The sequence below is a fragment of the Gymnoscopelus braueri genome (genome assembly GCF_963280865.1).
Source record: "Gymnoscopelus braueri genome assembly, contig: SCAFFOLD_71, whole genome shotgun sequence".
Lineage (NCBI taxonomy): Eukaryota > Metazoa > Chordata > Actinopteri > Myctophiformes > Myctophidae > Gymnoscopelus > Gymnoscopelus braueri.
The window spans coordinates 72743-144831 of NW_027660626.1; positions in this window are offsets into that span (position 1 = coordinate 72743).

Here is a 72089-nt window from a genome sequence, read left to right on the forward strand (position 1 = left end):
TGCTTCAACTTCCACATGAACTCAATTTGACCTGAAAACACATTCAGAGAGAAAACATACTGCTTCCATCATTTGAAGCACACTTTGGTTTACCTTGTCTCTCTTCACAGTAAACCAAAGTGTGCTTCAACTGGCAGCACACATCTGAGTTGCAGAGTTGCAGCAAACCAACTGAGTTGCAGCACACCTTGGTGTTCAATACAGCAAAACATCACAAATTACAGTCCAGACTTTGAAGGCCTCATGGATGTATGTGATAAAATTTGCAAAGCCTGTGACAGTTACGGTGATAGGTTGAAACCAACAAGTTGTTGTTGAACACAACACACAACTCTGTCTCTCTTCAGAGTAAACCAAAGTGTTGTGAAAGTGTTGTGTGTTTTTTCTCTGTCTCTCTTCAGAGTAAACCAAAGTGTCGTGCAGAGTAAACTAAAGTTTAGTGCTCTTCACAACACTTTGGTTTGCTTGTCTCTCTTCACAGTAAACCAAAGTGGAACTGAGGCAACAAGTTGTTGCCTCAGTTGCAGCACACCTTGGTGTTCACATACAGTAAAACATCACAAATTACAGTCCAGACTTTGAAGGCCTCCAAATCCAACTTCTGCAACTTCAATCAGCACTACCAAGGTGTGCTTCAACTGTGAGTTTTCCAGTTCAGGTCAAACAGAGTTTAACTTCCACATGAACTCAGTTTGACCTGATCTCAGTTTTGTCAGAATACTGCTTCAACTTCCACATGAACTCAATTTGACCTGAAAACACATTCAGAGAGAAAACATACTGCTTCCATCATTTGAAGCACACTTTGGTTTACCTTGTCTCTCTTCACAGTAAACCAAAGTGTGCTTCAACTGGCAGCACACATCTGAGTTGCAGAGTTGCAGCAAACCAACTGAGTTGCAGCACACCTTGGTGTTCACATACAGTAAAACATCACAAATTACAGTCCAGACTTTGAAGGCCTCATGGATGTATGTGATAAAATTTGCAAAGCCTGTGACAGTTACGGTGATAGGTTGAAACCAACAAGTTGTTGTTGAACACAACACACAACTCTGTCTCTCTTCAGAGTAAACCAAAGTGTTGTGAAAGTGTTGTGTGTTTTTTCTCTGTCTCTCTTCAGAGTAAACCAAAGTGTTGTGCAGAGTAAACTAAAGTTTAGTGCTCTTCACAACACTTTGGTTTGCTTGTCTCTCTTCACAGTAAACCAAAGTGGAACTGAGGCAACAAGTTGTTGCCTCAGTTGCAGCACACCTTGGTGTTCACATACAGTAAAACATCACAAATTACAGTCCAGACTTTGAAGGCCTCATGGATGTATATGATAAAATTTGCAAAGCCTGTGACAGTTACGGTGATAGGTTGAAACCAACAAGTTGTTGTTGAACACAACACACAACTCTGTCTCTCTTCAGAGTAAACCAAAGTGTTGTGAAAGTGTTGTGTGTTTTTTCTCTGTCTCTCTTCAGAGTAAACCAAAGTGTTGTGCAGAGTAAACTAAAGTTTAGTGCTCTTCACAACACTTTGGTTTGCTTGTCTCTCTTCACAGTAAACCAAAGTGGAACTGAGGCAACAAGTTGTTGCCTCAGTTGCAGCACACCTTGGTGTTCACATACAGTAAAACATCACAAATTACAGTCCAGACTTTGAAGGCCTCCAAATCCAACTTCTGCAACTTCAATCAGCACTACCAAGGTGTGCTTCAACTGTGAGTTTTCCAGTTCAGGTCAAACAGAGTTTAACTTCCACATGAACTCAGTTTGACCTGATCTCAGTTTTGTCAGAATACTGCTTCAACTTCCACATGAACTCAGTTCGACCTGAACTCAATCGGTGATAGGTTGAAACCAACAAGTTGTTGTTGAACACAACACACAACTCTGTCTCTGTTCAGAGTAAACCAAAGTGTTGTGAAAGTGTTGTGTGTTTTTTCTCTGTCTCTCTTCAGAGTAAACCAAAGTGTTGTGCAGAGTAAACTAAAGTTTAGTGCTCTTCACAACACTTTGGTTTGCTTGTCTCTAATTCAGCAAAACATCACAAATTACAGTCCAGACTTTGAACGCCTCATGGATGTATGTGTTAAAATGTGCAAAGCCTGTGACAGTTACGGTGTTAGGTTGAAACCACTGTGAAGAGAGACAAGGTAAACCAAAGTGTGCTTCAAATGAGGCAGCAAGTGTTTGGGAGTTTTCTGTTTTCTCTCAGTCTGGAAGCAGTATGTTTTCTCTCTGAATGTGTTTTATGTGGAAGTTGAAGCAGTATTCTGACAAAACTGAGATCAGGTCAAACTGAGTTCATGTGAAAGTTAAACTCACTTTGACCTGAACTGGAGCACTTTGCATCTCAACTGTTCCAACACCAGTTCTAGCTCCTCAGTCTTGTTGCTTACATCTTGTTTCTTTCTCTTTCTCAGGGTTGCCATGTTAAACTAATGGAGCTTGAGGCAATGTAATACACAATGACTACTGTTAATGTCCCTCTCTGGAAGAGACAAAAAAGATCTCTCTGTCTCTCTCTCTCTATCTGTCTCTGTCTCTTTCTCTCTCTCTCTCTCTCTCTCTGTGTCTCTCTCTCTCTCTCTTTCCCTCTGGAACGCGCACACACACTAACACACACACACACACACACACACACACACACACACACACACACACACACACACACACACACACACACACACACACACACACACACACACACACACGAGCATGGCTCAGAGGAGTTAATAGTTCTGATCTCTCACGACAATCGTAAAGTATGCTCAACTACGCAACCCTGTGGCAGGGAAGACCATGTTTTTCTGCTCATTTACCCCACCTAGTGTTTAGGAAGACCCCTATAAAGACATAAAATATATGATCCTATGAAATTTGTAATTGATAGAAAGTTAATGGCAAAAGTACAAAAAGCATAGGAAAGCAGGCTGTTCGCATTGCAGAACACCCGCAGCATAATGAATGTGTACGGGATAAATAGTGAAAAGTACGTAATTCATCCTATGAATTACGTATTTCACAGAAGCAAACCCTGACCCTAACCCTAACCCTAACCCTAACCCTAACCCTAACCCTAACCCTAACCCTAACCCTAACCCTAACCCTAACCCTAACCCTACCCTACCCTAACCCTAACCCTAACCCTAACCCTAACCCTAACCCTAACCCTAACCCTAACCCTTACCCTAACCCTAACCCTAACCCTAACCCTAACCCTAACCCTAACCCTAACCCTAACCCTAACCCCTAACCCTAACCCTAACCCTAACCCTAACCCTAACCCTAACCCTAACCCCTAACCCTAACCCTAACCCTAACCCTAACCCTAACCCTAACCCTAACCCTAACCCTAACCCTAACCCTAACCCTAACCCTAACCCTAACCCTAACCCTGATGCTAAAAGGACACTGATGCCAAAAGGACAATGATAAGTGCCAAAAGGACACTGATGCTAAAAGGACACTAATGCCAAAAGGACAATGATAAGTGCCAAAAGGACACTGATGCTAAAAGGACACTGATGCCAAAAGGACATTGATGCCAAAAGGACACTGATGCTAAAAGGACACTAATGCCAAAAGGACTATGATAAGTGCCAAAAGGACACTGATGCTAAAAGGACACTAATGCCAAAAGGACAATGATAAGTGCCAAAAGGACACTGATGCTAAAAGGACACTGATGCCAAAAGGACAATGATAAGTGCCAAAAGGACACTGATGCTAAAAGGACACTAATGCCAAAAGGACAATGATAAGTGCCAAAAGGACACTGATGCTAAAAGGACACTAATGCCAAAAGGACAATGATAAGTGCCAAAAGGACACTGATGCTAAAAGGACACTGATGCCAAAAGGACATTGATGCCAAAAGGACACTGATGCCAAAAGGACACTAATGCCAAAAGGACAATGATAAGTGCCAAAAGGACACTGATGCTAAAAGGACACTAATGCCAAAAGGACAATGATAAGTGCCAAAAGGACACTGATGCTAAAAGGACACTAATGCCAAAAGGACAATGATAAGTGCCAAAAGGACACTGATGCTAAAAGGACACTAATGCCAAAAGGACAATGATAAGTGCCAAAAAGACACTGATGCTAAAAGGACACTAATGCCAAAAGGACAATGATAAGTGCCAAAAGGACACTGATGCTAAAAGGACACTGATGCCAAAAGGACATTGATGCCAAAAGGACACTGATGCCAAAAGGACACTAATGCCAAAAGGACAATGATAAGTGCCAAAAGGACACTGATGCCAAAAGGACACTAATGCCAAAAGGACAATGATAAGTGCCAAAAGGACACTGATGCCAAAAGGACACTAATGCCAAAAGGACAATGATAAGTGCCAAAAGGACACTGATGCCAAAAGGACACTAATGCCAAAAGGACAATGATAAGTGCCAAAAGGACACTGATGCCAAAAGGACACTAATGCCAAAAGGACAATGATAAGTGCCAAAAGGACACTGATGCCAAAAGGACACTAATGCCAAAAGGACAATGATAAGTGCCAAAAGGACACTGATGCTAAAAGGACACTAATGCCAAAAGGACAATGATAAGTGCCAAAAGGACACTGATGCTAAAAGGACACTAATGCCAAAAGGACAATGATAAGTGCCAAAAGGACACTGATGCTAAAAGGACACTGATGCCAAAAGGACATTGATGCCAAAAGGACACTGATGCTAAAAGGACACTAATGCCAAAAGGACTATGATAAGTGCCAAAAGGACACTGATGCTAAAAGGACACTAATGCCAAAAGGACAATGATAAGTGCCAAAAGGACACTGATGCTAAAAGGACACTAATGCCAAAAGGACAATGATAAGTGCCAATAGGACACTGATGCTAAAAGGACACTAATGCCAAAAGGACAATGATAAGTGCCAAAAGGACACTGATGCTAAAAGGACACTAATGCCAAAAGGACAATGATAAGTGCCAAAAGGACACTGATGCTAAAAGGACACTAATGCCAAAAGGACAATGATAAGTGCCAAAAGGACACTGATGCTAAAAGGACACTAATGCCAAAAGGACAATGATAAGTGCCAAAAGGACACTGATGCTAAAAGGACACTAATGCCAAAAGGACAATGATAAGTGCCAAAAGGACACTGATGCTAAAAGGACACTGATGCCAAAAGGACATTGATGCCAAAAGGACACTGATGCCAAAAGGACACTAATGCCAAAAGGACAATGATAAGTGCCAAAAGGACACTGATGCTAAAAGGACACTAATGCCAAAAGGACAATGATAAGTGCCAAAAGGACACTGATGCTAAAAGGACACTGATGCCAAAAGGACATTGATGCCAAAAGGACACTGATGCCAAAAGGACACTAATGCCAAAAGGACAATGATAAGTGCCAAAAGGACACTGATGCTAAAAGGACACTAATGCCAAAAGGACAATGATAAGTGCCAAAAGGACACTGATGCTAAAAGGACACTAATGCCAAAAGGACAATGATAAGTGCCAAAAGGACACTGATGCTAAAAGGACACTAATGCCAAAAGGACAATGATAAGTGCCAAAAGGACACTGATGCTAAAAGGACACTAATGCCAAAAGGACAATGATAAGTGCCAAAAGGACACTGATGCTAAAAGGACACTGATGCCAAAAGGACAATGATAAGTGCCAAAAGGACACTGATGCTAAAAGGACACTAATGCCAAAAGGACAATGATAAGTGCCAAAAGGACACTGATGCTAAAAGGACACTAATGCCAAAAGGACAATGATAAGTGCCAAAAGGACACTGATGCTAAAAGGACACTGATGCCAAAAGGACATTGATGCCAAAAGGACACTGATGCCAAAAGGACACTAATGCCAAAAGGACAATGATAAGTGCCAAAAGGACACTGATGCTAAAAGGACACTAATGCCAAAAGGACAATGATAAGTGCCAAAAGGACACTGATGCTAAAAGGACACTAATGCCAAAAGGACAATGATAAGTGCCAAAAGGACACTGATGCTAAAAGGACACTAATGCCAAAAGGACAATGATAAGTGCCAAAAGGACACTGATGCTAAAAGGACACTAATGCCAAAAGGACAATGATAAGTGCCAAAAGGACACTGATGCTAAAAGGACACTGATGCCAAAAGGACATTGATGCCAAAAGGACACTGATGCCAAAAGGACACTAATGCCAAAAGGACAATGATAAGTGCCAAAAGGACACTGATGCCAAAAGGACACTAATGCCAAAAGGACAATGATAAGTGCCAAAAGGACACTGATGCTAAAAGGACACTAATGCCAAAAGGACAATGATAAGTGCCAAAAGGACACTGATGCTAAAAGGACACTAATGCCAAAAGGACAATGATAAGTGCCAAAAGGACACTGATGCTAAAAGGACACTAATGCCAAAAGGACAATGATAAGTGCCAAAAGGACACTGATGCTAAAAGGACACTAATGCCAAAAGGACAATGATAAGTGCCAAAAGGACACTGATGCTAAAAGGACACTAATGCCAAAAGGACAATGATAAGAGCCAAAAGGACACTGATGCTAAAAGGACACTAATGCCAAAAGGACAATGATAAGTGCCAAAAGGACACTGATGCTAAAAGGACACTAATGCCAAAAGGACAATGATAAGTGCCAAAAGGACACTGATGCTAAAAGGACACTGATGCCAAAAGGACATTGATGCCAAAAGGACACTGATGCCAAAAGGACACTAATGCCAAAAGGCCAATGATAACTGGGGTTATGTTTGTAACCTATAAGTGCCAAAAGGACACTGATGCCAAAAGGACACTAATGCCAAAAGGACAATGATAAGTGCCAAAAGGACACTGATGCTAAAAGGACACTAATGCCAAAAGGACAATGATAAGTGCCAAAAGGACACTGATGCTAAAAGGACACTAATGCCAAAAGGACAATGATAAGTGCCAAAAGGACACTGATGCTAAAAGGACACTGATGCCAAAAGGACATTGATGCCAAAAGGACACTGATGCCAAAAGGACACTAATGCCAAAAGGCCAATGATAACTGGGGTTATGTTTGTAACCTATAAGTGCCAAAAGGACACTGATGCCAAAAGGACACTAATGCCAAAAGGACAATGATAAGTGCCAAAAGGACACTGATGCTAAAAGGACACTAATGCCAAAAGGACAATGATAAGTGCCAAAAGGACACTGATGCTAAAAGGACACTAATGCCAAAAGGACAATGATAAGTGCCAAAAGGACACTGATGCTAAAAGGACACTAATGCCAAAAGGACAATGATAAGTGCCAAAAGGACACTGATGCTAAAAGGACACTAATGCCAAAAGGACAATGATAAGTGCCAAAAGGACACTGATGCTAAAAGGACACTAATGCCAAAAGGACAATGATAAGTGCCAAAAGGACACTGATGCTAAAAGGACACTAATGCCAAAAGGACAATGATAAGTGCCAAAAGGACACTGATGCTAAAAGGACACTAATGCCAAAAGGACAATGATAAGTGCCAAAAGGACACTGATGCTAAAAGGACACTAATGCCAAAAGGACAATGATAAGTGCCAAAAGGACACTGATGCTAAAAGGACACTAATGCCAAAAGGACAATGATAAGTGCCAAAAGGACACTGATGCTAAAAGGACACTGATGCCAAAAGGACATTGATGCCAAAAGGACACTGATGCCAAAAGGACACTAATGCCAAAAGGACAATGATAAGTGCCAAAAGGACACTGATGCTAAAAGGACACTAATGCCAAAAGGACAATGATAAGTGCCAAAAGGACACTGATGCTAAAAGGACACTGATGCCAAAAGGACATTGATGCCAAAAGGACACTGATGCCAAAAGGACACTAATGCCAAAAGGCCAATGATAACTGGGGTTATGTTTGTAACCTATAAGTGCCAAAAGGACACTGATGCCAAAAGGACACTAATGCCAAAAGGACAATGATAAGTGCCAAAAGGACACTGATGCCAAAAGGACACTAATGCCAAAAGGACAATGATAAGTGCCAAAAGGACACTGATGCTAAAAGGACACTAATGCCAAAAGGACAATGATAAGTGCCAAAAGGACACTGATGCTAAAAGGACACTAATGCCAAAAGGACAATGATAAGTGCCAAAAGGACACTGATGCTAAAAGGACACTAATGCCAAAAGGACAATGATAAGAACCAAAAAGAACACTGATGCTAAAAGGACACTAATGCCAAAAGGACAATGATAAGTGCCAAAAGGACACTGATGCTAAAAGGACACTAATGCCAAAAGGACAATGATAAGTGCCAAAAGGACACTGATGCTAAAAGGACACTAATGCCAAAAGGACAATGATAAGTGCCAAAAGGACACTGATGCTAAAAGGACACTAATGCCAAAAGGACAATGATAAGTGCCAAAAGGACACTGATGCTAAAAGGACACTAATGCCAAAAGGACAATGATAAGTGCCAAAATGACACTGATGCTAAAAGGACACTGATGCCAAAAGGACATTGATGCCAAAAGGACACTGATGCCAAAAGGACACTAATGCCAAAAGGACAATGATAAGTGCCAAAAGGACACTGATGCTAAAAGGACACTAATGCCAAAAGGACAATGATAAGTGCCAAAAGGACACTGATGCTAAAAGGACACTGATGCCAAAAGGACATTGATGCCAAAAGGACACTGATGCCAAAAGGACACTAATGCCAAAAGGCCAATGATAACTGGGGTTATGTTTGTAACCTATAAGTGCCAAAAGGACACTGATGCCAAAAGGACACTAATGCCAAAAGGACAATGATAAGTGCCAAAAGGACACTGATGCTAAAAGGACACTAATGCCAAAAGGACAATGATAAGTGCCAAAAGGACACTGATGCTAAAAGGACACTAATGCCAAAAGGACAATGATAAGTGCCAAAAGGACACTGATGCTAAAAGGACACTAATGCCAAAAGGACAATGATAAGTGCCAAAAGGACACTGATGCTAAAAGGACATTAATGCCAAAAGGACAATGATAAGTGCCAAAAGGACACTGATGCTAAAAGGACATTGATGCTAAAAGGACACTAATGCCAAAAGGACAATGATAAGTGCCAAAAGGACACTGATGCTAAAAGGACACTAATGCCAAAAGGACAATGATAAGTGCCAAAAGGACACTGATGCTAAAAGGACACTAATGCCAAAAGGACAATGATAAGTGCCAAAAGGACACTGATGCTAAAAGGACACTAATGCCAAAAGGACAATGATAAGTGCCAAAAGGACACTGATGCTAAAAGGACACTAATGCCAAAAGGACAATGATAAGTGCCAAAAGGACACTGATGCTAAAAGGACACTAATGCCAAAAGGACAATGATAAGTGCCAAAAGGACACTGATGCTAAAAGGACATTAATGCCAAAAGGACAATGATAAGTGCCAAAAGGACACTGATGCTAAAAGGACACTAATGCTAAAAGGACACTAATGCCAAAAGGACAATGATAAGTGCCAAAAGGACACTGATGCTAAAAGGACACTAATGCCAAAAGGACAATGATAAGTGCCAAAAGGACACTGATGCTAAAAGGACACTAATGCCAAAAGGACAATGATAAGTGCCAAAAGGACACTGATGCTAAAAGGACACTAATGCCAAAAGGACAATGATAAGTGCCAAAAGGACACTGATGCTAAAAGGACACTAATGCCAAAAGGACAATGATAATTGCCAAAAGGACACTGATGCTAAAAGGACACTGATGCCAAAAGGACAATGATAAGTGCCAAAAGGACACTGATGCTAAAAGGACACTGATGCCAAAAGGACATTGATGCCAAAAGGACACTGATGCTAAAAGGACACTAATGCCGAAAGGACAATGATAAGTGCCAAAAGGACACTGATGCTAAAAGGACACTAATGCCAAAAGGACAATGATAAGTGCCAAAAGGACACTGATGCTAAAAGGACACTAATGCCAAAAGGACAATGATAAGTGCCAAAAGGACACTGATGCTAAAAGGACACTAATGCCAAAAGGACACTAATGCCAAAAGGACAATGATAAGTGCCAAAAGGACACTGATGCTAAAAGGACACTAATGCCAAAAGGACAATGATAAGTGCCAAAAGGACACTGATGCTAAAAGGACACTAATGCCAAAAGGACAATGATAAGTGCCAAAAGGACACTGATGCTAAAAGGACACTGATGCCAAAAGGACATTGATGCCAAAAGGACACTGATGCCAAAAGGACACTAATGCCAAAAGGCCAATGATAACTGGGGTTATGTTTGTAACCTATAAGTGCCAAAAGGACACTGATGCCAAAAGGACACTAATGCCAAAAGGACAATGATAAGTGCCAAAAGGACACTGATGCTAAAAGGACACTAATGCCAAAAGGACAATGATAAGTGCCAAAAGGACACTGATGCTAAAAGGACACTAATGCCAAAAGGACAATGATAAGTGCCAAAAGGACACTGATGCTAAAAGGACACTAATGCCAAAAGGACAATGATAAGTGCCAAAAGGACACTGATGCTAAAAGGACACTAATGCCAAAAGGACACTAATGCCAAAAGGACAATGATAAGTGCCAAAAGGACACTGATGCTAAAAGGACACTAATGCCAAAAGGACAATGATAAGTGCCAAAAGGACACTGATGCTAAAAGGACACTGATGCCAAAAGGACATTGATGCCAAAAGGACACTGATGCCAAAAGGACACTAATGCCAAAAGGCCAATGATAACTGGGGTTATGTTTGTAACCTATAAGTGCCAAAAGGACACTGATGCCAAAAGGACACTAATGCCAAAAGGACAATGATAAGTGCCAAAAGGACACTGATGCTAAAAGGACACTAATGCCAAAAGGACAATGATAAGTGCCAAAAGGACACTGATGCTAAAAGGACACTAATGCCAAAAGGACAATGATAAGTGCCAAAAGGACACTGATGCTAAAAGGACACTGATGCCAAAAGGACATTGATGCCAAAAGGACACTGATGCCAAAAGGACACTAATGCCAAAAGGCCAATGATAACTGGGGTTATGTTTGTAACCTATAAGTGCCAAAAGGACACTGATGCTAAAAGGACACTAATGCCAAAAGGACAATGATAAGTGCCAAAAGGACACTGATGCTAAAAGGACACTAATGCCAAAAGGACAATGATAAGTGCCAAAAGGACACTGATGCTAAAAGGACACTAATGCCAAAAGGACAATGATAAGTGCCAAAAGGACACTGATGCTAAAAGGACACTAATGCCAAAAGGACAATGATAAGTGCCAAAAGGACACTGATGCTAAAAGGACACTAATGCCAAAAGGACAATGATAAGTGCCAAAAGGACACTGATGCTAAAAGGACACTAATGCCAAAAGGACAATGATAAGTGCCAAAAGGACACTGATGCTAAAAGGACACTAATGCCAAAAGGACAATGATAAGTGCCAAAAGGACACTGATGCTAAAAGGACACTAATGCCAAAAGGACAATGATAAGTGCCAAAAGGACACTGATGCTAAAAGGACACTAATGCCAAAAGGACAATGATAAGTGCCAAAAGGACACTGATGCTAAAAGGACACTGATGCCAAAAGGACATTGATGCCAAAAGGACACTGATGCCAAAAGGACACTAATGCCAAAAGGACAATGATAAGTGCCAAAAGGACACTGATGCTAAAAGGACACTAATGCCAAAAGGACAATGATAAGTGCCAAAAGGACACTGATGCTAAAAGGACACTGATGCCAAAAGGACATTGATGCCAAAAGGACACTGATGCCAAAAGGACACTAATGCCAAAAGGCCAATGATAACTGGGGTTATGTTTGTAACCTATAAGTGCCAAAAGGACACTGATGCCAAAAGGACACTAATGCCAAAAGGACAATGATAAGTGCCAAAAGGACACTGATGCCAAAAGGACACTAATGCCAAAAGGACAATGATAAGTGCCAAAAGGACACTGATGCTAAAAGGACACTAATGCCAAAAGGACAATGATAAGTGCCAAAAGGACACTGATGCTAAAAGGACACTAATGCCAAAAGGACAATGATAAGTGCCAAAAGGACACTGATGCTAAAAGGACACTAATGCCAAAAGGACAATGATAAGTGCCAAAAGGACACTGATGCTAAAAGGACACTAATGCCAAAAGGACAATGATAAGTGCCAAAAGGACACTGATGCTAAAAGGACACTAATGCCAAAAGGACAATGATAAGTGCCAAAAGGACACTGATGCTAAAAGGACACTAATGCCAAAAGGACAATGATAAGTGCCAAAAGGACACTGATGCTAAAAGGACACTAATGCCAAAAGGACAATGATAAGTGCCAAAAGGACACTGATGCTAAAAGGACACTAATGCCAAAAGGACAATGATAAGTGCCAAAATGACACTGATGCTAAAAGGACACTGATGCCAAAAGGACATTGATGCCAAAAGGACACTGATGCCAAAAGGACACTAATGCCAAAAGGACAATGATAAGTGCCAAAAGGACACTGATGCTAAAAGGACACTGATGCCAAAAGGACATTGATGCCAAAAGGACACTGATGCCAAAAGGACACTAATGCCAAAAGGACAATGATAAGTGCCAAAAGGACACTGATGCCAAAAGGACACTAATGCCAAAAGGACAATGATAAGTGCCAAAAGGACACTGATGCTAAAAGGACACTAATGCCAAAAGGACAATGATAAGTGCCAAAAGGACCCTGATGCTAAAAGGACACTAATGCCAAAAGGACAATGATAAGTGCCAAAAGGACACTGATGCTAAAAGGACACTAATGCCAAAAGGACAATGATAAGTGCCAAAAGGACACTGATGCTAAAAGGACACTAATGCCAAAAGGACAATGATAAGTGCCAAAAGGACACTGATGCTAAAAGGACACTAATGCCAAAAGGACAATGATAAGTGCCAAAAGGACACTGATGCTAAAAGGACACTAATGCCAAAAGGACAATGATAAGTGCCAAAAGGACACTGATGCTAAAAGGACACTAATGCCAAAAGGACAATGATAAGTGCCAAAAGGACACTGATGTTAAAAGGACACTAATGCCAAAAGGACAATGATAAGTGCCAAAAGGACACTGATGCTAAAAGGACACTAATGCCAAAAGGACAATGATAAGTGCCAAAAGGACACTGATGCTAAAAGGACACTAATGCCAAAAGGACAATGATAAGTGCCAAAAGGACACTGATGCTAAAAGGACACTAATGCCAAAAGGACAATGATAAGTGCCAAAAGGACACTGATGCTAAAAGGACACTAATGCCAAAAGGACAATGATAAGTGCCAAAAGGACACTGATGCTAAAAGGACACTGATGCCAAAAGGACATTGATGCCAAAAGGACACTGATGCCAAAAGGACACTAATGCCAAAAGGACAATGATAAGTGCCAAAAGGACACTGATGCTAAAAGGACACTAATGCCAAAAGGACAATGATAAGTGCCAAAAGGACACTGATGCTAAAAGGACACTGATGCCAAAAGGACATTGATGCCAAAAGGACACTGATGCCAAAAGGACACTAATGCCAAAAGGCCAATGATAACTGGGGTTATGTTTGTAACCTATAAGTGCCAAAAGGACACTGATGCCAAAAGGACACTAATGCCAAAAGGACAATGATAAGTGCCAAAAGGACACTGATGCCAAAAGGACACTAATGCCAAAAGGACAATGATAAGTGCCAAAAGGACACTGATGCTAAAAGGACACTAATGCCAAAAGGACAATGATAAGTGCCAAAAGGACACTGATGCTAAAAGGACACTAATGCCAAAAGGACAATGATAAGTGCCAAAAGGACACTGATGCTAAAAGGACACTAATGCCAAAAGGACAATGATAAGTGCCAAAAGGACACTGATGCTAAAAGGACACTAATGCCAAAAGGACAATGATAAGTGCCAAAAGGACACTGATGCTAAAAGGACACTAATGCCAAAAGGACAATGATAAGTGCCAAAAGGACACTGATGCTAAAAGGACACTAATGCCAAAAGGACAATGATAAGTGCCAAAAGGACACTGATGCTAAAAGGACACTAATGCCAAAAGGACAATGATAAGTGCCAAAAGGACACTGATGCTAAAAGGACACTAATGCCAAAAGGACAATGATAAGTGCCAAAATGACACTGATGCTAAAAGGACACTGATGCCAAAAGGACATTGATGCCAAAAGGACACTGATGCCAAAAGGACACTAATGCCAAAAGGACAATGATAAGTGCCAAAAGGACACTGATGCTAAAAGGACACTGATGCCAAAAGGACATTGATGCCAAAAGGACACTGATGCCAAAAGGACACTAATGCCAAAAGGACAATGATAAGTGCCAAAAGGACACTGATGCCAAAAGGACACTAATGCCAAAAGGACAATGATAAGTGCCAAAAGGACACTGATGCTAAAAGGACACTAATGCCAAAAGGACAATGATAAGTGCCAAAAGGACCCTGATGCTAAAAGGACACTAATGCCAAAAGGACAATGATAAGTGCCAAAAGGACACTGATGCTAAAAGGACACTAATGCCAAAAGGACAATGATAAGTGCCAAAAGGACACTGATGCTAAAAGGACACTAATGCCAAAAGGACAATGATAAGTGCCAAAAGGACACTGATGCTAAAAGGACACTAATGCCAAAAGGACAATGATAAGTGCCAAAAGGACACTGATGCTAAAAGGACACTAATGCCAAAAGGACAATGATAAGTGCCAAAAGGACACTGATGCTAAAAGGACACTAATGCCAAAAGGACAATGATAAGTGCCAAAAGGACACTGATGTTAAAAGGACACTAATGCCAAAAGGACAATGATAAGTGCCAAAAGGACACTGATGCTAAAAGGACACTAATGCCAAAAGGACAATGATAAGTGCCAAAAGGACACTGATGCTAAAAGGACACTAATGCCAAAAGGACAATGATAAGTGCCAAAAGGACACTGATGCTAAAAGGACACTAATGCCAAAAGGACAATGATAAGTGCCAAAAGGACACTGATGCTAAAAGGACACTAATGCCAAAAGGACAATGATAAGTGCCAAAAGGACACTGATGCTAAAAGGACACTGATGCCAAAAGGACATTGATGCCAAAAGGACACTGATGCCAAAAGGACACTAATGCCAAAAGGACAATGATAAGTGCCAAAAGGACACTGATGCTAAAAGGACACTAATGCCAAAAGGACAATGATAAGTGCCAAAAGGACACTGATGCTAAAAGGACACTGATGCCAAAAGGACATTGATGCCAAAAGGACACTGATGCCAAAAGGACACTAATGCCAAAAGGACAATGATAAGTGCCAAAAGGACACTGATGCTAAAAGGACACTAATGCCAAAAGGACAATGATAAGTGCCAAAAGGACACTGATGCTAAAAGGACACTAATGCCAAAAGGACAATGATAAGTGCCAAAAGGACACTGATGCTAAAAGGACACTAATGCCAAAAGGACAATGATAAGTGCCAAAAGGACACTGATGCTAAAAGGACACTAATGCCAAAAGGACAATGATAAGTGCCAAAAGGACACTGATGCTAAAAGGACACTAATGCCAAAAGGACAATGATAAGTGCCAAAAGGACACTGATGCTAAAAGGACACTGATGCCAAAAGGACATTGATGCCAAAAGGACACTGATGCCAAAAGGACACTAATGCCAAAAGGACAATGATAAGTGCCAAAAGGACACTGATGCTAAAAGGACACTAATGCCAAAAGGACAATGATAAGTGCCAAAAGGACACTGATGCTAAAAGGACACTGATGCCAAAAGGACACTGATGCCAAAAGGACACTAATGCCAAAAGGCCAATGATAACTGGGGTTATGTTTGTAACCTATAAGTGCCAAAAGGACACTGATGCCAAAAGGACACTAATGCCAAAAGGACAATGATAAGTGCCAAAAGGACACTGATGCCAAAAGGACACTAATGCCAAAAGGACAATGATAAGTGCCAAAAGGACACTGATGCCAAAAGGACACTAATGCCAAAAGGACAATGATAAGTGCCAAAAGGACACTGATGCCAAAAGGACACTAATGCCAAAAGGACAATGATAAGTGCCAAAAGGACACTGATGCCAAAAGGACACTAATGCCAAAAGGACAATGATAAGTGCCAAAAGGACACTGATGCTAAAAGGACACTAATGCCAAAAGGACAATGATAAGTGCCAAAAGGACACTGATGCTAAAAGGACACTAATGCCAAAAGGACAATGATAAGTGCCAAAAGGACACTGATGCTAAAAGGACACTAATGCCAAAAGGACAATGATAAGTGCCAAAAGGACACTGATGCTAAAAGGACACTGATGCCAAAAGGACAATGATAAGTGCCAAAAGGACACTGATGCTAAAAGGACACTAATGCCAAAAGGACAATGATAAGTGCCAAAAGGACACTGATGCTAAAAGGACACTGATGCCAAAAGGACATTGATGCCAAAAGGACACTGATGCTAAAAGGACACTAATGCCAAAAGGACTATGATAAGTGCCAAAAGGACACTGATGCTAAAAGGACACTAATGCCAAAAGGACAATGATAAGTGCCAAAAGGACACTGATGCTAAAAGGACACTGATGCCAAAAGGACAATGATAAGTGCCAAAAGGACACTGATGCTAAAAGGACACTAATGCCAAAAGGACAATGATAAGTGCCAAAAGGACACTGATGCTAAAAGGACACTAATGCCAAAAGGACAATGATAAGTGCCAAAAGGACACTGATGCTAAAAGGACACTGATGCCAAAAGGACATTGATGCCAAAAGGACACTGATGCCAAAAGGACACTAATGCCAAAAGGACAATGATAAGTGCCAAAAGGACACTGATGCTAAAAGGACACTAATGCCAAAAGGACAATGATAAGTGCCAAAAGGACACTGATGCTAAAAGGACACTAATGCCAAAAGGACAATGATAAGTGCCAAAAGGACACTGATGCTAAAAGGACACTAATGCCAAAAGGACAATGATAAGTGCCAAAAGGACACTGATGCTAAAAGGACACTAATGCCAAAAGGACAATGATAAGTGCCAAAAGGACACTGATGCTAAAAGGACACTGATGCCAAAAGGACATTGATGCCAAAAGGACACTGATGCCAAAAGGACACTAATGCCAAAAGGACAATGATAAGTGCCAAAAGGACACTGATGCCAAAAGGACACTAATGCCAAAAGGACAATGATAAGTGCCAAAAGGACACTGATGCCAAAAGGACACTAATGCCAAAAGGACAATGATAAGTGCCAAAAGGACACTGATGCCAAAAGGACACTAATGCCAAAAGGACAATGATAAGTGCCAAAAGGACACTGATGCCAAAAGGACACTAATGCCAAAAGGACAATGATAAGTGCCAAAAGGACACTGATGCTAAAAGGACACTAATGCCAAAAGGACAATGATAAGTGCCAAAAGGACACTGATGCTAAAAGGACACTAATGCCAAAAGGACAATGATAAGTGCCAAAAGGACACTGATGCTAAAAGGACACTAATGCCAAAAGGACAATGATAAGTGCCAAAAGGACACTGATGCTAAAAGGACACTGATGCCAAAAGGACATTGATGCCAAAAGGACACTGATGCTAAAAGGACACTAATGCCAAAAGGACTATGATAAGTGCCAAAAGGACACTGATGCTAAAAGGACACTAATGCCAAAAGGACAATGATAAGTGCCAAAAGGACACTGATGCTAAAAGGACACTAATGCCAAAAGGACAATGATAAGTGCCAATAGGACACTGATGCTAAAAGGACACTAATGCCAAAAGGACAATGATAAGTGCCAAAAGGACACTGATGCTAAAAGGACACTAATGCCAAAAGGACAATGATAAGTGCCAAAAGGACACTGATGCTAAAAGGACACTAATGCCAAAAGGACAATGATAAGTGCCAAAAGGACACTGATGCTAAAAGGACACTAATGCCAAAAGGACAATGATAAGTGCCAAAAGGACACTGATGCTAAAAGGACACTAATGCCAAAAGGACAATGATAAGTGCCAAAAGGACACTGATGCTAAAAGGACACTGATGCCAAAAGGACATTGATGCCAAAAGGACACTGATGCCAAAAGGACACTAATGCCAAAAGGACAATGATAAGTGCCAAAAGGACACTGATGCTAAAAGGACACTAATGCCAAAAGGACAATGATAAGTGCCAAAAGGACACTGATGCTAAAAGGACACTGATGCCAAAAGGACATTGATGCCAAAAGGACACTGATGCCAAAAGGACACTAATGCCAAAAGGACAATGATAAGTGCCAAAAGGACACTGATGCTAAAAGGACACTAATGCCAAAAGGACAATGATAAGTGCCAAAAGGACACTGATGCTAAAAGGACACTAATGCCAAAAGGACAATGATAAGTGCCAAAAGGACACTGATGCTAAAAGGACACTAATGCCAAAAGGACAATGATAAGTGCCAAAAGGACACTGATGCTAAAAGGACACTAATGCCAAAAGGACAATGATAAGTGCCAAAAGGACACTGATGCTAAAAGGACACTGATGCCAAAAGGACAATGATAAGTGCCAAAAGGACACTGATGCTAAAAGGACACTAATGCCAAAAGGACAATGATAAGTGCCAAAAGGACACTGATGCTAAAAGGACACTAATGCCAAAAGGACAATGATAAGTGCCAAAAGGACACTGATGCTAAAAGGACACTGATGCCAAAAGGACATTGATGCCAAAAGGACACTGATGCCAAAAGGACACTAATGCCAAAAGGACAATGATAAGTGCCAAAAGGACACTGATGCTAAAAGGACACTAATGCCAAAAGGACAATGATAAGTGCCAAAAGGACACTGATGCTAAAAGGACACTAATGCCAAAAGGACAATGATAAGTGCCAAAAGGACACTGATGCTAAAAGGACACTAATGCCAAAAGGACAATGATAAGTGCCAAAAGGACACTGATGCTAAAAGGACACTAATGCCAAAAGGACAATGATAAGTGCCAAAAGGACACTGATGCTAAAAGGACACTGATGCCAAAAGGACATTGATGCCAAAAGGACACTGATGCCAAAAGGACACTAATGCCAAAAGGACAATGATAAGTGCCAAAAGGACACTGATGCCAAAAGGACACTAATGCCAAAAGGACAATGATAAGTGCCAAAAGGACACTGATGCTAAAAGGACACTAATGCCAAAAGGACAATGATAAGTGCCAAAAGGACACTGATGCTAAAAGGACACTAATGCCAAAAGGACAATGATAAGTGCCAAAAGGACACTGATGCTAAAAGGACACTAATGCCAAAAGGACAATGATAAGTGCCAAAAGGACACTGATGCTAAAAGGACACTAATGCCAAAAGGACAATGATAAGTGCCAAAAGGACACTGATGCTAAAAGGACACTAATGCCAAAAGGACAATGATAAGTGCCAAAAGGACACTGATGCTAAAAGGACACTAATGCCAAAAGGACAATGATAAGAGCCAAAAGGACACTGATGCTAAAAGGACACTAATGCCAAAAGGACAATGATAATTGCCAAAAGGACACTGATGCTAAAAGGACACTAATGCCAAAAGGACAATGATAAGTGCCAAAAGGACACTGATGCTAAAAGGACACTAATGCCAAAAGGACACTAATGCCAAAAGGACAATGATAAGTGCCAAAAGGACACTGATGCTAAAAGGACACTAATGCCAAAAGGACAATGATAAGTGCCAAAAGGACACTGATGCTAAAAGGACACTGATGCCAAAAGGACATTGATGCCAAAAGGACACTGATGCCAAAAGGACACTAATGCCAAAAGGCCAATGATAACTGGGGTTATGTTTGTAACCTATAAGTGCCAAAAGGACACTGATGCCAAAAGGACACTAATGCCAAAAGGACAATGATAAGTGCCAAAAGGACACTGATGCTAAAAGGACACTAATGCCAAAAGGACAATGATAAGTGCCAAAAGGACACTGATGCTAAAAGGACACTAATGCCAAAAGGACAATGATAAGTGCCAAAAGGACACTGATGCTAAAAGGACACTGATGCCAAAAGGACATTGATGCCAAAAGGACACTGATGCCAAAAGGACACTAATGCCAAAAGGCCAATGATAACTGGGGTTATGTTTGTAACCTATAAGTGCCAAAAGGACACTGATGCCAAAAGGACACTAATGCCAAAAGGACAATGATAAGTGCCAAAAGGACACTGATGCTAAAAGGACACTAATGCCAAAAGGACAATGATAAGTGCCAAAAGGACACTGATGCTAAAAGGACACTAATGCCAAAAGGACAATGATAAGTGCCAAAAGGACACTGATGCTAAAAGGACACTAATGCCAAAAGGACAATGATAAGTGCCAAAAGGACACTGATGCTAAAAGGACACTAATGCCAAAAGGACAATGATAAGTGCCAAAAGGACACTGATGCTAAAAGGACACTAATGCCAAAAGGACAATGATAAGTGCCAAAAGGACACTGATGCTAAAAGGACACTAATGCCAAAAGGACAATGATAAGTGCCAAAAGGACACTGATGCTAAAAGGACACTAATGCCAAAAGGACAATGATAAGTGCCAAAAGGACACTGATGCTAAAAGGACACTAATGCCAAAAGGACAATGATAAGTGCCAAAAGGACACTGATGCTAAAAGGACACTAATGCCAAAAGGACAATGATAAGTGCCAAAAGGACACTGATGCTAAAAGGACACTAATGCCAAAAGGACAATGATAAGTGCCAAAAGGACACTGATGCTAAAAGGACACTAATGCCAAAAGGACAATGATAAGTGCCAAAAGGACACTGATGCTAAAAGGACACTAATGCCAAAAGGACAATGATAAGTGCCAAAATGACACTGATGCTAAAAGGACACTGATGCCAAAAGGACATTGATGCCAAAAGGACACTGATGCCAAAAGGACACTAATGCCAAAAGGACAATGATGAGTGCCAAAAGGACACTGATGCTAAAAGGACACTAATGCCAAAAGGACAATGATAAGTGCCAAAAGGACACTGATGCTAAAAGGACACTGATGCCAAAAGGACATTGATGCCAAAAGGACACTGATGCCAAAAGGACACTAATGCCAAAAGGCCAATGATAACTGGGGTTATGTTTGTAACCTATAAGTGCCAAAAGGACACTGATGCCAAAAGGACACTAAAACCAAAAGGACAATGATAAGTGCCAAAAGGACACTGATGCTAAAAGGACACTAATGCCAAAAGGACAATGATAAGTGCCAAAAGGACACTGATGCTAAAAGGACACTAATGCCAAAAGGACAATGATAAGTGCCAAAAGGACACTGATGCTAAAAGGACACTAATGCCAAAAGGACAATGATAAGTGCCAAAAGGACACTGATGCTAAAAGGACATTAATGCCAAAAGGACAATGATAAGTGCCAAAAGGACACTGATGCTAAAAGGACACTAATGCTAAAAGGACACTAATGCCAAAAGGACAATGATAAGTGCCAAAAGGACACTGATGCTAAAAGGACACTAATGCCAAAAGGACAATGATAAGTGCCAAAAGGACACTGATGCTAAAAGGACACTAATGCCAAAAGGACAATGATAAGTGCCAAAAGGACACTGATGCTAAAAGGACACTAATGCCAAAAGGACAATGATAAGTGCCAAAAGGACACTGATGCTAAAAGGACACTAATGCCAAAAGGACAATGATAAGTGCCAAAAGGACACTGATGCTAAAAGGACACTAATGCCAAAAGGACAATGATAAGTGCCAAAAGGACACTGATGCTAAAAGGACACTAATGCCAAAAGGACAATGATAAGTGCCAAAATGACACTGATGCTAAAAGGAAACTGATGCCAAAAGGACATTGATGCCAAAAGGACACTGATGCCAAAAGGACACTAATGCCAAAAGGACAATGATAAGTGCCAAAAGGACACTGATGCTAAAAGGACACTAATGCCAAAAGGACAATGATAAGTGCCAAAAGGACACTGATGCTAAAAGGACACTGATGCCAAAAGGACATTGATGCCAAAAGGACACTGATGCCAAAAGGACACTAATGCCAAAAGGCCAATGATAACTGGGGTTATGTTTGTAACCTATAAGTGCCAAAAGGACACTGATGCCAAAAGGACACTAATGCCAAAAGGACAATGATAAGTGCCAAAAGGACACTGATGCTAAAAGGACACTAATGCCAAAAGGACAATGATAAGTGCCAAAAGGACACTGATGCTAAAAGGACACTAATGCCAAAAGGACAATGATAAGTGCCAAAAGGACACTGATGCTAAAAGGACACTAATGCCAAAAGGACAATGATAAGTGCCAAAAGGACACTGATGCTAAAAGGACATTAATGCCAAAAGGACAATGATAAGTGCCAAAAGGACACTGATGCTAAAAGGACACTAATGCTAAAAGGACACTAATGCCAAAAGGACAATGATAAGTGCCAAAAGGACACTGATGCTAAAAGGACACTAATGCCAAAAGGACAATGATAAGTGCCAAAAGGACACTGATGCTAAAAGGACACTAATGCCAAAAGGACAATGATAAGTGCCAAAAGGACACTGATGCTAAAAGGACACTAATGCCAAAAGGACAATGATAAGTGCCAAAAGGACACTGATGCTAAAAGGACACTAATGCCAAAAGGACAATGATAATTGCCAAAAGGACACTGATGCTAAAAGGACACTGATGCCAAAAGGACAATGATAAGTGCCAAAAGGACACTGATGCTAAAAGGACACTGATGCCAAAAGGACATTGATGCCAAAAGGACACTGATGCTAAAAGGACACTAATGCCGAAAGGACAATGATAAGTGCCAAAAGGACACTGATGCTAAAAGGACACTAATGCCAAAAGGACAATGATAAGTGCCAAAAGGACACTGATGCTAAAAGGACACTAATGCCAAAAGGACAATGATAAGTGCCAAAAGGACACTGATGCTAAAAGGACACTAATGCCAAAAGGACACTAATGCCAAAAGGACAATGATAAGTGCCAAAAGGACACTGATGCTAAAAGGACACTAATGCCAAAAGGACAATGATAAGTGCCAAAAGGACACTGATGCTAAAAGGACACTAATGCCAAAAGGACAATGATAAGTGCCAAAAGGACACTGATGCTAAAAGGACACTGATGCCAAAAGGACATTGATGCCAAAAGGACACTGATGCCAAAAGGACACTAATGCCAAAAGGCCAATGATAACTGGGGTTATGTTTGTAACCTATAAGTGCCAAAAGGACACTGATGCCAAAAGGACACTAATGCCAAAAGGACAATGATAAGTGCCAAAAGGACACTGATGCTAAAAGGACACTAATGCCAAAAGGACAATGATAAGTGCCAAAAGGACACTGATGCTAAAAGGACACTAATGCCAAAAGGACAATGATAAGTGCCAAAAGGACACTGATGCTAAAAGGACACTGATGCCAAAAGGACATTGATGCCAAAAGGACACTGATGCCAAAAGGACACTAATGCCAAAAGGACAATGATAAGTGCCAAAAGGACACTGATGCCAAAAGGACACTAATGCCAAAAGGACAATGATAAGTGCCAAAAGGACACTGATGCTAAAAGGACACTAATGCCAAAAGGACAATGATAAGTGCCAAAAGGACACTGATGCTAAAAGGACACTAATGCCAAAAGGACAATGATAAGTGCCAAAAGGACACTGATGCTAAAAGGACACTAATGCCAAAAGGACAATGATAAGTGCCAAAAGGACACTGATGCTAAAAGGACACTAATGCCAAAAGGACAATGATAAGTGCCAAAAGGACACTGATGCTAAAAGGACACTAATGCCAAAAGGACAATGATAAGTGCCAAAAGGACACTGATGCTAAAAGGACACTAATGCCAAAAGGACAATGATAAGTGCCAAAAGGACACTGATGCTAAAAGGACACTAATGCCAAAAGGACAATGATAAGTGCCAAAAGGACACTGATGCTAAAAGGACACTAATGCCAAAAGGACAATGATAAGTGCCAAAAGGACACTGATGCTAAAAGGACACTAATGCCAAAAGGACAATGATAAGTGCCAAAAGGACACTGATGCTAAAAGGACACTGATGCCAAAAGGACATTGATGCCAAAAGGACACTGATGCCAAAAGGACACTAATGCCAAAAGGCCAATGATAACTGGGGTTATGTTTGTAACCTATAAGTGCCAAAAGGACACTGATGCCAAAAGGACACTAATGCCAAAAGGACAATGATAAGTGCCAAAAGGACACTGATGCTAAAAGGACACTAATGCCAAAAGGACAATGATAAGTGCCAAAAGGACACTGATGCTAAAAGGACACTAATGCCAAAAGGACAATGATAAGTGCCAAAAGGACACTGATGCTAAAAGGACACTGATGCCAAAAGGACATTGATGCCAAAAGGACACTGATGCCAAAAGGACACTAATGCCAAAAGGCCAATGATAACTGGGGTTATGTTTGTAACCTATAAGTGCCAAAAGGACACTGATGCCAAAAGGACACTAATGCCAAAAGGACAATGATAAGTGCCAAAAGGACACTGATGCTAAAAGGACACTAATGCCAAAAGGACAATGATAAGTGCCAAAAGGACACTGATGCTAAAAGGACACTAATGCCAAAAGGACAATGATAAGTGCCAAAAGGACACTGATGCTAAAAGGACACTAATGCCAAAAGGACAATGATAAGTGCCAAAAGGACACTGATGCTAAAAGGACACTAATGCCAAAAGGACAATGATAAGTGCCAAAAGGACACTGATGCTAAAAGGACACTAATGCCAAAAGGACAATGATAAGTGCCAAAAGGACACTGATGCTAAAAGGACACTAATGCCAAAAGGACAATGATAAGTGCCAAAAGGACACTGATGCTAAAAGGACACTAATGCCAAAAGGACAATGATAAGTGCCAAAAGGACACTGATGCTAAAAGGACACTAATGCCAAAAGGACAATGATAAGTGCCAAAAGGACACTGATGCTAAAAGGACACTAATGCCAAAAGGACAATGATAAGTGCCAAAAGGACACTGATGCTAAAAGGACACTGATGCCAAAAGGACATTGATGCCAAAAGGACACTGATGCCAAAAGGACACTAATGCCAAAAGGACAATGATAAGTGCCAAAAGGACACTGATGCTAAAAGGACACTAATGCCAAAAGGACAATGATAAGTGCCAAAAGGACACTGATGCTAAAAGGACACTGATGCCAAAAGGACATTGATGCCAAAAGGACACTGATGCCAAAAGGACACTAATGCCAAAAGGCCAATGATATCTGGGGTTATGTTTGTAACCTATAAGTGCCAAAAGGACACTGATGCCAAAAGGACACTAATGCCAAAAGGACAATGATAAGTGCCAAAAGGACACTGATGCCAAAAGGACACTAATGCCAAAAGGACAATGATAAGTGCCAAAAGGACACTGATGCTAAAAGGACACTAATGCCAAAAGGACAATGATAAGTGCCAAAAGGACACTGATGCTAAAAGGACACTAATGCCAAAAGGACAATGATAAGTGCCAAAAGGACACTGATGCTAAAAGGACACTAATGCCAAAAGGACAATGATAAGTGCCAAAAGGACACTGATGCTAAAAGGACACTAATGCCAAAAGGACAATGATAAGTGCCAAAAGGACACTGATGCTAAAAGGACACTAATGCCAAAAGGACAATGATAAGTGCCAAAAGGACACTGATGCTAAAAGGACACTAATGCCAAAAGGACAATGATAAGTGCCAAAAGGACACTGATGCTAAAAGGACACTAATGCCAAAAGGACAATGATAAGTGCCAAAAGGACACTGATGCTAAAAGGACACTAATGCCAAAAGGACAATGATAAGTGCCAAAATGACACTGATGCTAAAAGGACACTGATGCCAAAAGGACATTGATGCCAAAAGGACACTGATGCCAAAAGGACACTAATGCCAAAAGGACAATGATAAGTGCCAAAAGGACACTGATGCTAAAAGGACACTGATGCCAAAAGGACATTGATGCCAAAAGGACACTGATGCCAAAAGGACACTAATGCCAAAAGGACAATGATAAGTGCCAAAAGGACACTGATGCCAAAAGGACACTAATGCCAAAAGGACAATGATAAGTGCCAAAAGGACACTGATGCTAAAAGGACACTAATGCCAAAAGGACAATGATAAGTGCCAAAAGGACACTGATGCTAAAAGGACACTAATGCCAAAAGGACAATGATAAGTGCCAAAAAGACACTGATGCTAAAAGGACACTAATGCCAAAAGGACAATGATAAGTGCCAAAAGGACACTGATGCTAAAAGGACACTAATGCCAAAAGGACAATGATAAGTGCCAAAAGGACACTGATGCTAAAAGGACACTAATGCCAAAAGGACAATGATAAGTGCCAAAAGGACACTGATGCTAAAAGGACACTAATGCCAAAAGGACAATGATAAGTGCCAAAAGGACACTGATGCTAAAAGGACACTAATGCCAAAAGGACAATGATAAGTGCCAAAAGGACACTGATGCTAAAAGGACACTAATGCCAAAAGGACACTAATGCCAAAAGGACAATGATAAGTGCCAAAAGGACACTGATGCTAAAAGGACACTAATGCCAAAAGGACAATGATAAGTGCCAAAAGGACACTGATGCTAAAAGGACACTGATGCCAAAAGGACATTGATGCCAAAAGGACACTGATGCCAAAAGGACACTAATGCCAAAAGGCCAATGATAACTGGGGTTATGTTTGTAACCTATAAGTGCCAAAAGGACACTGATGCCAAAAGGACACTAATGCCAAAAGGACAATGATAAGTGCCAAAAGGACACTGATGCTAAAAGGACACTAATGCCAAAAGGACAATGATAAGTGCCAAAAGAACACTGATGCTAAAAGGACACTAATGCCAAAAGGACAATGATAAGTGCCAAAAGGACACTGATGCTAAAAGGACACTGATGCCAAAAGGACATTGATGCCAAAAGGACACTGATGCCAAAAGGACACTAATGCCAAAAGGCCAATGATAACTGGGGTTATGTTTGTAACCTATAAGTGCCAAAAGGACACTGATGCCAAAAGGACACTAATGCCAAAAGGACAATGATAAGTGCCAAAAGGACACTGATGCTAAAAGGACCCTAATGCCAAAAGGACAATGATAAGTGCCAAAAGGACACTGATGCTAAAAGGACACTAATGCCAAAAGGACAATGATAAGTGCCAAAAGGACACTGATACTAAAAGGACACTAATGCCAAAAGGACAATGATAAGTGCCAAAAGGACACTGATGCTAAAAGGACACTAATGCCAAAAGGACAATGATAAGTGCCAAAAGGACACTGATGCTAAAAGGACACTAATGCCAAAAGGACAATGATAAGTGCCAAAAGGACACTGATGCTAAAAGGACACTAATGCCAAAAGGACAATGATAAGTGCCAAAAGGACACTGATGCTAAAAGGACACTAATGCCAAAAGGACAATGATAAGTGCCAAAAGGACACTGATGCTAAAAGGACACTAATGCCAAAAGGACAATGATAAGTGCCAAAAGGACACTGATGCTAAAAGGACACTAATGCCAAAAGGACAATGATAAGTGCCAAAAGGACACTGATGCTAAAAGGACACTGATGCCAAAAGGACATTGATGCCAAAAGGACACTGATGCCAAAAGGACACTAATGCCAAAAGGACACTGATGCCAAAAGGACACTAATGCCAAAAGGACAATGATAAGTGCCAAAAGGACACTGATGCTAAAAGGACACTAATGCCAAAAGGACAATGATAAGTGCCAAAAGGACACTGATGCTAAAAGGACACTGATGCCAAAAGGACATTGATGCCAAAAGGACACTGATGCCAAAAGGACACTAATGCCAAAAGGCCAATGATAACTGGGGTTATGTTTGTAACCTATAAGTGCCAAAAGGACACTGATGCCAAAAGGACACTAATGCCAAAAGGACAATGATAAGTGCCAAAAGGACACTGATGCCAAAAGGACACTAATGCCAAAAGGACAATGATAAGTGCCAAAAGGACACTGATGCTAAAAGGACACTAATGCCAAAAGGACAATGATAAGTGCCAAAAGGACACTGATGCTAAAAGGACACTAATGCCAAAAGGACAATGATAAGTGCCAAAAGGACACTGATGCTAAAAGGACACTAATGCCAAAAGGACAATGATAAGTGCCAAAAGGACACTGATGCTAAAAGGACACTAATGCCAAAAGGACAATGATAAGTGCCAAAAGGACACTGATGCTAAAAGGACACTAATGCCAAAAGGACAATGATAAGTGCCAAAAGGACACTGATGCTAAAAGGACACTAATGCCAAAAGGACAATGATAAGTGCCAAAAGGACACTGATGCTAAAAGGACACTAATGCCAAAAGGACAATGATAAGTGCCAAAAGGACACTGATGCTAAAAGGACACTAATGCCAAAAGGACAATGATAAGTGCCAAAATGACACTGATGCTAAAAGGACACTAATGCCAAAAGGACAATGATAAGTGCCAAAAGGACACTGATGCTAAAAGGACACTAATGCCAAAAGGACAATGATAAGTGCCAAAAGGACACTGATGCTAAAAGGACACTAATGCCAAAAGGACAATGATAAGTGCCAAAAGGACACTGATGCTAAAAGGACACTAATGCCAAAAGGACAATGATAAGTGCCAAAAGGACACTGATGCTAAAAGGACACTAATGCCAAAAGGACAATGATAAGTGCCAAAAGGACACTGATGCTAAAAGGACACTAATGCCAAAAGGACAATGATAAGTGCCAAAATGACACTGATGCTAAAAGGACACTGATGCCAAAAGGACATTGATGCCAAAAGGACACTGATGCCAAAAGGACACTAATGCCAAAAGGACAATGATAAGTGCCAAAAGGACACTGATGCTAAAAGGACACTAATGCCAAAAGGACAATGATAAGTGCCAAAAGGACACTGATGCTAAAAGGACACTGATGCCAAAAGGACATTGATGCCAAAAGGACACTGATGCCAAAAGGACACTAATGCCAAAAGGCCAATGATAACTGGGGTTATGTTTGTAACCTATAAGTGCCAAAAGGACACTGATGCCAAAAGGACACTAATGCCAAAAGGACAATGATAAGTGCCAAAAGGACACTGATGCTAAAAGGACACTAATGCCAAAAGGACAATGATAAGTGCCAAAAGGACACTGATGCTAAAAGGACACTAATGCCAAAAGGACAATGATAAGTGCCAAAAGGACACTGATGCTAAAAGGACACTAATGCCAAAAGGACAATGATAAGTGCCAAAAGGACACTGATGCTAAAAGGACATTAATGCCAAAAGGACAATGATAAGTGCCAAAAGGACACTGATGCTAAAAGGACACTAATGCTAAAAGGACACTAATGCCAAAAGGACAATGATAAGTGCCAAAAGGACACTGATGCTAAAAGGACACTAATGCCAAAAGGACAATGATAAGTGCCAAAAGGACACTGATGCTAAAAGGACACTAATGCCAAAAGGACAATGATAAGTGCCAAAAGGACACTGATGCTAAAAGGACACTAATGCCAAAAGGACAATGATAAGTGCCAAAAGGACACTGATGCTAAAAGGACACTAATGCCAAAAGGACAATGATAAGTGCCAAAAGGACACTGATGCTAAAAGGACACTAATGCCAAAAGGACAATGATAAGTGCCAAAAGGACACTGATGCTAAAAGGACACTAATGCCAAAAGGACAATGATAAGTGCCAAAAGGACACTGATGCTAAAAGGACACTAATGCCAAAAGGACAATGATAAGTGCCAAAATGACACTGATGCTAAAAGGAAACTGATGCCAAAAGGACATTGATGCCAAAAGGACACTGATGCCAAAAGGACACTAATGCCAAAAGGACAATGATAAGTGCCAAAAGGACACTGATGCTAAAAGGACACTAATGCCAAAAGGACAATGATAAGTGCCAAAAGGACACTGATGCTAAAAGGACACTGATGCCAAAAGGACATTGATGCCAAAAGGACACTGATGCCAAAAGGACACTAATGCCAAAAGGCCAATGATAACTGGGGTTATGTTTGTAACCTATAAGTGCCAAAAGGACACTGATGCCAAAAGGACACTAATGCCAAAAGGACAATGATAAGTGCCAAAAGGACACTGATGCTAAAAGGACACTAATGCCAAAAGGACAATGATAAGTGCCAAAAGGACACTGATGCTAAAAGGACACTAATGCCAAAAGGACAATGATAAGTGCCAAAAGGACACTGATGCTAAAAGGACACTAATGCCAAAAGGACAATGATAAGTGCCAAAAGGACACTGATGCTAAAAGGACATTAATGCCAAAAGGACACTGATGCTAAAAGGACACTAATGCTAAAAGGACACTAATGCCAAAAGGACAATGATAAGTGCCAAAAGGACACTGATGCTAAAAGGACACTAATGCCAAAAGGACAATGATAAGTGCCAAAAGGACACTGATGCTAAAAGGACACTAATGCCAAAAGGACAATGATAAGTGCCAAAAGGACACTGATGCTAAAAGGACACTAATGCCAAAAGGACAATGATAAGTGCCAAAAGGACACTGATGCTAAAAGGACACTAATGCCAAAAGGACAATGATAATTTGCCAAAAGGACACTGATGCTAAAAGGACACTGATGCCAAAAGGACAATGATAAGTGCCAAAAGGACACTGATGCTAAAAGGACACTGATGCCAAAAGGACATTGATGCCAAAAGGACACTGATGCTAAAAGGACACTAATGCCGAAAGGACAATGATAAGTGCCAAAAGGACACTGATGCTAAAAGGACACTAATGCCAAAAGGACAATGATAAGTGCCAAAAGGACACTGATGCTAAAAGGACACTAATGCCAAAAGGACAACGATAAGTGCCAAAAGGACACTGATGCTAAAAGGACACTAATGCCAAAAGGACACTAATGCCAAAAGGACAATGATAAGTGCCAAAAGGACACTGATGCTAAAAGGACACTAATGCCAAAAGGACAATGATAAGTGCCAAAAGGACACTGATGCTAAAAGGACACTAATGCCAAAAGGACAATGATAAGTGCCAATAGGACACTGATGCTAAAAGGACACTAATGCCAAAAGGACAATGATAAGTGCCAAAAGGACACTGATGCTAAAAGGACACTGATGCCAAAAGGACATTGATGCCAAAAGGACACTGATGCCAAAAGGACACTAATGCCAAAAGGACAATGATAAGTGCCAAAAGGACACTGATGCTAAAAGGACACTAATGCCAAAAGGACAATGATAAGTGCCAAAAGGACACTGATGCTAAAAGGACACTAATGCCAAAAGGACAATGATAAGTGCCAAAAGGACACTGATGCTAAAAGGACACTAATGCCAAAAGGACAATGATAAGTGCCAAAAGGACACTGATGCTAAAAGGACACTAATGCCAAAAGGACAATGATAAGTGCCAAAAGGACACTGATGCTAAAAGGACACTGATGCCAAAAGGACATTGATGCCAAAAGGACACTAATGCCAAAAGGACAATGATAAGTGCCAAAAGGACACTGATGCCAAGAGGACACTAATGCCAAAAGGACAATGATAAGTGCCAAAAGGACACTGATGCTAAAAGGACACTAATGCCAAAAGGACAATGATAAGTGCCAAAAGGACACTGATGCTAAAAGGACACTAATGCCAAAAGGACAATGATAAGTGCCAAAAGGACACTGATGCTAAAAGGACACTAATGCCAAAAGGACAATGATAAGTGCCAAAAGGACACTGATGCTAAAAGGACACTAATGCCAAAAGGACAATGATAAGTGCCAAAAGGACACTGATGCTAAAAGGACACTAATGCCAAAAGGACAATGATAAGTGCCAAAAGGACACTGATGCTAAAAGGACACTAATGCCAAAAGGACAATGATAAGAGCCAAAAGGACACTGATGCTAAAAGGACACTAATGCCAAAAGGACAATGATAAGTGCCAAAAGGACACTGATGCTAAAAGGACACTAATGCCAAAAGGACAATGATAAGTGCCAAAAGGACACTGATGCTAAAAGGACACTAATGCCAAAAGGACACTAATGCCAAAAGGACAATGATAAGTGCCAAAAGGACACTGATGCTAAAAGGACACTAATGCCAAAAGGACAATGATAAGTGCCAAAAGGACACTGATGCTAAAAGGACACTGATGCCAAAAGGACATTGATGCCAAAAGGACACTGATGCCAAAAGGACACTAATGCCAAAAGGCCAATGATAACTGGGGTTATGTTTGTAACCTATAAGTGCCAAAAGGACACTGATGCCAAAAGGACACTAATGCCAAAAGGACAATGATAAGTGCCAAAAGGACACTGATGCTAAAAGGACACTAATGCCAAAAGGACAATGATAAGTGCCAAAAGGACACTGATGCTAAAAGGACACTAATGCCAAAAGGACAATGATAAGTGCCAAAAGGACACTGATGCTAAAAGGACACTGATGCCAAAAGGACATTGATGCCAAAAGGACACTGATGCCAAAAGGACACTAATGCCAAAAGGCCAATGATAACTGGGGTTATGTTTGTAACCTATAAGTGCCAAAAGGACACTGATGCCAAAAGGACACTAATGCCAAAAGGACAATGATAAGTGCCAAAAGGACACTGATGCTAAAAGGACACTAATGCCAAAAGGACAATGATAAGTGCCAAAAGGACACTGATGCTAAAAGGACACTAATGCCAAAAGGACAATGATAAGTGCCAAAAGGACACTGATGCTAAAAGGACACTAATGCCAAAAGGACAATGATAAGTGCCAAAAGGACACTGATGCTAAAAGGACACTAATGCCAAAAGGACAATGATAAGTGCCAAAAGGACACTGATGCTAAAAGGACACTAATGCCAAAAGGACAATGATAAGTGCCAAAAGGACACTGATGCTAAAAGGACACTAATGCCAAAAGGACAATGATAAGTGCCAAAAGGACACTGATGCTAAAAGGACACTAATGCCAAAAGGACAATGATAAGTGCCAAAAGGACACTGATGCTAAAAGGACACTAATGCCAAAAGGACAATGATAAGTGCCAAAAGGACACTGATGCTAAAAGGACACTAATGCCAAAAGGACAATGATAAGTGCCAAAAGGACACTGATGCTAAAAGGACACTGATGCCAAAAGGACATTGATGCCAAAAGGACACTGATGCCAAAAGGACACTAATGCCAAAAGGACAATGATAAGTGCCAAAAGGACACTGATGCTAAAAGGACACTAATGCCAAAAGGACAATGATAAGTGCCAAAAGGACACTGATGCTAAAAGGACACTGATGCCAAAAGGACATTGATGCCAAAAGGACACTGATGCCAAAAGGACACTAATGCCAAAAGGCCAATGATAACTGGGGTTATGTTTGTAACCTATAAGTGCCAAAAGGACACTGATGCCAAAAGGACACTAATGCCTAAAGGACAATGATAAGTGCCAAAAGGACACTGATGCTAAAAGGACACTAATGCCAAAAGGACAATGATAAGTGCCAAAAGGACACTGATGCTAAAAGGACACTAATGCCAAAAGGACAATGATAAGTGCCAAAAGGACACTGATGCTAAAAGGACACTAATGCCAAAAGGACAATGATAAGTGCCAAAAGGACACTGATGCTAAAAGGACACTAATGCCAAAAGGACAATGATAAGTGCCAAAAGGACACTGATGCTAAAAGGACACTAATGCCAAAAGGACAATGATAAGTGCCAAAAGGACACTGATGCTAAAAGGACACTAATGCCAAAAGGACAATGATAAGTGCCAAAAGGACACTGATGCTAAAAGGACACTGATGCCAAAAGGACATTGATGCCAAAAGGACACTGATGCCAAAAGGACACTAATGCCAAAAGGCCAATGATAACTGGGGTTATGTTTGTAACCTATAAGTGCCAAAAGGACACTGATGCCAAAAGGACACTAATGCCAAAAGGACAATGATAAGTGCCAAAAGGACACTGATGCCAAAAGGACACTAATGCCAAAAGGACAATGATAAGTGCCAAAAGGACACTGATGCTAAAAGGACACTAATGCCAAAAGGACAATGATAAGTGCCAAAAGGACACTGATGCTAAAAGGACACTAATGCCAAAAGGACAATGATAAGTGCCAAAAGGACACTGATGCTAAAAGGACACTAATGCCAAAAGGACAATGATAAGTGCCAAAAGGACACTGATGCTAAAAGGACACTAATGCCAAAAGGACAATGATAAGTGCCAAAAGGACACTGATGCTAAAAGGACACTAATGCCAAAAGGACAATGATAAGTGCCAAAAGGACACTGATGCTAAAAGGACACTAATGCCAAAAGGACAATGATAAGTGCCAAAAGGACACTGATGCTAAAAGGACACTAATGCCAAAAGGACAATGATAAGTGCCAAAAGGACACTGATGCTAAAAGGACACTAATGCCAAAAGGACAATGATAAGTGCCAAAATGACACTGATGCTAAAAGGACACTAATGCCAAAAGGACAATGATAAGTGCCAAAAGGACACTGATGCTAAAAGGACACTAATGCCAAAAGGACAATGATAAGTGCCAAAAGGACACTGATGCTAAAAGGACACTAATGCCAAAAGGACAATGATAAGTGCCAAAAGGACACTGATGCTAAAAGGACACTAATGCCAAAAGGACAATGATAAGTGCCAAAAGGACACTGATGCTAAAAGGACACTAATGCCAAAAGGACAATGATAAGTGCCAAAATGACACTGATGCTAAAAGGACACTGATGCCAAAAGGACATTGATGCCAAAAGGACACTGATGCCAAAAGGACACTAATGCCAAAAGGACAATGATAAGTGCCAAAAGGACACTGATGCTAAAAGGACACTAATGCCAAAAGGACAATGATAAGTGCCAAAAGGACACTGATGCTAAAAGGACACTGATGCCAAAAGGACATTGATGCCAAAAGGACACTGATGCCAAAAGGACACTAATGCCAAAAGGACAATGATAAGTGCCAAAAGGACACTGATGCTAAAAGGACACTAATGCCAAAAGGACAATGATAAGTGCCAAAAGGACACTGATGCTAAAAGGACACTGATGCCAAAAGGACATTGATGCCAAAAGGACACTGATGCCAAAAGGACACTAATGCCAAAAGGCCAATGATAACTGGGGTTATGTTTGTAACCTATAAGTGCCAAAAGGACACTGATGCCAAAAGGACACTAATGCCAAAAGGACAATGATAAGTGCCAAAAGGACACTGATGCCAAAAGGACACTAATGCCAAAAGGACAATGATAAGTGCCAAAAGGACACTGATGCTAAAAGGACACTAATGCCAAAAGGACAATGATAAGTGCCAAAAGGACACTGATGCTAAAAGGACACTAATGCCAAAAGGACAATGATAAGTGCCAAAAGGACACTGATGCTAAAAGGACACTAATGCCAAAAGGACAATGATAAGTGCCAAAAGGACACTGATGCTAAAAGGACACTAATGCCAAAAGGACAATGATAAGTGCCAAAAGGACACTGATGCTAAAAGGACACTAATGCCAAAAGGACAATGATAAGTGCCAAAAGGACACTGATGCTAAAAGGACACTAATGCCAAAAGGACAATGATAAGTGCCAAAAGGACACTGATGCTAAAAGGACACTAATGCCAAAAGGACAATGATAAGTGCCAAAAGGACACTGATGCTAAAAGGACACTAATGCCAAAAGGACAATGATAAGTGCCAAAAGGACACTGATGCTAAAAGGACACTGATGCCAAAAGGACATTGATGCCAAAAGGACACTGATGCCAAAAGGACACTAATGCCAAAAGGACAATGATAAGTGCCAAAAGGACACTGATGCTAAAAGGACACTAATGCCAAAAGGACAATGATAAGTGCCAAAAGGACACTGATGCTAAAAGGACACTGATGCCAAAAGGACATTGATGCCAAAAGGACACTGATGCCAAAAGGACACTAATGCCAAAAGGCCAATGATAACTGGGGTTATGTTTGTAACCTATAAGTGCCAAAAGGACACTGATGCCAAAAGGACACTAATGCCAAAAGGACAATGATAAGTGCCAAAAGGACACTGATGCCAAAAGGACACTAATGCCAAAAGGACAATGATAAGTGCCAAAAGGACACTGATGCTAAAAGGACACTAATGCCAAAAGGACAATGATAAGTGCCAAAAGGACACTGATGCTAAAAGGACACTAATGCCAAAAGGACAATGATAAGTGCCAAAAGGACACTGATGCTAAAAGGACACTAATGCCAAAAGGACAATGATAAGTGCCAAAAGGACACTGATGCTAAAAGGACACTAATGCCAAAAGGACAATGATAAGTGCCAAAAGGACACTGATGCTAAAAGGACACTAATGTATAAAAGGACAATGATAAGTGCCAAAAGGACACTGATGCTAAAAGGACACTAATGCCAAAAGGACACTAATGCCAAAAGGACAATGATAAGTGCCAAAAGGACACTGATGCTAAAAGGACACTAATGCCAAAAGGACAATGATAAGTGCCAAAAGGACACTGATGCTAAAAGGACACTAATGCCAAAAGGACAATGATAAGTGCCAAAATGACACTGATGCTAAAAGGACACTGATGCCAAAAGGACATTGATGCCAAAAGGACACTGATGCCAAAAGGACACTAATGCCAAAAGGACAATGATAAGTGCCAAAAGGACACTGATGCTAAAAGGACACTAATGCCAAAAGGACAATGATAAGTGCCAAAAGGACACTGATGCTAAAAGGACACTGATGCCAAAAGGACATTGATGCCAAAAGGACACTGATGCCAAAAGGACACTAATGCCAAAAGGCCAATGATAACTGGGGTTATGTTTGTAACCTATAAGTGCCAAAAGGACACTGATGCCAAAAGGACACTAATGCCAAAAGGACAATGATAAGTGCCAAAAGGACACTGATGCTAAAAGGACACTAATGCCAAAAGGACAATGATAAGTGCCAAAAGGACACTGATGCTAAAAGGACACTAATGCCAAAAGGACAATGATAAGTGCCAAAAGGACACTGATGCTAAAAGGACACTAATGCCAAAAGGACAATGATAAGTGCCAAAAGGACACTGATGCTAAAAGGACATTAATGCCAAAAGGACAATGATAAGTGCCAAAAGGACACTGATGCTAAAAGGACACTAATGCTAAAAGGACACTAATGCCAAAAGGACAATGATAAGTGCCAAAAGGACACTGATGCTAAAAGGACACTAATGCCAAAAGGACAATGATAAGTGCCAAAAGGACACTGATGCTAAAAGGACACTAATGCCAAAAGGACAATGATAAGTGCCAAAAGGACACTGATGCTAAAAGGACACTAATGCCAAAAGGACAATGATAAGTGCCAAAAGGACACTGATGCTAAAAGGACACTAATGCCAAAAGGACAATGATAAGTGCCAAAAGGACACTGATGCTAAAAGGACACTAATGCCAAAAGGACAATGATAAGTGCCAAAAGGACACTGATGCTAAAAGGACACTAATGCCAAAAGGACAATGATAAGTGCCAAAATGACACTGATGCTAAAAGGAAACTGATGCCAAAAGGACATTGATGCCAAAAGGACACTGATGCCAAAAGGACACTAATGCCAAAAGGACAATGATAAGTGCCAAAAGGACACTGATGCTAAAAGGACACTAATGCCAAAAGGACAATGATAAGTGCCAAAAGGACACTGATGCTAAAAGGACACTGATGCCAAAAGGACATTGATGCCAAAAGGACACTGATGCCAAAAGGACACTAATGCCAAAAGGCCAATGATAACTGGGGTTATGTTTGTAACCTATAAGTGCCAAAAGGACACTGATGCCAAAAGGACACTAATGCCAAAAGGACAATGATAAGTGCCAAAAGGACACTGATGCTAAAAGGACACTAATGCCAAAAGGACAATGATAAGTGCCAAAAGGACACTGATGCTAAAAGGACACTAATGCCAAAAGGACAATGATAAGTGCCAAAAGGACACTGATGCTAAAAGGACACTAATGCCAAAAGGACAATGATAAGTGCCAAAAGGACACTGATGCTAAAAGGACATTAATGCCAAAAGGACAATGATAAGTGCCAAAAGGACACTGATGCTAAAAGGACACTAATGCTAAAAGGACACTAATGCCAAAAGGACAATGATAAGTGCCAAAAGGACACTGATGCTAAAAGGACACTAATGCCAAAAGGACAATGATAAGTGCCAAAAGGACACTGATGCTAAAAGGACACTAATGCCAAAAGGACAATGATAAGTGCCAAAAGGACACTGATGCTAAAAGGACACTAATGCCAAAAGGACAATGATAAGTGCCAAAAGGACACTGATGCTAAAAGGACACTAATGCCAAAAGGACAATGATAATTGCCAAAAGGACACTGATGCTAAAAGGACACTGATGCCAAAAGGACAATGATAAGTGCCAAAAGGACACTGATGCTAAAAGGACACTGATGCCAAAAGGACATTGATGCCAAAAGGACACTGATGCTAAAAGGACACTAATGCCGAAAGGACAATGATAAGTGCCAAAAGGACACTGATGCTAAAAGGACACTAATGCCAAAAGGACAATGATAAGTGCCAAAAGGACACTGATGCTAAAAGGACACTAATGCCAAAAGGACAATGATAAGTGCCAAAAGGACACTGATGCTAAAAGGACACTAATGCCAAAAGGACACTAATGCCAAAAGGACAATGATAAGTGCCAAAAGGACACTGATGCTAAAAGGACACTAATGCCAAAAGGACAATGATAAGTGCCAAAAGGACACTTATGCTAAAAGGACACTAATGCCAAAAGGACAATGATAAGTGCCAAAAGGACACTGATGCTAAAAGGACACTGATGCCAAAAGGACATTGATGCCAAAAGGACACTGATGCCAAAAGGACACTAATGCCAAAAGGCCAATGATAACTGGGGTTATGTTTGTAACCTATAAGTGCCAAAAGGACACTGATGCCAAAAGGACACTAATGCCAAAAGGACAATGATAAGTGCCAAAAGGACACTGATGCTAAAAGGACACTAATGCCAAAAGGACAATGATAAGTGCCAAAAGGACACTGATGCTAAAAGGACACTAATGCCAAAAGGACAATGATAAGTGCCAAAAGGACACTGATGCTAAAAGGACACTGATGCCAAAAGGACATTGATGCCAAAAGGACACTGATGCCAAAAGGACACTAATGCCAAAAGGACAATGATAAGTGCCAAAAGGACACTGATGCCAAAAGGACACTAATGCCAAAAGGACAATGATAAGTGCCAAAAGGACACTGATGCTAAAAGGACACTAATGCCAAAAGGACAATGATAAGTGCCAAAAGGACACTGATGCTAAAAGGACACTAATGCCAAAAGGACAATGATAAGTGCCAAAAGGACACTGATGCTAAAAGGACACTAATGCCAAAAGGACAATGATAAGTGCCAAAAGGACACTGATGCTAAAAGGACACTAATGCCAAAAGGACAATGATAAGTGCCAAAAGGACACTGATGCTAAAAGGACACTAATGCCAAAAGGACACTAATGCCAAAAGGACAATGATAAGTGCCAAAAGGACACTGATGCTAAAAGGACACTAATGCCAAAAGGACAATGATAAGTGCCAAAAGGACACTGATGCTAAAAGGACACTGATGCCAAAAGGACATTGATGCCAAAAGGACACTGATGCCAAAAGGACACTAATGCCAAAAGGCCAATGATAACTGGGGTTATGTTTGTAACCTATAAGTGCCAAAAGGACACTGATGCCAAAAGGACACTAATGCCAAAAGGACAATGATAAGTGCCAAAAGGACACTGATGCTAAAAGGACACTAATGCCAAAAGGACAATGATAAGTGCCAAAAGGACACTGATGCTAAAAGGACACTAATGCCAAAAGGACAATGATAAGTGCCAAAAGGACACTGATGCTAAAAGGACACTGATGCCAAAAGGACATTGATGCCAAAAGGACACTGATGCCAAAAGGACACTAATGCCAAAAGGCCAATGATAACTGGGGTTATGTTTGTAACCTATAAGTGCCAAAAGGACACTGATGCCAAAAGGACACTAATGCCAAAAGGACAATGATAAGTGCCAAAAGGACACTGATGCTAAAAGGACACTAATGCCAAAAGGACAATGATAAGTGCCAAAAGGACACTGATGCTAAAAGGACACTAATGCCAAAAGGACAATGATAAGTGCCAAAAGGACACTGATGCTAAAAGGACACTAATGCCAAAAGGACAATGATAAGTGCCAAAAGGACACTGATGCTAAAAGGACACTAATGCCAAAAGGACAATGATAAGTGCCAAAAGGACACTGATGCTAAAAGGACACTAATGCCAAAAGGACAATGATAAGTGCCAAAAGGACACTGATGCTAAAAGGACACTAATGCCAAAAGGACAATGATAAGTGCCAAAAGGACACTGATGCTAAAAGGACACTAATGCCAAAAGGACAATGATAAGTGCCAAAAGGACACTGATGCTAAAAGGACACTAATGCCAAAAGGACAATGATAAGTGCCAAAAGGACACTGATGCTAAAAGGACACTAATGCCAAAAGGACAATGATAAGTGCCAAAAGGACACTGATGCTAAAAGGACACTGATGCCAAAAGGACATTGATGCCAAAAGGACACTGATGCCAAAAGGACACTAATGCCAAAAGGACAATGATAAGTGCCAAAAGGACACTGATGCTAAAAGGACACTAATGCCAAAAGGACAATGATAAGTGCCAAAAGGACACTGATGCTAAAAGGACACTGATGCCAAAAGGACATTGATGCCAAAAGGACACTGATGCCAAAAGGACACTAATGCCAAAAGGCCAATGATAACTGGGGTTATGTTTGTAACCTATAAGTGCCAAAAGGACACTGATGCCAAAAGGACACTAATGCCAAAAGGACAATGATAAGTGCCAAAAGGACACTGATGCCAAAAGGACACTAATGCCAAAAGGACAATGATAAGTGCCAAAAGGACACTGATGCTAAAAGGACACTAATGCCAAAAGGACAATGATAAGTGCCAAAAGGACACTGATGCTAAAAGGACACTAATGCCAAAAGGACAATGATAAGTGCCAAAAGGACACTGATGCTAAAAGGACACTAATGCCAAAAGGACAATGATAAGTGCCAAAAGGACACTGATGCTAAAAGGACACTAATGCCAAAAGGACAATGATAAGTGCCAAAAGGACACTGATGCTAAAAGGACACTAATGCCAAAAGGACAATGATAAGTGCCAAAAGGACACTGATGCTAAAAGGACACTAATGCCAAAAGGACAATGATAAGTGCCAAAAGGACACTGATGCTAAAAGGACACTAATGCCAAAAGGACAATGATAAGTGCCAAAAGGACACTGATGCTAAAAGGACACTAATGCCAAAAGGACAATGATAAGTGCCAAAATGACACTGATGCTAAAAGGACACTGATGCCAAAAGGACATTGATGCCAAAAGGACACTGATGCCAAAAGGACACTAATGCCAAAAGGACAATGATAAGTGCCAAAAGGACACTGATGCTAAAAGGACACTGATGCCAAAAGGACATTGATGCCAAAAGGACACTGATGCCAAAAGGACACTAATGCCAAAAGGACAATGATAAGTGCCAAAAGGACACTGATGCCAAAAGGACACTAATGCCAAAAGGACAATGATAAGTGCCAAAAGGACACTGATGCTAAAAGGACACTAATGCCAAAAGGACAATGATAAGTGCCAAAAGGACACTGATGCTAAAAGGACACTAATGCCAAAAGGACAATGATAAGTGCCAAAAGGACACTGATGCTAAAAGGACACTAATGCCAAAAGGACAATGATAAGTGCCAAAAGGACACTGATGCTAAAAGGACACTAATGCCAAAAGGACAATGATAAGTGCCAAAAGGACACTGATGCTAAAAGGACACTAATGCCAAAAGGACAATGATAAGTGCCAAAAGGACACTGATGCTAAAAGGACACTAATGCCAAAAGGACAATGATAAGTGCCAAAAGGACACTGATGCTAAAAGGACACTAATGCCAAAAGGACAATGATAAGTGCCAAAAGGACACTGATGCTAAAAGGACACTAATGCCAAAAGGACAATGATAAGTGCCAAAAGGACACTGATGCTAAAAGGACACTAATGCCAAAAGGACACTAATGCCAAAAGGACAATGATAAGTGCCAAAAGGACACTGATGCTAAAAGGACACTAATGCCAAAAGGACAATGATAAGTGCCAAAAGGACACTGATGCTAAAAGGACACTGATGCCAAAAGGACATTGATGCCAAAAGGACACTGATGCCAAAAGGACACTAATGCCAAAAGGCCAATGATAACTGGGGTTATGTTTGTAACCTATAAGTGCCAAAAGGACACTGATGCCAAAAGGACACTAATGCCAAAAGGACAATGATAAGTGCCAAAAGGACACTGATGCTAAAAGGACACTAATGCCAAAAGGACAATGATAAGTGCCAAAAGGACACTGATGCTAAAAGGACACTAATGCCAAAAGGACAATGATAAGTGCCAAAAGGACACTGATGCTAAAAGGACACTGATGCCAAAAGGACATTGATGCCAAAAGGACACTGATGCCAAAAGGACACTAATGCCAAAAGGCCAATGATAACTGGGGTTATGTTTGTAACCTATAAGTGCCAAAAGGACACTGATGCCAAAAGGACACTAATGCCAAAAGGACAATGATAAGTGCCAAAAGGACACTGATGCTAAAAGGACACTAATGCCAAAAGGACAATGATAAGTGCCAAAAGGACACTGATGCTAAAAGGACACTAATGCCAAAAGGACAATGATAAGTGCCAAAAGGACACTGATGCTAAAAGGACACTAATGCCAAAAGGACAATGATAAGTGCCAAAAGGACACTGATGCTAAAAGGACACTAATGCCAAAAGGACAATGATAAGTGCCAAAAGGACACTGATGCTAAAAGGACACTAATGCCAAAAGGACAATGATAAGTGCCAAAAGGACACTGATGCGATGCCAAAAGGACACTAATGCCAAAAGGCCAATGATAACTGGGGTTATGTTTGTAACCTATAAGTGCCAAAAGGACACTGATGCCAAAAGGACACTAATGCCAAAAGGACAATGATAAGTGCCAAAAGGACACTGATGCTAAAAGGACACTAATGCCAAAAGGACAATGATAAGTGCCAAAAGGACACTGATGCTAAAAGGACACTAATGCCAAAAGGACAATGATAAGTGCCAAAAGGACACTGATGCTAAAAGGACACTGATGCCAAAAGGACATTGATGCCAAAAGGACACTGATGCCAAAAGGACACTAATGCCAAAAGGCCAATGATAACTGGGGTTATGTTTGTAACCTATAAGTGCCAAAAGGACACTGATGCCAAAAGGACACTAATGCCAAAAGGACAATGATAAGTGCCAAAAGGACACTGATGCTAAAAGGACACTAATGCCAAAAGGACAATGATAAGTGCCAAAAGGACACTGATGCTAAAAGGACACTAATGCCAAAAGGACAATGATAAGTGCCAAAAGGACACTGATGCTAAAAGGACACTAATGCCAAAAGGACAATGATAAGTGCCAAAAGGACACTGATGCTAAAAGGACACTAATGCCAAAAGGACAATGATAAGTGCCAAAAGGACACTGATGCTAAAAGGACACTAATGCCAAAAGGACAATGATAAGTGCCAAAAGGACACTGATGCGATGCCAAAAGGACACTAATGCCAAAAGGCCAATGATAACTGGGGTTATGTTTGTAACCTATAAGTGCCAAAAGGACACTGATGCCAAAAGGACACTAATGCCAAAAGGACAATGATAAGTGCCAAAAGGACACTGATGCTAAAAGGACACTAATGCCAAAAGGACAATGATAAGTGCCAAAAGGACACTGATGCTAAAAGGACACTAATGCCAAAAGGACAATGATAAGTGCCAAAAGGACACTGATGCTAAAAGGACACTAATGCCAAAAGGACAATGATAAGTGCCAAAAGGACACTGATGCTAAAAGGACACTAATGCCAAAAGGACAATGATAAGTGCCAAAAGGACACTGATGCTAAAAGGACACTAATGCCAAAAGGACAATGATAAGTGCCAAAAGGACACTGATGCTAAAAGGACACTAATGCCAAAAGGACAATGATAAGTGCCAAAAGGACACTGATGCTAAAAGGACACTAATGCCAAAAGGACAATGATAAGTGCCAAAAGGACACTGATGCTAAAAGGACACTAATGCCAAAAGGACAATGATAAGTGCCAAAAGGACACTGATGCTAAAAGGACACTAATGCCAAAAGGACAATGATAAGTGCCAAAAGGACACTGATGCTAAAAGGACACTAATGCCAAAAGGACAATGATAAGTGCCAAAAGGACACTGATGCTAAAAGGACACTAATGCCAAAAGGACAATGATAAGTGCCAAAAGGACACTGATGCTAAAAGGACACTGATGCCAAAAGGACATTGATGCCAAAAGGACACTGATGCCAAAAGGACACTAATGCCAAAAGGACAATGATAAGTGCCAAAAGGACACTGATGCTAAAAGGACACTAATGCCAAAAGGACAATGATAAGTGCCAAAAGGACACTGATGCTAAAAGGACACTGATGCCAAAAGGACATTGATGCCAAAAGGACACTGATGCCAAAAGGACACTAATGCCAAAAGGCCAATGATAACTGGGGTTATGTTTGTAACCTATAAGTGCCAAAAGGACACTGATGCCAAAAGGACACTAATGCCAAAAGGACAATGATAAGTGCCAAAAGGACACTGATGCCAAAAGGACACTAATGCCAAAAGGACAATGATAAGTGCCAAAAGGACACTGATGCTAAAAGGACACTAATGCCAAAAGGACAATGATAAGTGCCAAAAGGACACTGATGCTAAAAGGACACTAATGCCAAAAGGACAATGATAAGTGCCAAAAGGACACTGATGCTAAAAGGACACTAATGCCAAAAGGACAATGATAAGTGCCAAAAGGACACTGATGCTAAAAGGACACTAATGCCAAAAGGACAATGATAAGTGCCAAAAGGACACTGATGCTAAAAGGACACTAATGCCAAAAGGACAATGATAAGTGCCAAAAGGACACTGATGCTAAAAGGACACTAATGCCAAAAGGACAATGATAAGTGCCAAAAGGACACTGATGCTAAAAGGACACTAATGCCAAAAGGACAATGATAAGTGCCAAAAGGACACTGATGCTAAAAGGACACTGATGCCAAAAGGACATTGATGCCAAAAGGACACTGATGCCAAAAGGACACTAATGCCAAAAGGCCAATGATAACTGGGGTTATGTTTGTAACCTATAAGTGCCAAAAGGACACTGATGCCAAAAGGACACTAATGCCAAAAGGACAATGATAAGTGCCAAAAGGACACTGATGCCAAAAGGACACTAATGCCAAAAGGACAATGATAAGTGCCAAAAGGACACTGATGCTAAAAGGACACTAATGCCAAAAGGACAATGATAAGTGCCAAAAGGACACTGATGCTAAAAGGACACTAATGCCAAAAGGACAATGATAAGTGCCAAAAGGACACTGATGCTAAAAGGACACTAATGCCAAAAGGACAATGATAAGTGCCAAAAGGACACTGATGCTAAAAGGACACTAATGCCAAAAGGACAATGATAAGTGCCAAAAGGACACTGATGCTAAAAGGACACTAATGCCAAAAGGACAATGATAAGTGCCAAAAGGACACTGATGCTAAAAGGACACTAATGCCAAAAGGACAATGATAAGTGCCAAAAGGACACTGATGCTAAAAGGACACTAATGCCAAAAGGACAATGATAAGTGCCAAAATGACACTGATGCTAAAAGGACACTAATGCCAAAAGGACAATGATAAGTGCCAAAAGGACACTGATGCTAAAAGGACACTAATGCCAAAAGGACAATGATAAGTGCCAAAAGGACACTGATGCTAAAAGGACACTAATGCCAAAAGGACAATGATAAGTGCCAAAAGGACACTGATGCTAAAAGGACACTAATGCCAAAAGGACAATGATAAGTGCCAAAAGGACACTGATGCTAAAAGGACACTAATGCCAAAAGGACAATGATAAGTGCCAAAAGGACACTGATGCTAAAAGGACACTAATGCCAAAAGGACAATGATAAGTGCCAAAAGGACACTGATGCTAAAAGGACACTAATGCCAAAAGGACAATGATAAGTGCCAAAAGGACACTGATGCTAAAAGGACACTAATGCCAAAAGGACAATGATAAGTGCCAAAAGGACACTGATGCTAAAAGGACACTAATGCCAAAAGGACAATGATAAGTGCCAAAAGGACACTGATGCTAAAAGGACACTAATGCCAAAAGGACAATGATAAGTGCCAAAATGACACTGATGCTAAAAGGACACTGATGCCAAAAGGACATTGATGCCAAAAGGACACTGATGCCAAAAGGACACTAATGCCAAAAGGACAATGATAAGTGCCAAAAGGACACTGATGCTAAAAGGACACTAATGCCAAAAGGACAATGATAAGTGCCAAAAGGACACTGATGCTAAAAGGACACTGATGCCAAAAGGACATTGATGCCAAAAGGACACTGATGCCAAAAGGACACTAATGCCAAAAGGACAATGATAAGTGCCAAAAGGACACTGATGCTAAAAGGACACTAATGCCAAAAGGACAATGATAAGTGCCAAAAGGACACTGATGCTAAAAGGACACTGATGCCAAAAGGACATTGATGCCAAAAGGACACTGATGCCAAAAGGACACTAATGCCAAAAGGCCAATGATAACTGGGGTTATGTTTGTAACCTATAAGTGCCAAAAGGACACTGATGCCAAAAGGACACTAATGCCAAAAGGACAATGATAAGTGCCAAAAGGACACTGATGCCAAAAGGACACTAATGCCAAAAGGACAATGATAAGTGCCAAAAGGACACTGATGCTAAAAGGACACTAATGCCAAAAGGACAATGATAAGTGCCAAAAGGACACTGATGCTAAAAGGACACTAATGCCAAAAGGACAATGATAAGTGCCAAAAGGACACTGATGCTAAAAGGACACTAATGCCAAAAGGACAATGATAAGTGCCAAAAGGACACTGATGCTAAAAGGACACTAATGCCAAAAGGACAATGATAAGTGCCAAAAGGACACTGATGCTAAAAGGACACTAATGCCAAAAGGACAATGATAAGTGCCAAAAGGACACTGATGCTAAAAGGACACTAATGCCAAAAGGACAATGATAAGTGCCAAAAGGACACTGATGCTAAAAGGACACTAATGCCAAAAGGACAATGATAACTGCCAAAAGGACACTGATGCTAAAAGGACACTAATGCCAAAAGGACAATGATAAGTGCCAAAAGGACACTGATGCTAAAAGGACACTAATGCCAAAAGGACAATGATAAGTGCCAAAAGGACACTGATGCTAAAAGGACACTAATGCCAAAAGGACAATGATAAGTGCCAAAAGGACACTGATGCTAAAAGGACACTAATGCCAAAAGGACAATGATAAGTGCCAAAAGGACACTGATGCTAAAAGGACACTGATGCCAAAAGGACATTGATGCCAAAAGGACACTGATGCCAAAAGGACACTAATGCCAAAAGGACAATGATAAGTGCCAAAAGGACACTGATGCTAAAAGGACACTAATGCCAAAAGGACAATGATAAGTGCCAAAAGGACACTGATGCTAAAAGGACACTGATGCCAAAAGGACATTGATGCCAAAAGGACACTGATGCCAAAAGGACACTAATGCCAAAAGGCCAATGATAACTGGGGTTATGTTTGTAACCTATAAGTGCCAAAAGGACACTGATGCCAAAAGGACACTAATGCCAAAAGGACAATGATAAGTGCCAAAAGGACACTGATGCCAAAAGGACACTAATGCCAAAAGGACAATGATAAGTGCCAAAAGGACACTGATGCTAAAAGGACACTAATGCCAAAAGGACAATGATAAGTGCCAAAAGGACACTGATGCTAAAAGGACACTAATGCCAAAAGGACAATGATAAGTGCCAAAAGGACACTGATGCTAAAAGGACACTAATGCCAAAAGGACAATGATAAGTGCCAAAAGGACACTGATGCTAAAAGGACACTAATGCCAAAAGGACAATGATAAGTGCCAAAAGGACACTGATGCTAAAAGGACACTAATGCCAAAAGGACAATGATAAGTGCCAAAAGGACACTGATGCTAAAAGGACACTAATGCCAAAAGGACAATGATAAGTGCCAAAAGGACACTGATGCTAAAAGGACACTAATGCCAAAAGGACAATGATAAGTGCCAAAATGACACTGATGCTAAAAGGACACTGATGCCAAAAGGACATTGATGCCAAAAGGACACTGATGCCAAAAGGACACTAATGCCAAAAGGACAATGATAAGTGCCAAAAGGACACTGATGCTAAAAGGACACTAATGCCAAAAGGACAATGATAAGTGCCAAAAGGACACTGATGCTAAAAGGACACTGATGCCAAAAGGACATTGATGCCAAAAGGACACTGATGCCAAAAGGACACTAATGCCAAAAGGCCAATGATAACTGGGGTTATGTTTGTAACCTATAAGTGCCAAAAGGACACTGATGCCAAAAGGACACTAATGCCAAAAGGACAATGATAAGTGCCAAAAGGACACTGATGCTAAAAGGACACTAATGCCAAAAGGACAATGATAAGTGCCAAAAGGACACTGATGCTAAAAGGACACTAATGCCAAAAGGACAATGATAAGTGCCAAAAGGACACTGATGCTAAAAGGACACTAATGCCAAAAGGACAATGATAAGTGCCAAAAGGACACTGATGCTAAAAGGACATTAATGCCAAAAGGACAATGATAAGTGCCAAAAGGACACTGATGCTAAAAGGACACTAATGCTAAAAGGACACTAATGCCAAAAGGACAATGATAAGTGCCAAAAGGACACTGATGCTAAAAGGACACTAATGCCAAAAGGACAATGATAAGTGCCAAAAGGACACTGATGCTAAAAGGACACTAATGCCAAAAGGACAATGATAAGTGCCAAAAGGACACTGATGCTAAAAGGACACTAATGCCAAAAGGACAATGATAAGTGCCAAAAGGACACTGATGCTAAAAGGACACTAATGCCAAAAGGACAATGATAAGTGCCAAAAGGACACTGATGCTAAAAGGACACTAATGCCAAAAGGACAATGATAAGTGCCAAAAGGACACTGATGCTAAAAGGACACTAATGCCAAAAGGACAATGATAAGTGCCAAAATGACACTGATGCTAAAAGGAAACTGATGCCAAAAGGACATTGATGCCAAAAGGACACTGATGCCAAAAGGACACTAATGCCAAAAGGACAATGATAAGTGCCAAAAGGACACTGATGCTAAAAGGACACTAATGCCAAAAGGACAATGATAAGTGCCAAAAGGACACTGATGCTAAAAGGACACTGATGCCAAAAGGACATTGATGCCAAAAGGACACTGATGCCAAAAGGACACTAATGCCAAAAGGCCAATGATAACTGGGGTTATGTTTGTAACCTATAAGTGCCAAAAGGACACTGATGCCAAAAGGACACTAATGCCAAAAGGACAATGATAAGTGCCAAAAGGACACTGATGCTAAAAGGACACTAATGCCAAAAGGACAATGATAAGTGCCAAAAGGACACTGATGCTAAAAGGACACTAATGCCAAAAGGACAATGATAAGTGCCAAAAGGACACTGATGCTAAAAGGACACTAATGCCAAAAGGACAATGATAAGTGCCAAAAGGACACTGATGCTAAAAGGACATTAATGCCAAAAGGACAATGATAAGTGCCAAAAGGACACTGATGCTAAAAGGACACTAATGCTAAAAGGACACTAATGCCAAAAGGACAATGATAAGTGCCAAAAGGACACTGATGCTAAAAGGACACTAATGCCAAAAGGACAATGATAAGTGCCAAAAGGACACTGATGCTAAAAGGACACTAATGCCAAAAGGACAATGATAAGTGCCAAAAGGACACTGATGCTAAAAGGACACTAATGCCAAAAGGACAATGATAAGTGCCAAAAGGACACTGATGCTAAAAGGACACTAATGCCAAAAGGACAATGATAATTTGCCAAAAGGACACTGATGCTAAAAGGACACTGATGCCAAAAGGACAATGATAAGTGCCAAAAGGACACTGATGCTAAAAGGACACTGATGCCAAAAGGACATTGATGCCAAAAGGACACTGATGCTAAAAGGACACTAATGCCGAAAGGACAATGATAAGTGCCAAAAGGACACTGATGCTAAAAGGACACTAATGCCAAAAGGACAATGATAAGTGCCAAAAGGACACTGATGCTAAAAGGACACTAATGCCAAAAGGACAATGATAAGTGCCAAAAGGACACTGATGCTAAAAGGACACTAATGCCAAAAGGACACTAATGCCAAAAGGACAATGATAAGTGCCAAAAGGACACTGATGCTAAAAGGACACTAATGCCAAAAGGACAATGATAAGTGCCAAAAGGACACTGATGCTAAAAGGACACTAATGCCAAAAGGACAATGATAAGTGCCAATAGGACACTGATGCTAAAAGGACACTAATGCCAAAAGGACAATGATAAGTGCCAAAAGGACACTGATGCTAAAAGGACACTGATGCCAAAAGGACATTGATGCCAAAAGGACACTGATGCCAAAAGGACACTAATGCCAAAAGGACAATGATAAGTGCCAAAAGGACACTGATGCTAAAAGGACACTAATGCCAAAAGGACAATGATAAGTGCCAAAAGGACACTGATGCTAAAAGGACACTAATGCCAAAAGGACAATGATAAGTGCCAAAAGGACACTGATGCTAAAAGGACACTAATGCCAAAAGGACAATGATAAGTGCCAAAAGGACACTGATGCTAAAAGGACACTAATGCCAAAAGGACAATGATAAGTGCCAAAAGGACACTGATGCTAAAAGGACACTGATGCCAAAAGGACATTGATGCCAAAAGGACACTGATGCCAAAAGGACACTAATGCCAAAAGGACAATGATAAGTGCCAAAAGGACACTGATGCCAAAAGGACACTAATGCCAAAAGGACAATGATAAGTGCCAAAAGGACACTGATGCTAAAAGGACACTAATGCCAAAAGGACAATGATAAGTGCCAAAAGGACACTGATGCTAAAAGGACACTAATGCCAAAAGGACAATGATAAGTGCCAAAAGGACACTGATGCTAAAAGGACACTAATGCCAAAAGGACAATGATAAGTGCCAAAAGGACACTGATGCTAAAAGGACACTAATGCCAAAAGGACAATGATAAGTGCCAAAAGGACACTGATGCTAAAAGGACACTAATGCCAAAAGGACAATGATAAGTGCCAAAAGGACACTGATGCTAAAAGGACACTAATGCCAAAAGGACAATGATAAGAGCCAAAAGGACACTGATGCTAAAAGGACACTAATGCCAAAAGGACAATGATAAGTGCCAAAAGGACACTGATGCTAAAAGGACACTAATGCCAAAAGGACAATGATAAGTGCCAAAAGGACACTGATGCTAAAAGGACACTAATGCCAAAAGGACACTAATGCCAAAAGGACAATGATAAGTGCCAAAAGGACACTGATGCTAAAAGGACACTAATGCCAAAAGGACAATGATAAGTGCCAAAAGGACACTGATGCTAAAAGGACACTGATGCCAAAAGGACATTGATGCCAAAAGGACACTGATGCCAAAAGGACACTAATGCCAAAAGGCCAATGATAACTGGGGTTATGTTTGTAACCTATAAGTGCCAAAAGGACACTGATGCCAAAAGGACACTAATGCCAAAAGGACAATGATAAGTGCCAAAAGGACACTGATGCTAAAAGGACACTAATGCCAAAAGGACAATGATAAGTGCCAAAAGGACACTGATGCTAAAAGGACACTAATGCCAAAAGGACAATGATAAGTGCCAAAAGGACACTGATGCTAAAAGGACACTGATGCCAAAAGGACATTGATGCCAAAAGGACACTGATGCCAAAAGGACACTAATGCCAAAAGGCCAATGATAACTGGGGTTATGTTTGTAACCTATAAGTGCCAAAAGGACACTGATGCCAAAAGGACACTAATGCCAAAAGGACAATGATAAGTGCCAAAAGGACACTGATGCTAAAAGGACACTAATGCCAAAAGGACAATGATAAGTGCCAAAAGGACACTGATGCTAAAAGGACACTAATGCCAAAAGGACAATGATAAGTGCCAAAAGGACACTGATGCTAAAAGGACACTAATGCCAAAAGGACAATGATAAGTGCCAAAAGGACACTGATGCTAAAAGGACACTAATGCCAAAAGGACAATGATAAGTGCCAAAAGGACACTGATGCTAAAAGGACACTAATGCCAAAAGGACAATGATAAGTGCCAAAAGGACACTGATGCTAAAAGGACACTAATGCCAAAAGGACAATGATAAGTGCCAAAAGGACACTGATGCTAAAAGGACACTAATGCCAAAAGGACAATGATAAGTGCCAAAAGGACACTGATGCTAAAAGGACACTAATGCCAAAAGGACAATGATAAGTGCCAAAAGGACACTGATGCTAAAAGGACACTAATGCCAAAAGGACAATGATAAGTGCCAAAAGGACACTGATGCTAAAAGGACACTGATGCCAAAAGGACATTGATGCCAAAAGGACACTGATGCCAAAAGGACACTAATGCCAAAAGGACAATGATAAGTGCCAAAAGGACACTGATGCTAAAAGGACACTAATGCCAAAAGGACAATGATAAGTGCCAAAAGGACACTGATGCTAAAAGGACACTGATGCCAAAAGGACATTGATGCCAAAAGGACACTGATGCCAAAAGGACACTAATGCCAAAAGGCCAATGATAACTGGGGTTATGTTTGTAACCTATAAGTGCCAAAAGGACACTGATGCCAAAAGGACACTAATGCCAAAAGGACAATGATAAGTGCCAAAAGGACACTGATGCCAAAAGGACACTAATGCCAAAAGGACAATGATAAGTGCCAAAAGGACACTGATGCTAAAAGGACACTAATGCCAAAAGGACAATGATAAGTGCCAAAAGGACACTGATGCTAAAAGGACACTAATGCCAAAAGGACAATGATAAGTGCCAAAAGGACACTGATGCTAAAAGGACACTAATGCCAAAAGGACAATGATAAGTGCCAAAAGGACACTGATGCTAAAAGGACACTAATGCCAAAAGGACAATGATAAGTGCCAAAAGGACACTGATGCTAAAAGGACACTAATGCCAAAAGGACAATGATAAGTGCCAAAAGGACGCTGATGCTAAAAGGACACTAATGCCAAAAGGACAATGATAAGTGCCAAAAGGACACTGATGCTAAAAGGACACTAATGCCAAAAGGACAATGATAAGTGCCAAAAGGACACTAATGCCAAAAGGACAATGATAAGTGCCAAAAGGACACTGATGCTAAAAGGACACTAATGCCAAAAGGACAATGATAAGTGCCAAAAGGACACTGATGCTAAAAGGACACTAATGCCAAAAGGACAATGATAAGTGCCAAAATGACACTGATGCTAAAAGGACACTGATGCCAAAAGGACATTGATGCCAAAAGGACACTGATGCCAAAAGGACACTAATGCCAAAAGGACAATGATAAGTGCCAAAAGGACACTGATGCTAAAAGGACACTAATGCCAAAAGGACAATGATAAGTGCCAAAAGGACACTGATGCTAAAAGGACACTGATGCCAAAAGGACATTGATGCCAAAAGGACACTGATGCCAAAAGGACACTAATGCCAAAAGGCCAATGATAACTGGGGTTATGTTTGTAACCTATAAGTGCCAAAAGGACACTGATGCCAAAAGGACACTAATGCCAAAAGGACAATGATAAGTGCCAAAAGGACACTGATGCTAAAAGGACACTAATGCCAAAAGGACAATGATAAGTGCCAAAAGGACACTGATGCTAAAAGGACACTAATGCCAAAAGGACAATGATAAGTGCCAAAAGGACACTGATGCTAAAAGGACACTAATGCCAAAAGGACAATGATAAGTGCCAAAAGGACACTGATGCTAAAAGGACATTAATGCCAAAAGGACAATGATAAGTGCCAAAAGGACACTGATGCTAAAAGGACACTAATGCCAAAAGGACAATGATAAGTGCCAAAAGGACACTGATGCTAAAAGGACACTAATGCCAAAAGGACAATGATAAGTGCCAAAAGGACACTGATGCTAAAAGGACACTAATGCCAAAAGGACAATGATAAGTGCCAAAAGGACACTGATGCTAAAAGGACACTAATGCCAAAAGGACAATGATAAGTGCCAAAAGGACACTGATGCTAAAAGGACACTAATACCAAAAGGACAATGATAAGTGCCAAAATGACACTGATGCTAAAAGGAAACTGATGCCAAAAGGACATTGATGCCAAAAGGACACTGATGCCAAAAGGACACTAATGCCAAAAGGACAATGATAAGTGCCAAAAGGACACTGATGCTAAAAGGACACTAATGCCAAAAGGACAATGATAAGTGCCAAAAGGACACTGATGCTAAAAGGACACTGATGCCAAAAGGACATTGATGCCAAAAGGACACTGATGCCAAAAGGACACTAATGCCAAAAGGCCAATGATAACTGGGGTTATGTTTGTAACCTATAAGTGCCAAAAGGACACTGATGCCAAAAGGACACTAATGCCAAAAGGACAATGATAAGTGCCAAAAGGACACTGATGCTAAAAGGACACTAATGCCAAAAGGACAATGATAAGTGCCAAAAGGACACTGATGCTAAAAGGACACTGATGCCAAAAGGACATTGATGCCAAAAGGACACTGATGCCAAAAGGACACTAATGCCAAAAGGCCAATGATAACTGGGGTTATGTTTGTAACCTATAAGTGCCAAAAGGACACTGATGCCAAAAGGACACTAATGCCAAAAGGACAATGATAAGTGCCAAAAGGACACTGATGCTAAAAGGACACTAATGCCAAAAGGACAATGATAAGTGCCAAAAGGACACTGATGCTAAAAGGACACTAATGCCAAAAGGACAATGATAAGTGCCAAAAGGACACTGATGCTAAAAGGACACTAATGCCAAAAGGACAATGATAAGTGCCAAAAGGACACTGATGCTAAAAGGACACTAATGCCAAAAGGACAATGATAAGTGCCAAAAGGACACTGATGCTAAAAGGACACTAATGCCAAAAGGACAATGATAAGTGCCAAAAGGACACTGATGCTAAAAGGACACTAATGCCAAAAGGACAATGATAAGTGCCAAAAGGACACTGATGCTAAAAGGACACTAATGCCAAAAGGACAATGATAAGTGCCAAAAGGACACTGATGCTAAAAGGACACTAATGCCAAAAGGACAATGATAAGTGCCAAAAGGACACTGATGCTAAAAGGACACTAATGCCAAAAGGACAATGATAAGTGCCAAAAGGACACTGATGCTAAAAGGACACTAATGCCAAAAGGACAATGATAAGTGCCAAAAGGACACTGATGCTAAAAGGACACTGATGCCAAAAGGACATTGATGCCAAAAGGACACTGATGCCAAAAGGACACTAATGCCAAAAGGACAATGATAAGTGCCAAAAGGACACTGATGCTAAAAGGACACTAATGCCAAAAGGACAATGATAAGTGCCAAAAGGACACTGATGCTAAAAGGACACTGATGCCAAAAGGACATTGATGCCAAAAGGACACTGATGCCAAAAGGACACTAATGCCAAAAGGCCAATGATAACTGGGGTTATGTTTGTAACCTATAAGTGCCAAAAGGACACTGATGCCAAAAGGACACTAATGCCAAAAGGACAATGATAAGTGCCAAAAGGACACTGATGCCAAAAGGACACTAATGCCAAAAGGACAATGATAAGTGCCAAAAGGACACTGATGCTAAAAGGACACTAATGCCAAAAGGACAATGATAAGTGCCAAAAGGACACTGATGCTAAAAGGACACTAATGCCAAAAGGACAATGATAAGTGCCAAAAGGACACTGATGCTAAAAGGACACTAATGCCAAAAGGACAATGATAAGTGCCAAAAGGACACTGATGCTAAAAGGACACTAATGCCAAAAGGACAATGATAAGTGCCAAAAGGACACTGATGCTAAAAGGACACTAATGCCAAAAGGACAATGATAAGTGCCAAAAGGACACTGATGCTAAAAGGACACTAATGCCAAAAGGACAATGATAAGTGCCAAAAGGACACTGATGCTAAAAGGACACTAATGCCAAAAGGACAATGATAAGTGCCAAAAGGACACTGATGCTAAAAGGACACTAATGCCAAAAGGACAATGATAAGTGCCAAAATGACACTGATGCTAAAAGGACACTGATGCCAAAAGGACATTGATGCCAAAAGGACACTGATGCCAAAAGGACACTAATGCCAAAAGGACAATGATAAGTGCCAAAAGGACACTGATGCTAAAAGGACACTAATGCCAAAAGGACAATGATAAGTGCCAAAAGGACACTGATGCTAAAAGGACACTGATGCCAAAAGGACATTGATGCCAAAAGGACACTGATGCCAAAAGGACACTAATGCCAAAAGGCCAATGATAACTGGGGTTATGTTTGTAACCTATAAGTGCCAAAAGGACACTGATGCCAAAAGGACACTAATGCCAAAAGGACAATGATAAGTGCCAAAAGGACACTGATGCTAAAAGGACACTAATGCCAAAAGGACAATGATAAGTGCCAAAAGGACACTGATGCTAAAAGGACACTAATGCCAAAAGGACAATGATAAGTGCCAAAAGGACACTGATGCTAAAAGGACACTAATGCCAAAAGGACAATGATAAGTGCCAAAAGGACACTGATGCTAAAAGGACATTAATGCCAAAAGGACAATGATAAGTGCCAAAAGGACACTGATGCTAAAAGGACACTAATGCTAAAAGGACACTAATGCCAAAAGGACAATGATAAGTGCCAAAAGGACACTGATGCTAAAAGGACACTAATGCCAAAAGGACAATGATAAGTGCCAAAAGGACACTGATGCTAAAAGGACACTAATGCCAAAAGGACAATGATAAGTGCCAAAAGGACACTGATGCTAAAAGGACACTAATGCCAAAAGGACAATGATAAGTGCCAAAAGGACACTGATGCTAAAAGGACACTAATGCCAAAAGGACAATGATAAGTGCCAAAAGGACACTGATGCTAAAAGGACACTAATGCCAAAAGGACAATGATAAGTGCCAAAAGGACACTGATGCTAAAAGGACACTAATGCCAAAAGGACAATGATAAGTGCCAAAATGACACTGATGCTAAAAGGAAACTGATGCCAAAAGGACATTGATGCCAAAAGGACACTGATGCCAAAAGGACACTAATGCCAAAAGGACAATGATAAGTGCCAAAAGGACACTGATGCTAAAAGGACACTAATGCCAAAAGGACAATGATAAGTGCCAAAAGGACACTGATGCTAAAAGGACACTGATGCCAAAAGGACATTGATGCCAAAAGGACACTGATGCCAAAAGGACACTAATGCCAAAAGGCCAATGATAACTGGGGTTATGTTTGTAACCTATAAGTGCCAAAAGGACACTGATGCCAAAAGGACACTAATGCCAAAAGGACAATGATAAGTGCCAAAAGGACACTGATGCTAAAAGGACACTAATGCCAAAAGGACAATGATAAGTGCCAAAAGGACACTGATGCTAAAAGGACACTGATGCCAAAAGGACATTGATGCCAAAAGGACACTGATGCCAAAAGGACACTAATGCCAAAAGGCCAATGATAACTGGGGTTATGTTTGTAACCTATAAGTGCCAAAAGGACACTGATGCCAAAAGGACACTAATGCCAAAAGGACAATGATAAGTGCCAAAAGGACACTGATGCTAAAAGGACACTAATGCCAAAAGGACAATGATAAGTGCCAAAAGGACACTGATGCTAAAAGGACACTAATGCCAAAAGGACAATGATAAGTGCCAAAAGGACACTGATGCTAAAAGGACACTGATGCCAAAAGGACATTGATGCCAAAAGGACACTGATGCCAAAAGGACACTAATGCCAAAAGGCCAATGATAACTGGGATTATGTTTGTAACCTATAAGTGCCAAAAGGACACTGATGCCAAAAGGACACTAATGCCAAAAGGACAATGATAAGTGCCAAAAGGACACTGATGCTAAAAGGACACTAATGCCAAAAGGACAATGATAAGTGCCAAAAGGACACTGATGCTAAAAGGACACTAATGCCAAAAGGACAATGATAAGTGCCAAAAGGACACTGATGCTAAAAGGACACTAATGCCAAAAGGACAATGATAAGTGCCAAAAGGACACTGATGCTAAAAGGACACTAATGCCAAAAGGACAATGATAAGTGCCAAAAGGACACTGATGCTAAAAGGACACTAATGCCAAAAGGACAATGATAAGTGCCAAAAGGACACTGATGCTAAAAGGACACTAATGCCAAAAGGACAATGATAAGTGCCAAAAGGACAATGATGCTAAAAGGACACTAATGCCAAAAGGACAATGATAAGTGCCAAAAGGACACTGATGCTAAAAGGACACTAATGCCAAAAGGACAATGATAAGTGCCAAAAGGACACTGATGCTAAAAGGACACTAATGCCAAAAGGACAATGATAAGTGCCAAAAGGACACTGATGCTAAAAGGACACTAATGCCAAAAGGACAATGATAAGTGCCAAAAGGACACTGATGCTAAAAGGACACTGATGCCAAAAGGACATTGATGCCAAAAGGACACTGATGCCAAAAGGACACTAATGCCAAAAGGACAATGATAAGTGCCAAAAGGACACTGATGCTAAAAGGACACTAATGCCAAAAGGACAATGATAAGTGCCAAAAGGACACTGATGCTAAAAGGACACTGATGCCAAAAGGACATTGATGCCAAAAGGACACTGATGCCAAAAGGACACTAATGCCAAAAGGACACTGATGCTAAAAGGACACTAATGCCAAAAGGACAATGATAAGTGCCAAAAGGACACTGATGCTAAAAGGACACTAATGCCAAAAGGACAATGATAAGTGCCAAAAGGACACTGATGCTAAAAGGACACTAATGCCAAAAGGACAATGATAAGTGCCAAAAGGACACTGATGCTAAAAGGACACTAATGCCAAAAGGACAATGATAAGTGCCAAAAGGACACTGATGCTAAAAGGACACTAATGCCAAAAGGACAATGATAAGTGCCAAAAGGACACTGATGCTAAAAGGACACTAATGCCAAAAGGACAATGATAAGTGCCAAAAGGACACTGATGCTAAAAGGACACTAATGCCAAAAGGACAATGATAAGTGCCAAAATGACACTGATGCTAAAAGGACACTGATGCCAAAAGGACATTGATGCCAAAAGGACACTGATGCCAAAAGGACACTAATGCCAAAAGGACAATGATAAGTGCCAAAAGGACACTGATGCTAAAAGGACACTAATGCCAAAAGGACAATGATAAGTGCCAAAAGGACACTGATGCTAAAAGGACACTGATGCCAAAAGGACATTGATGCCAAAAGGACACTGATGCCAAAAGGACACTAATGCCAAAAGGCCAATGATAACTGGGGTTATGTTTGTAACCTATAAGTGCCAAAAGGACACTGATGCCAAAAGGACACTAATGCCAAAAGGACAATGATAAGTGCCAAAAGGACACTGATGCTAAAAGGACACTAATGCCAAAAGGACAATGATAAGTGCCAAAAGGACACTGATGCTAAAAGGACACTAATGCCAAAAGGACAATGATAAGTGCCAAAAGGACACTGATGCTAAAAGGACACTAATGCCAAAAGGACAATGATAAGTGCCAAAAGGACACTGATGCTAAAAGGACATTAATGCCAAAAGGACAATGATAAGTGCCAAAAGGACACTGATGCTAAAAGGACACTAATGCTAAAAGGACACTAATGCCAAAAGGACAATGATAAGTGCCAAAAGGACACTGATGCTAAAAGGACACTAATGCCAAAAGGACAATGATAAGTGCCAAAAGGACACTGATGCTAAAAGGACACTAATGCCAAAAGGACAATGATAAGTGCCAAAAGGACACTGATGCTAAAAGGACACTAATGCCAAAAGGACAAAGATAAGTGCCAAAAGGACACTGATGCTAAAAGGACACTAATGCCAAAAGGACAATGATAATTGCCAAAAGGACACTGATGCTAAAAGGACACTGATGCCAAAAGGACAATGATAAGTGCCAAAAGGACACTGATGCTAAAAGGACACTGATGCCAAAAGGACATTGATGCCAAAAGGACACTGATGCTAAAAGGACACTAATGCCGAAAGGACAATGATAAGTGCCAAAAGGACACTGATGCTAAAAGGACACTAATGCCAAAAGGACAATGATAAGTGCCAAAAGGACACTGATGCTAAAAGGACACTAATGCCAAAAGGACAATGATAAGTGCCAAAAGGACACTGATGCTAAAAGGACACTAATGCCAAAAGGACACTAATGCCAAAAGGACAATGATAAGTGCCAAAAGGACACTGATGCTAAAAGGACACTAATGCCAAAAGGACAATGATAAGTGCCAAAAGGACACTGATGCTAAAAGGACACTAATGCCAAAAGGACAATGATAAGTGCCAAAAGGACACTGATGCTAAAAGGACACTGATGCCAAAAGGACATTGATGCCAAAAGGACACTGATGCCAAAAGGACACTAATGCCAAAAGGCCAATGATAACTGGGGTTATGTTTGTAACCTATAAGTGCCAAAAGGACACTGATGCCAAAAGGACACTAATGCCAAAAGGACAATGATAAGTGCCAAAAGGACACTGATGCTAAAAGGACACTAATGCCAAAAGGACAATGATAAGTGCCAAAAGGACACTGATGCTAAAAGGACACTAATGCCAAAAGGACAATGATAAGTGCCAAAAGGACACTGATGCTAAAAGGACACTGATGCCAAAAGGACATTGATGCCAAAAGGACACTGATGCCAAAAGGACACTAATGCCAAAAGGACAATGATAAGTGCCAAAAGGACACTGATGCCAAAAGGACACTAATGCCAAAAGGACAATGATAAGTGCCAAAAGGACACTGATGCTAAAAGGACACTAATGCCAAAAGGACAATGATAAGTGCCAAAAGGACACTGATGCTAAAAGGACACTAATGCCAAAAGGACAATGATAAGTGCCAAAAGGACACTGATGCTAAAAGGACACTAATGCCAAAAGGACAATGATAAGTGCCAAAAGGACACTGATGCTAAAAGGACACTAATGCCAAAAGGACAATGATAAGTGCCAAAAGGACACTGATGCTAAAAGGACACTAATGCCAAAAGGACAATGATAAGTGCCAAAAGGACACTGATGCTAAAAGGACACTAATGCCAAAAGGACAATGATAAGTGCCAAAAGGACACTGATGCTAAAAGGACACTAATGCCAAAAGGACACTAATGCCAAAAGGACAATGATAAGTGCCAAAAGGACACTGATGCTAAAAGGACACTAATGCCAAAAGGACAATGATAAGTGCCAAAAGGAGACTGATGCTAAAAGGACACTGATGCCAAAAGGACATTGATGCCAAAAGGACACTGATGCCAAAAGGACACTAATGCCAAAAGGCCAATGATAACTGGGGTTATGTTTGTAACCTATAAGTGCCAAAAGGACACTGATGCCAAAAGGACACTAATGCCAAAAGGACAATGATAAGTGCCAAAAGGACACTGATGCTAAAAGGACACTAATGCCAAAAGGACAATGATAAGTGCCAAAAGGACACTGATGCTAAAAGGACACTAATGCCAAAAGGACAATGATAAGTGCCAAAAGGACACTGATGCTAAAAGGACACTGATGCCAAAAGGACATTGATGCCAAAAGGACACTGATGCCAAAAGGACACTAATGCCAAAAGGCCAATGATAACTGGGGTTATGTTTGTAACCTATAAGTGCCAAAAGGACACTGATGCCAAAAGGACACTAATGCCAAAAGGACAATGATAAGTGCCAAAAGGACACTGATGCTAAAAGGACACTAATGCCAAAAGGACAATGATAAGTGCCAAAAGGACACTGATGCTAAAAGGACACTAATGCCAGAAGGACAATGATAAGTGCCAAAAGGACACTGATGCTAAAAGGACACTAATGCCAAAAGGACAATGATAAGTGCCAAAAGGACACTGATGCTAAAAGGACACTAATGCCAAAAGGACAATGATAAGTGCCAAAAGGACACTGATGCTAAAAGGACACTAATGCCAAAAGGACAATGATAAGTGCCAAAATGACACTGATGCTAAAAGGACACTGATGCCAAAAGGACATTGATGCCAAAAGGACACTGATGCCAAAAGGACACTAATGCCAAAAGGACAATGATAAGTGCCAAAAGGACACTGATGCTAAAAGGACACTAATGCCAAAAGGACAATGATAAGTGCCAAAAGGACACTGATGCTAAAAGGACACTGATGCCAAAAGGACATTGATGCCAAAAGGACACTGATGCCAAAAGGACACTAATGCCAAAAGGCCAATGATAACTGGGGTTATGTTTGTAACCTATAAGTGCCAAAAGGACACTGATGCCAAAAGGACACTAATGCCAAAAGGACAATGATAAGTGCCAAAAGGACACTGATGCTAAAAGGACACTAATGCCAAAAGGACAATGATAAGTGCCAAAAGGACACTGATGCTAAAAGGACACTAATGCCAAAAGGACAATGATAAGTGCCAAAAGGACACTGATGCTAAAAGGACACTAATGCCAAAAGGACAATGATAAGTGCCAAAAGGACACTGATGCTAAAAGGACATTAATGCCAAAAGGACAATGATAAGTGCCAAAAGGACACTGATGCTAAAAGGACACTAATGCTAAAAGGACACTAATGCCAAAAGGACAATGATAAGTGCCAAAAGGACACTGATGCTAAAAGGACACTAATGCCAAAAGGACAATGATAAGTGCCAAAAGGACACTGATGCTAAAAGGACACTAATGCCAAAAGGACAATGATAAGTGCCAAAAGGACACTGATGCTAAAAGGACACTAATGCCAAAAGGACAATGATAAGTGCCAAAAGGACACTGATGCTAAAAGGACACTAATGCCAAAAGGACAATGATAAGTGCCAAAAGGACACTGATGCTAAAAGGACACTGATGCCAAAAGGACATTGATGCCAAAAGGACACTGATGCCAAAAGGACACTAATGCCAAAAGGCCAATGATAACTGGGGTTATGTTTGTAACCTATAAGTGCCAAAAGGACACTGATGCCAAAAGGACACTAATGCCAAAAGGACAATGATAAGTGCCAAAAGGACACTGATGCTAAAAGGACACTAATGCCAAAAGGACAATGATAAGTGCCAAAAGGACACTGATGCTAAAAGGACACTAATGCCAAAAGGACAATGATAAGTGCCAAAAGGACACTGATGCTAAAAGGACACTAATGCCAAAAGGACAATGATAAGTGCCAAAAGGACACTGATGCTAAAAGGACATTAATGCCAAAAGGACAATGATAAGTGCCAAAAGGACACTGATGCTAAAAGGACACTAATGCTAAAAGGACACTAATGCCAAAAGGACAATGATAAGTGCCAAAAGGACACTGATGCTAAAAGGACACTAATGCCAAAAGGACAATGATAAGTGCCAAAAGGACACTGATGCTAAAAGGACACTAATGCCAAAAGGACAATGATAAGTGCCAAAAGGACACTGATGCTAAAAGGACACTAATGCCAAAAGGACAATGATAAGTGCCAAAAGGACACTGATGCTAAAAGGACACTAATGCCAAAAGGACAATGATAAGTGCCAAAAGGACACTGATGCTAAAAGGACACTAATGCCAAAAGGACAATGATAAGTGCCAAAAGGACACTGATGCTAAAAGGACACTAATGCCAAAAGGACAATGATAAGTGCCAAAATGACACTGATGCTAAAAGGAAACTGATGCCAAAAGGACATTGATGCCAAAAGGACACTGATGCCAAAAGGACACTAATGCCAAAAGGACAATGATAAGTGCCAAAAGGACACTGATGCTAAAAGGACACTAATGCCAAAAGGACAATGATAAGTGCCAAAAGGACACTGATGCTAAAAGGACACTGATGCCAAAAGGACATTGATGCCAAAAGGACACTGATGCCAAAAGGACACTAATGCCAAAAGGCCAATGATAACTGGGGTTATGTTTGTAACCTATAAGTGCCAAAAGGACACTGATGCCAAAAGGACACTAATGCCAAAAGGACAATGATAAGTGCCAAAAGGACACTGATGCTAAAAGGACACTAATGCCAAAAGGACAATGATAAGTGCCAAAAGGACACTGATGCTAAAAGGACACTAATGCCAAAAGGACAATGATAAGTGCCAAAAGGACACTGATGCTAAAAGGACACTAATGCCAAAAGGACAATGATAAGTGCCAAAAGGACACTGATGCTAAAAGGACATTAATGCCAAAAGGACAATGATAAGTGCCAAAAGGACACTGATGCTAAAAGGACACTAATGCTAAAAGGACACTAATGCCAAAAGGACAATGATAAGTGCCAAAAGGACACTGATGCTAAAAGGACACTAATGCCAAAAGGACAATGATAAGTGCCAAAAGGACACTGATGCTAAAAGGACACTAATGCCAAAAGGACAATGATAAGTGCCAAAAGGACACTGATGCTAAAAGGACACTAATGCCAAAAGGACAATGATAAGTGCCAAAAGGACACTGATGCTAAAAGGACACTAATGCCAAAAGGACAATGATAATTGCCAAAAGGACACTGATGCTAAAAGGACACTGATGCCAAAAGGACATTGATGCCAAAAGGACACTGATGCTAAAAGGACACTAATGCCGAAAGGACAATGATAAGTGCCAAAAGGACACTGATGCTAAAAGGACACTAATGCCAAAAGGACAATGATAAGTGCCAAAAGGACACTGATGCTAAAAGGACACTAATGCCAAAAGGACAATGATAAGTGCCAAAAGGACACTGATGCTAAAAGGACACTAATGCCAAAAGGACACTAATGCCAAAAGGACAATGATAAGTGCCAAAAGGACACTGATGCTAAAAGGACACTAATGCCAAAAGGACAATGATAAGTGCCAAAAGGACACTGATGCTAAAAGGACACTAATGCCAAAAGGACAATGATAAGTGCCAATAGGACACTGATGCTAAAAGGACACTAATGCCAAAAGGACAATGATAAGTGCCAAAAGGACACTGATGCTAAAAGGACACTGATGCCAAAAGGACATTGATGCCAAAAGGACACTGATGCCAAAAGGACACTAATGCCAAAAGGACAATGATAAGTGCCAAAAGGACACTGATGCTAAAAGGACACTAATGCCAAAAGGACAATGATAAGTGCCAAAAGGACACTGATGCTAAAAGGACACTAATGCCAAAAGGACAATGATAAGTGCCAAAAGGACACTGATGCTAAAAGGACACTAATGCCAAAAGGACAATGATAAGTGCCAAAAGGACACTGATGCTAAAAGGACACTAATGCCAAAAGGACAATGATAAGTGCCAAAAGGACACTGATGCTAAAAGGACACTGATGCCAAAAGGACATTGATGCCAAAAGGACACTGATGCCAAAAGGACACTAATGCCAAAAGGACAATGATAAGTGCCAAAAGGACACTGATGCTAAAAGGACACTAATGCCAAAAGGACAATGATAAGTGCCAAAAGGACACTGATGCTAAAAGGACACTGATGCCAAAAGGACATTGATGCCAAAAGGACACTGATGCCAAAAGGACACTAATGCCAAAAGGACACTGATGCTAAAAGGACACTAATGCCAAAAGGACAATGATAAGTGCCAAAAGGACACTGATGCTAAAAGGACACTAATGCCAAAAGGACAATGATAAGTGCCAAAAGGACACTGATGCTAAAAGGACACTAATGCCAAAAGGACAATGATAAGTGCCAAAAGGACACTGATGCTAAAAGGACACTAATGCCAAAAGGACAATGATAAGTGCCAAAAGGACACTGATGCTAAAAGGACACTAATGCCAAAAGGACAATGATAAGTGCCAAAAGGACACTGATGCTAAAAGGACACTAATGCCAAAAGGACAATGATAAGTGCCAAAAGGACACTGATGCTAAAAGGACACTAATGCCAAAAGGACAATGATAAGTGCCAAAATGACACTGATGCTAAAAGGACACTGATGCCAAAAGGACATTGATGCCAAAAGGACACTGATGCCAAAAGGACACTAATGCCAAAAGGACAATGATAAGTGCCAAAAGGACACTGATGCTAAAAGGACACTAATGCCAAAAGGACAATGATAAGTGCCAAAAGGACACTGATGCTAAAAGGACACTGATGCCAAAAGGACATTGATGCCAAAAGGACACTGATGCCAAAAGGACACTAATGCCAAAAGGCCAATGATAACTGGGGTTATGTTTGTAACCTATAAGTGCCAAAAGGACACTGATGCCAAAAGGACACTAATGCCAAAAGGACAATGATAAGTGCCAAAAGGACACTGATGCTAAAAGGACACTAATGCCAAAAGGACAATGATAAGTGCCAAAAGGACACTGATGCTAAAAGGACACTAATGCCAAAAGGACAATGATAAGTGCCAAAAGGACACTGATGCTAAAAGGACACTAATGCCAAAAGGACAATGATAAGTGCCAAAAGGACACTGATGCTAAAAGGACATTAATGCCAAAAGGACAATGATAAGTGCCAAAAGGACACTGATGCTAAAAGGACACTAATGCTAAAAGGACACTAATGCCAAAAGGACAATGATAAGTGCCAAAAGGACACTGATGCTAAAAGGACACTAATGCCAAAAGGACAATGATAAGTGCCAAAAGGACACTGATGCTAAAAGGACACTAATGCCAAAAGGACAATGATAAGTGCCAAAAGGACACTGATGCTAAAAGGACACTAATGCCAAAAGGACAATGATAAGTGCCAAAAGGACACTGATGCTAAAAGGACACTAATGCCAAAAGGACAATGATAAGTGCCAAAAGGACACTGATGCTAAAAGGACACTAATGCCAAAAGGACAATGATAAGTGCCAAAATGACACTGATGCTAAAAGGAAACTGATGCCAAAAGGACATTGATGCCAAAAGGACACTGATGCCAAAAGGACACTAATGCCAAAAGGACAATGATAAGTGCCAAAAGGACACTGATGCTAAAAGGACACTAATGCCAAAAGGACAATGATAAGTGCCAAAAGGACACTGATGCTAAAAGGACACTGATGCCAAAAGGACATTGATGCCAAAAGGACACTGATGCCAAAAGGACACTAATGCCAAAAGGCCAATGATAACTGGGGTTATGTTTGTAACCTATAAGTGCCAAAAGGACACTGATGCCAAAAGGACACTAATGCCAAAAGGACAATGATAAGTGCCAAAAGGACACTGATGCTAAAAGGACACTAATGCCAAAAGGACAATGATAAGTGCCAAAAGGACACTGATGCTAAAAGGACACTAATGCCAAAAGGACAATGATAAGTGCCAAAAGGACACTGATGCTAAAAGGACACTAATGCCAAAAGGACAATGATAAGTGCCAAAAGGACACTGATGCTAAAAGGACATTAATGCCAAAAGGACAATGATAAGTGCCAAAAGGACACTGATGCTAAAAGGACACTAATGCTAAAAGGACACTAATGCCAAAAGGACAATGATAAGTGCCAAAAGGACACTGATGCTAAAAGGACACTAATGCCAAAAGGACAATGATAAGTGCCAAAAGGACACTGATGCTAAAAGGACACTAATGCCAAAAGGACAATGATAAGTGCCAAAAGGACACTGATGCTAAAAGGACACTAATGCCAAAAGGACAAAGATAAGTGCCAAAAGGACACTGATGCTAAAAGGACACTAATGCCAAAAGGACAATGATAATTGCCAAAAGGACACTGATGCTAAAAGGACACTGATGCCAAAAGGACAATGATAAGTGCCAAAAGGACACTGATGCTAAAAGGACACTGATGCCAAAAGGACATTGATGCCAAAAGGACACTGATGCTAAAAGGACACTAATGCCGAAAGGACAATGATAAGTGCCAAAAGGACACTGATGCTAAAAGGACACTAATGCCAAAAGGACAATGATAAGTGCCAAAAGGACACTGATGCTAAAAGGACACTAATGCCAAAAGGACAATGATAAGTGCCAAAAGGACACTGATGCTAAAAGGACACTAATGCCAAAAGGACACTAATGCCAAAAGGACAATGATAAGTGCCAAAAGGACACTGATGCTAAAAGGACACTAATGCCAAAAGGACAATGATAAGTGCCAAAAGGACACTGATGCTAAAAGGACACTAATGCCAAAAGGACAATGATAAGTGCCAAAAGGACACTGATGCTAAAAGGACACTGATGCCAAAAGGACATTGATGCCAAAAGGACACTGATGCCAAAAGGACACTAATGCCAAAAGGCCAATGATAACTGGGGTTATGTTTGTAACCTATAAGTGCCAAAAGGACACTGATGCCAAAAGGACACTAATGCCAAAAGGACAATGATAAGTGCCAAAAGGACACTGATGCTAAAAGGACACTAATGCCAAAAGGACAATGATAAGTGCCAAAAGGACACTGATGCTAAAAGGACACTAATGCCAAAAGGACAATGATAAGTGCCAAAAGGACACTGATGCTAAAAGGACACTGATGCCAAAAGGACATTGATGCCAAAAGGACACTGATGCCAAAAGGACACTAATGCCAAAAGGACAATGATAAGTGCCAAAAGGACACTGATGCCAAAAGGACACTAATGCCAAAAGGACAATGATAAGTGCCAAAAGGACACTGATGCTAAAAGGACACTAATGCCAAAAGGACAATGATAAGTGCCAAAAGGACACTGATGCTAAAAGGACACTAATGCCAAAAGGACAATGATAAGTGCCAAAAGGACACTGATGCTAAAAGGACACTAATGCCAAAAGGACAATGATAAGTGCCAAAAGGACACTGATGCTAAAAGGACACTAATGCCAAAAGGACAATGATAAGTGCCAAAAGGACACTGATGCTAAAAGGACACTAATGCCAAAAGGACAATGATAAGTGCCAAAAGGACACTGATGCTAAAAGGACACTAATGCCAAAAGGACAATGATAAGTGCCAAAAGGACACTGATGCTAAAAGGACACTAATGCCAAAAGGACACTAATGCCAAAAGGACAATGATAAGTGCCAAAAGGACACTGATGCTAAAAGGACACTAATGCCAAAAGGACAATGATAAGTGCCAAAAGGAGACTGATGCTAAAAGGACACTGATGCCAAAAGGACATTGATGCCAAAAGGACACTGATGCCAAAAGGACACTAATGCCAAAAGGCCAATGATAACTGGGGTTATGTTTGTAACCTATAAGTGCCAAAAGGACACTGATGCCAAAAGGACACTAATGCCAAAAGGACAATGATAAGTGCCAAAAGGACACTGATGCTAAAAGGACACTAATGCCAAAAGGACAATGATAAGTGCCAAAAGGACACTGATGCTAAAAGGACACTAATGCCAAAAGGACAATGATAAGTGCCAAAAGGACACTGATGCTAAAAGGACACTGATGCCAAAAGGACATTGATGCCAAAAGGACACTGATGCCAAAAGGACACTAATGCCAAAAGGCCAATGATAACTGGGGTTATGTTTGTAACCTATAAGTGCCAAAAGGACACTGATGCCAAAAGGACACTAATGCCAAAAGGACAATGATAAGTGCCAAAAGGACACTGATGCTAAAAGGACACTAATGCCAAAAGGACAATGATAAGTGCCAAAAGGACACTGATGCTAAAAGGACACTAATGCCAAAAGGACAATGATAAGTGCCAAAAGGACACTGATGCTAAAAGGACACTAATGCCAAAAGGACAATGATAAGTGCCAAAAGGACACTGATGCTAAAAGGACACTAATGCCAAAAGGACAATGATAAGTGCCAAAAGGACACTGATGCTAAAAGGACACTAATGCCAAAAGGACAATGATAAGTGCCAAAATGACACTGATGCTAAAAGGACACTGATGCCAAAAGGACATTGATGCCAAAAGGACACTGATGCCAAAAGGACACTAATGCCAAAAGGACAATGATAAGTGCCAAAAGGACACTGATGCTAAAAGGACACTAATGCCAAAAGGACAATGATAAGTGCCAAAAGGACACTGATGCTAAAAGGACACTGATGCCAAAAGGACATTGATGCCAAAAGGACACTGATGCCAAAAGGACACTAATGCCAAAAGGCCAATGATAACTGGGGTTATGTTTGTAACCTATAAGTGCCAAAAGGACACTGATGCCAAAAGGACACTAATGCCAAAAGGACAATGATAAGTGCCAAAAGGACACTGATGCTAAAAGGACACTAATGCCAAAAGGACAATGATAAGTGCCAAAAGGACACTGATGCTAAAAGGACACTAATGCCAAAAGGACAATGATAAGTGCCAAAAGGACACTGATGCTAAAAGGACACTAATGCCAAAAGGACAATGATAAGTGCCAAAAGGACACTGATGCTAAAAGGACATTAATGCCAAAAGGACAATGATAAGTGCCAAAAGGACACTGATGCTAAAAGGACACTAATGCTAAAAGGACACTAATGCCAAAAGGACAATGATAAGTGCCAAAAGGACACTGATGCTAAAAGGACACTAATGCCAAAAGGACAATGATAAGTGCCAAAAGGACACTGATGCTAAAAGGACACTAATGCCAAAAGGACAATGATAAGTGCCAAAAGGACACTGATGCTAAAAGGACACTAATGCCAAAAGGACAATGATAAGTGCCAAAAGGACACTGATGCTAAAAGGACACTAATGCCAAAAGGACAATGATAAGTGCCAAAAGGACACTGATGCTAAAAGGACACTGATGCCAAAAGGACATTGATGCCAAAAGGACACTGATGCCAAAAGGACACTAATGCCAAAAGGCCAATGATAACTGGGGTTATGTTTGTAACCTATAAGTGCCAAAAGGACACTGATGCCAAAAGGACACTAATGCCAAAAGGACAATGATAAGTGCCAAAAGGACACTGATGCTAAAAGGACACTAATGCCAAAAGGACAATGATAAGTGCCAAAAGGACACTGATGCTAAAAGGACACTAATGCCAAAAGGACAATGATAAGTGCCAAAAGGACACTGATGCTAAAAGGACACTAATGCCAAAAGGACAATGATAAGTGCCAAAAGGACACTGATGCTAAAAGGACATTAATGCCAAAAGGACAATGATAAGTGCCAAAAGGACACTGATGCTAAAAGGACACTAATGCTAAAAGGACACTAATGCCAAAAGGACAATGATAAGTGCCAAAAGGACACTGATGCTAAAAGGACACTAATGCCAAAAGGACAATG